Below are 71,259 nucleotides of genomic sequence, written 5' to 3' on the forward strand. Positions count from 1 at the left end.
TAAGTTTAGAGGAGAAACACATTTGCCATGTCATCACTCCACAACTCTGAAACCGAGCCTATTGGCCGAACACTCCTCCCACCTTTCCCTCTCAACCACTCAACCTTATCTCCTATCTCTCTCTCTCTTCTCTCCCACCTCTCCTCTCTCTCCCGGCGTGGCCACCTCGGCCCCGACCCTGGCGGCGGAGGTGGAAGCGGCCGGCGCGACCCCATGGGAGTGAGCCGCCGGCTGGCTCAACCCTGGCGGCGGACCCGGCACTGCGGGCGGCTCTAGTTCCACGGCGCGACCCAGGCGAGGTCGGCTGACGCGGGCAGCTCCAGCTCCACGGCGGGACCGACCGGCACGGCCCAGGCGACGCCGGTCGACAGGGGTGGCTCCGGCCACGGTGGGGAGCGCTCAAATTTTTTTCCTTTTTCTTTTCTTTTCCCCCCCTTTTTTCCCTTTTTTTTATTTTTTTACTTTTAATCTGTTACTAGGGCGGGTGACGGGGTGACCAGCCACTGTAAATGGGGTTTCCAGGGGTGGGTCACACCCTTACCCGTCCCTAGAAATTATTTACAAGGGCAGACTGTTAACCTACTCCTGCAAACAGCTATTTCTAGCTGCAAAAGCCATGAGCATGTTGCGTGCCCACCCCTGCAAATGTTGTTTCAACTGCCCCTGGAAACCGTTTTTGGGTAGTAGCAATTTGACAGCATGAATGCGTATTGCGCCCAACGGAAGCTTGGGGCTCCACCTCCCATGCTCCCGGAGGTCCTCCACCGGCTGGCCTCCGTTGTGGCCTACCCATGCGTGGAGCTCCTTCGCTATCCCTGAGTCCTACATCACTAGAGCTTCTCGGCTCCTTTGCAGGCCCCCAGCAGTGCGCTTGGCAGCGATAGCTTAGCCATGCATAAAGCCAAAGAAAACTCGTCTCGTCCCAGCCCATCTTGCTCCACTCATTGCTCTCCCTACCACACCACGGCGCAATGCCTTGACGTGCGTCAACAGCACGCGCGTCCATCGAGGCCCATAGTAGCGTGTCCCGCTCCCACCCGTTTGGCGCGTGCCACCGTTGTGGTGTGACCTAGAAAGAATGGGTACGCCCGTGCTGCTCCTAGTGCTGGCCACCGTCACCATGGTGCTTGTCTGCACGGCTGCGTAGCCACCGCAGTAGGAGCAGTCGGCGCGGGTCACCCCATCACCCGCCCCTGCAGGGTTTCTAGGGGGCGGGTCACCCCCTCACCGTCCCTAGAAATTGTTTACAAGGGCGGACTGTTAACCCACTCCTCCAAACAGCTATTTCTAGCTACAAAAGCCATGAGCGGGTAGCGCACCTGCCCATGCAAATGCAGTTTCAACAGCCTCTGGAAACCATTTTTTGGTAGTAGCTATTTGATAGCATGAATGTGTATTGCGCCAACAGATGCTTCGGGCTCCACCTCCCATGCTCTTGGAGGTCCTCCACCAGCCGGGCTCCACCGTGGCCTACCCATGCGTGGATCTCCTTCACCATCAGCGAGTTCGATGGCGCTGGAGCTTCTCGGCTCCTTCACGGGCCCCCAGCTGTAACATTCCAAAAAATTGTAATATTAATTTGAGTGTAATTTCCAAAACTGTAAAACTTTTTATTTGAATTGTTTGCTTGTTTAAAAATGGAAGATAAATTCTCTTCTTATCCAAATTCCATTTCAAAACTTGTGCTGATGTGATTCGAATCTTTTTGGATTCTATTTGATCTTATGTTTGTGTGTGTTTGAATTTTGAATCTAATTCAAAATTCAAACTACAAACTAAATATAAATCTAAACCTATATCTAAATAAAAAAACAAAACCTATCTAACTACAAGGCTTGGCCCGCTAACGCTTCCCCCTTACCCGCCTTCGGTCCGGCCTAGCCAGCCGGCTTGGCCCGTCAGCCACCCTCTCCCACGCGCAGCCCAGTAGGCCACTCTAGCCCAACCAGTCCGCCCACTTACCTAAGCGCACCATGCCCCTCACCCTCTTCTCCCTTGCCAACACGCCAGGCCCGCCCGTCAGCCGCGCCCGTTCATCTTCTTCCTCCGGCCGTAGACGCACGTGCGTCGGGCATGCGCGCCGGATCGGACGGCCGCACCTCGCTGTCCGTGCTAGCACGCACTCCCGTGCATGAGTGCGCACCCGTGACCTACCCCTCTCTTCCGCTATTGCGCTAGCGGCTTCGGATGCAGGCCACGTCGCCCGCACCGTCCCGCTGCCGCATCCTGACCGTCCAACTGTCGTCGACGCACCCCCAAAACCCTAGTGCCAGCGCCGCACCCTCTAAACCCTAGCCACTCCTCGCCGCTATAAATAGGACCCTCCCGGCGCCCCCCTCCTCGCCATCTTAAGCCAACCGAGGCTCTCCCCGCCGTAGCCACCCGAGAGAGGAGAAGGAGGAGAAGGAAGGAGGAGGAGAAGGGAAGAGATAAGGGAAGGAGAAGGCGGATGAGGGAAGAAGAGAAGAGAAGGGAAGAGAAGGAGGAGGAAGCCCGCGCCGGAGGGAGCTCAGCCCGAGGGGAAGCCACCTGTCGCCGTCCGCCGGCCCGCGCCGTCCGGCACTTCTTTCTCTCCCCGCCGTGAGCTTCGTCGCCCCCCTGTCCTTTCTCTTGCTACCTTGCCGCTGTGCCCGGCCTTCGAGCCGCTTGCAGGTGCACGCTGCCGCTCGCCTTGCCGCCGGCTGCCACGGGCCGGGATACCGGGGCCACGTGCGCCGCCGCGGTCGTGCCAGAGCCGGGAGCGACCCCGTTAATCTTTAAAAATTCATAACGAATTCATTTTAACTCCAAAAAATATGAAACCAATTGCATTAAATTTGTAAATTTGAGCCCGTGCTGTTCGTAGCTAGTTTGGTGATATCCTAGATTTGATTTTCTTGGAGTTTTTGCCTAGATGTACTGCCGTTTAATTTACTTTACGTCATATCTCATTCTGTTCAGACCCGAGCTACGACCTGGAAGACCCTGAGGACCCCGACTACGCCGAGGAAGATCCAAATGATTACGGACAAGGTGTCATGTCACTTCCAATCATATAGATCCTATGCATGCTTAGTTGCTAGTACTTTATTTATCATGCTTGATGATGATGGATTGCATATCCAATGTTTTTAGCCATGTCTTGATAATTGTTTATCTTGTTTTCCTTGTTACCTATTTTTGTAGACTAGCTACAGACTTCTAGCTAGTCCACCACTCATATATCCATATACATGCTTTTGAATTATGGATGGGCATATGCCATAGTTTTGGTGACGGTATTTCTTGAACTCTCTCACGTGTGTTTTGGGTGAGTGTGACTCCTTGATGTGTTTTGGCGGGAGCGAGCCATGGTCGGTACTAAGGAGTGCCTTGCCAGGAGAGAACATTCTGGACTCTATCGATACCCCGTACCGGTGGCGGGTACCTTGTTTGTTACTGGGGAGCAGGTGGCGTACTTGTACGTTGCAGGTGCTTCGGCACATACTTGTGGAGCATAATGCTCGCTCTCAGCCGCTTAAGGATGAGTCAGTTTACCACCAGTCACAACATCTATTTTCATACATACCGCTCGCTTACATTATGGGCGAGGTTCTGTCCGAGACAACTAGAGGATAGTGCTCAGCCTGTTGGTGGATTGGAGGATCATGTAAGGAGTTTGAGGCGTTGGCCTGCTTTGACCAGACTGCACCCAGGCATTGGTAGGTTTCACAGCTTCAAGGTCCTCACTGGTGATGGCGTGCCCTGCAACTGAGGACGGTTCCAGACTCAAGGAAACAGGAGAGGGCAATCCACCTACTAGGGCTCCGGCTATTAGGTGGGGTTTGGATATATTGCTACCGTTTAGGCTCCATCCATGCGGGTACAGTTGTTCGACGGATGGGAAGACTAAGGATGGTCCTTCGCTCGAGTCGCCTCTGGAGATGGAGTTTGCCATAGTTTATATTTTTGCTGCGTAGATGTTTTACTTTTTATGATTCAGTCCTGATGGACTTGTACCGGCATGTGCCAAAGAGATCTACTCGTTACTTATGATATTTATGATATTGTACTCTGTTGTTGCTCTATATTTTTGTGTTGGTATGGATCTGTACTACCTGAGATAGGGATTCGCTCGTGATAGCCTTCTTGAGACTACCACAGAGGTGCGTAGGCTTGAATTCTCAGAAATGGGCATTCGGGTCCGTTTCACCAGCAGCACGCATGGCAACGGCAGCTCACCCACGCATAAGCCAATGAAAACTCATCTCGTCCCAGCCCATCTTGCTCCACTCGTTGCTCTTCCTACCACACCATGGTGCAATGCCTCGTCACCGTGGCAATTGTTTGCACGGCCACATAGCTGCCGCAGTAGGAGGAGTCAGCGCGGGCAGACCGCACGAGCGCATGCTAGGATGGAACGCATCCGTGAACCGCTCCATCCTCAGCTGCCTCGTGCGGTTCCCTCCCGAGTCCTTTGCCGACAACATCCACATCTACAACCATGCCAGGGCCTTCCCATCACCGGCGTCGTCCTCCGGTGTCCTCATGCCCTCATCGAAGAAGAAAAGGAAGCTCGGTGAGTAAGAGAGAGAAAAGTGGGGGAGAGAAGAAAAGGGCGTGAATCACTGTCATGCAGTTTGAATACATGATTTCAACTCCCAATCTGAATAATACTTTTTCTTAAAAAGAAAAAAACTGAATGGTATTCACAGCTAATGTCTACCATACTCCTAATACTATACTCCTAACACAATTATTCTTCAAAATAAGTGGCAGAGCTTAATCCAAATCTTGTGGGTGCCAAACTAGATGTTACACAATTATGCAATATCGCTGCTGGGGAAAGCGCATTCAGTATCGGTTCCTCTTTAGTACCAGTTGTGCAACTGGTATTGCTACTTCGGTACTAAAGGAAGGCCTTTAGTACCAGGTCAAATAACCGGTACTAAAAGGGTATTAAAAAATAAAAAAGAAATAAATCCGCTGACCGAAGCCTCAGCCGCAATCCGCCGCCGTCCGCCCAACCACCGGAGCCCCGGCCGCACCGCGCCACCATCCGCAAGAGCGCCGGAGCCCCGGCCGCACCCCACCGCCGTCCGCCCAAGCACCGGAGCCCTAGGCACACCCCACCACCGTCCGCTAGAGCGCTGGAGCCTCGGCCGCACCCCGCCACCATCTGCTAGAGCGTCGGAGCCCCGTCCGCACCCCGTCGCCGTCCACCCGAGCGCTGGAGCCTCGGCCGTACAGCACCAGAGAGAGAAAGGGAGGGAGGGAGGGAGGCGGCATACTTATGCTACTCAGCCACCACCGTTAGTTCTGCCGCTGTTGCTCCGCAGCCCGTCGGTTGCCGCCGCCACCAAATCTGAGGGAGAGGTGGCTGCTACTCCAAGATCAACGCTCTCCTTGCTCCACCACGCCTGCCAATGCTCCACCGCCGCGCCCTCCTGCCGGAGCTCCGCTGCTCCTTGCCCCGCCACTGCTCCATGCTCTGCCACACCCTGCCGATGCTCCGCCGCCTCACCGCGTCCTCCCTTCTTGCCTCCGCCGCTCCTTGCCCCGCTGCTGCTCCTTACTCCACCACGCCCTTGAAAGGACTGATATGTTACCTAGAGGGGGTGAATAGGCGAGTTGACCAATTTATAAAACTTCAACCCACTCAGCAGCGTTGCCCAAGCCAAACCGGTCAGACCGGTTCACCAGACCAGTCAGACCGATCTAGGCAGAGTGGCACACCAAGTGCTGGTTGAGTCCCTCGTTAACTTCTAGCACCAACCAAACTTGGAGAGTGGCTTCTGTAGATGATTTCCAACAAGGCAAAGTAGTCCCTGCACACAAGACAAGCACACCCAAGTAGATCGAAGCCTAAGCATAAGTAAATTGCTAGAAATCAACAAGTGAAGCAAACCAAATGTAGCCACGAGGATTTGTTTATCCGAAATTCAGATTCACCACAATGAATACTACGTCTCCATTGAAGAGCCAATTGGAACACGAGTCTATTTCAACTCCCTTCCAACAAGCTGAGTGTCTTTCAACCACTTTCCTCGTCTCCACTAGATGATCTTTTTCCTTGCAGAGGCTAGATCGCAGCCCTCACAAACTTGCCGCTGCTCACCTCACCTTGGGAAATAGTCGGCGACGCCTAGCCGTCTAGGAGGCACACCTCCAACAGTAACAAATGCTTCAAAGGCTTTCTCGACGCGAACCACAAGTGCTCAAGTTATGGATTGCTCTTTTCAGCTCACTAATGCTCACACAAGATCACTCTCTCAACCCAACTCAAAGATTTCTCAAAACTCACTCAAGTCTAACAAAGAGAGGTTTGGGAGAGCTTTTCTGGTCACTAGATGATGTCAAGGGCATGTGTAATCAGCAGCCCACCAAGGAGGAAGCCAAGGGGAATATATACCCCCACAAACTAGAAACTAGCCATTAGAGCTGATCAAACCGGTCAGACCGGTTGCTAGACCGGTCTAGTTTGAAAAACTAGTCGTTGCCCTTAGATCGGTCAAACTGGTCTGCCAAACCGGTCTTGGTTGAGTTAGCCATTAGCTCACTGAATCCCCAGACTGGTCTACCAAACCGGTCAGCCCGGTTTGGCTGAGTTAGCCCAATAACTCTCAAAAACTCACTCTTGGTCCACCCACTGGTTGAATCGACCATAGTTAGCTGAGCTGCAATAGATAGCTCACTCATGGGTTTTCTTAAGGTGAATCTAACATAGGTTAACTAAGAGCACTTTTGGTGTTGTCAATTAGCTAATCTTGCATCCTTCTTGATAGTACGACATACATATACTCAATAATAAATATAAACACTATATTATCCACTTGAGCTTGTAAGTCTTCATCCATGTCATACTTTGATCAACAGTCGTTTGAGGGCTCTCAACATAGCTATCATCTTGAGCACATCCATCTTGAGCTAGTGACTTAAGATTTTCCCTTATTCATGATAAAATATACTTCAATCCTTAAGTCACTCAATTTTATCAATCACAATAGATTAGATGTATTGCATTGCTTCCCTCGGTAAGGCTTAGATATGATACGTCAAAATCCCGCAGATAATAGCCACTTCACCTTAGCAAAACGCACATGGTCCAAGCCGTATCTTGATCAAATCTTGCTTAGTCCCTCACTCTAGTATCTCGCTTGATTTCTTCACCTATTCTTGCCACCTTGAGTTTAGCTTTGCTTTTGACATCAATAATGAAATCCCATTTGAAATCCTCTTCAAGTGCTTGTTCTTGATTGATAAAGAATATCTTATGAATTGCAAACTTCCAAGAACAAGACTAATATGTAACACATAAGCTAATATCTTTTTATCATATGCACATGAAGTCTTGCAATATCCATTTGATAATATCACTATTCTTTTCTTAATGATCCCTTTACTTGTCAATGATCATGTAGTTTCATCACAGGATCACATACTTGCTTACTTTTCTTTATTGTAAGCCATATAATACATATTCAACTTATGAGTCAATATCACATCATAAATATGAGAATAAAACCCTGCTCACAATCTCAAGCAAAAAAGTTAGTCCTTTAATCGTTTTGTCATTCAATTCACCAAAACCCACTTAGGGGCCTAGATGCACTTTCAATCTCCTCCCTTTTGGTGATTGATGACAACCCAATTAAGTTTACAAATATATCAATAAAGCACTTTTAGATTCTCAGATATATCATAAGCCCCCCCCCCTTAATATGTGATTTGAGTGGGATTTCAAAAATTTGGCCTCACATGCCAAATGCACATAAACATGAATACCATGGGAGCTTCCTCTATATCTCAGAATCTGTGGAGGTGCAACAAGTGTGTGTAACAATATAAAATTCATGATGCATATGACATGTAACAACACTCAACAAGAGATAAGTGTGTGTGTTGTCAAGGGCTAGACTGGTCAGACCGGTTTGCCCAGTCAACACACACACAAAGCAATCATCAACCATAACATGCATATCAAACTATCACAAAGTCACTTAAGAGCATAAATAAGTTTTACACACATAATAGCACACATTACAAGTTATCAAGTCCACATAGGAATCATTACAGAACTGTCTCTCAGCCCACAGGACAGACCGGTCAGACCGGTCCCTCTGACCGGTCAGACCGGTGACTACTGACCAACTACACTAAGTTCTAAAGATGAAGTTGCTTTAATCCATTTCTTCTCCCCCTTTGTCATCAAGCATCCATAAAAGGGCATGGAGAAGATGTAGCTGTAGTCACTGATCCTCATTGTCCATTTCCAGTTCCTTCTGGCGAGTCCTCAAGCTAATGAAGTGCTTCATGCATCCAAGGCATAGGAGACATAAGATAAATAGAGTCTGATACTGTGATTTCAGAGAGAGGAGCAAGTGTACTATCAGACATACCCTAGGTAGATGGATGAGGAGGAGGAGGTCCAAAGATAGCTTGTGCTGTAAACTCGGCTGTGTCCGTAGGAGGTGCTGTAAATGGATGACCCGGAATACTACCACTAACTGCTGCGAAGATGAAGCTCTTGCGAATGGCCCAAATGCGGATCCCAAATAACACGGATAGACACCTCCATGAGCACTCATACTATGATCTGTGATGAACGTATCAAATCTTCCTGCTGTGTGAGGCTGAAAAGGTGGAGAAGCTAAGGATGAACCTCCCATATCCGAATAGAACATGCTGCCATACTGATGCCGGTGCTTATCCAAGACCCAAAACAACCCGGCAAACAACATTGACGTGTACCTAAGACCGTTGGTTGATAAATTTTTACTGCTTTGGAAGGAAGAAGGTGTATGTGTGTGGGATAAGGATAAACAAGAGAGCTTTGACCTACGAGCATTGTTGTTCATAACCATCAATGATTGGCATGCGCTGAGTAACCTTTCAGGATAGACAAACAAGAGATATCAGACATGCACCCACTATTTAGACGACATAGACAGCATGTGTTTGAAACACTGTAGGAAGGTCGTGTATATGGGTCATCGTCGATTTCTTCCTGCTAACCACCAGTTAAGAAAGAAAGGGATGCATTCAAAGGGGTACCAGACCATCGTAAAAAACTTGCACACCATAATGGAAAGCGTGTATTTGAGATGATAAAGAATATAAGGGTATCTTTGGAAAGGGACGTGGTAGCGAACCTGTTCCAAACAACGATAACGGACGTGCACCCATGTGGAAGAAGAAGTCTATATTTTGGAAGCTACCTTATTGGGAAATCCTAAACATCCGCAACGCAATAGACGTGATGCTAGGCTTCCTGTGTTGTTACGGGAACTCAAAAGATACATTGGAAGCATGACAAGATCTAAAACATATGAAACAACAAGATGACCTACATCCAGAAAAGAGAGATAAAGGACAACACTACTTACGTCCTGCCAGTTACACTCTCAGCAAGGAAGAGAAGCATAGCATTGACTGGATGAATAGTATCAAGGTTCCATCTGGGTACTCCTCGAACATAAATGGAATAATAAATATGAAAGAAAAGAAGTTTACAAATCTAAATATCCATGACTGCCACATGTTGATGACCCAGTTGCTTCCAGTTGTACTGAGGGGTATTCTACCAGAAAATGTATGATTGGCGCTCGTAAAGCTATGCGCGTTTCTTAATGCAATTTCGCAGAAGGCAATCGATCCAACCAAGATACTAAAGCTACAGAATGATGTGGTACAATGTCTTATCAGCTTTGAGTTTGTCTTTCCACCATCCTTTTTCAATATCAAGAAGATAACAACATTGATGAAAAAGTTGTGAAAGATTGGACACTCAAGAAGAAGGGCGGAACTCCAGATTTTAATAATTGGCCAAAGTTAAGAGATCACTGGAACTCATTTCTGAAATACCAGAGGAGGGAAGATAGTGCGAACAAGGTTCGTGTCAACTCAAGCAACGCCCAGAAGAAGGAGTATCATCATTGTTTAGGGCAAGGTGGTTACAGGAGTGCAATTTCCAAATGAAGAAAGATGGAGCAAGACCTAATCGATCGAGGTATCGTACCAACAACTATTGACTGGCCTGATCGATCCAAGAATTGGTATTACGCGCACAGAGGCACCCTTAGCCCTGAGGATGGGGCACTTATTTTCAACGATACAATACGTGAGAAGGCCCTCAGGCTTCTCAAAAACATTGAAGATTCTAACGCGGGAAAGTTCAAGCCTGATAGAGAGAACGATGAGCTGACTTTGGCGCTCTAGAATCCCAAACACCCAGGACATTGCCGAGGCTTCAGGGTGGTTTTGTGGAAGTTTGCTTTCCGTAGGGACATCATAACGTACAGAAACTGAAAGAGAAGAAAGGAACAACAAGAGGAGAGGTGGCGAAGTATGTTAGAAGCTAAAGTGCATGAACAAGATGTAAGAATCCAGGAAGAAATTAATTAGCGAGTAGACCTAGCAGTTACTGAGATGGCCCAATCTGGAGCACTGCTGGATCCCAACGTCATTGAGATGGCCCAATCTGGAGCACTGCTGGATCCCAACGTCATTGTGAGTCGTTCTCAATGCTGAAACAGCTGTGCTTCCACATGGGTCCCCAATGAGAACATGCCAAGCTTACCCATGGTTGCACAGAACAACCAACGATACCCTGTGGATGACATCACTCAGCGCACCTCATGTGAGCTGTACAGATCATTTGGCAACCTCACTATTAAGGTATACATATATATAATTTATACAATTATCTCAATTGATTTATGCCTCGGGAGTTTAATAACTTCTTTATTTCTCCTATATGTACAGGTGGTGTACGGAAGTGTTTTACCAATCCTTCCAGGGCAAACAAGCCATGGCATGGCGATTCCACCTGGCTACTCCAGCGTTGGGGTAGAGCAGATTTGTGATAATCAATATGAAGGCCTAGAGCTTGACCTCCTAGGAGGTGACGGGGAAAGCACACTAGGAGATGCACTTCACGATATCATTCTATGGTGCAAACGTTACATCATCATCATCGTCCTCAGCTAGGAGGCATCATTTCTTCCCATAGATCCCCTGCAGCGACCATCCCCTCAGAACTCAAGACCATCATCTCCAGCACATCCACCTCAAGGACCATCGTCACCACCGGGAATGTTGCATCCTGCTTGATCACCATCTCCAACAACATCGAATCCTGGAGGTGCAAGTGACGACGACCAAAACACCCCTCCCTGATCACCGTCTGCAGTGCTGGGACTAAAGTCTGGTGCGAGCAAGGAACCTGCAGCACCTCTTAAGAAGTCATGACCACCGCCTTCCAAGCCAAAGCAACCAAAGGTGAAAGAACCGAGGAAGAAAACAAAGAAGTCCGAACCTATTAAGAAGCTAGCAGGCGATATGACTCTTGAGGAATTGGAGGAGGCATCGCAAGCATATGTAAGGGAGTCTTTTGAAAAAATCATTGTCGAAAGAAAAGCGAAGGAGATGGAGTCTAAGCCAGTAGATCCAGCTAAATTAAAGTTTTTTTATTGGCATGAAAAAGGAAGTCAAGAAGATGTTACTATCGAACTACGATCGTTCGTTAGTTAAGTCTTATCGGAAGAAAAAATAAGGAGAGTCGTCGTACTGTCCCCCAGCTCGGGCAGCAAGATCAGCAAGTAGATAAAGATGCTCTAGCTATAGCGGCTATGCCTTTAGAACAACAAATCAAGGTCATTAAATTTATGGAAGATACATGTCTCTCGCTTGCTGAAGTTCTAGGGTGAGCCGAACCGCCACCTCCAAAAAAGACTGTACCTAAATGGCCCTTTGAGTTAGGCAAGCCTCTAGTAAGGCTTGAATTGGTATGGAAGCTCTCAACTAATATGTATGAATTCCATCAGTGGTACATGGAGCAATCGGCTAAGGAAAGGGTCATGTTCACTCTTCTTGTTAAACCGATTGATTTTTTCGATGAAGGTGAGAAACTATTGTGGTTGGAATTCAAGGATATTTATGAAGTATACCATCAATATGCTCTTGATGTCTTTCTCATCAGCGTCTGGGTTCTGTAAGTGTGTATTTATTAGGTGTTAATTTTAGCTCAGATCATTATTTTGTGTGTGTGTCACCCTACTAACTTTGTCTTTCATTTTATGTAGGATGCAAATTCAGAGGTGTCGTCAAGAATCGTAGTTCAACGTTGGCTTCATGGACCCAACGCTTCTTAACCAAGATCAAATTCGAGATCACCCAAAGGATACATTGGACCAAATATACAAATTCTTGGAGCAACAGAATTACTAGCAATACATACTACTACCTTATAACTTTAAGTAAGTGTGGGTACCGTCTATTTTTGTTTTCCTTTTCCTTACCTAATTAATATTAGTTAGTTCTAATATGAACATTTATGTACGCAGTTTCCACTAGATTCTCCTTATAATTATGATTGATCAAAGCAACGTTATTGTGTTTGATTCATTGAGGAAACCAAAGGACGAGTACCAAGACATCCAAGACATGCTTAACTTGGAATAATTCTGGGTCTTTATCTCTATGTGAAAATTTTATTCCTAAACTTTCACCTAACACTGTATCATTCATTATTTTAATTCACAGTGTATGGAAACGATTCCATAAGCATCACCGTGGTGATTTCAAATAAAAACTTACATTCAGTACAACGTTCCCGGTATGTATGAAGTTTGCACATTTTGTACATTCTATAACACGAATATTTTACAACTTATTTTTTTCCACTAAAGTGCTTAAGATAGGAACAAGGGAATAATTTATGTGGATACTACATCTGTGAGCACATGTACCATTTCGTGAGGGACAAGGTGATATCGCACAATATAACTGTATATAAAATAAACCTATTAATAATTAATCATTTTCTAGCTCCTTATATTTAATTGTTGGTGTAACATTCACATCTTTCCAAATTACATATGATGCATATTAGATAAAAACTCTTGGAGAAGGAGAGGCTTTTGGCAATCCAAAAGCTCTTATAGGATTTCTGGTGGACAAGGTGATAAATCCCAATGGAGAATTTTATTACAATGGACATTTAATAGCTAACCCATGCAACACCACAATGGGAGGATCTAAGAATTACAAGGATAAATTATTGTACATATATTAGTTGTATAAATACTAGTTTGATGTGTATAAACTACTAAGAATTGTATATATAGTAGTTAAAATTAATATTATACATATACTATCATGAAATATATATACGGCATGCATACAATACAAGTGTATACGTGTAAGTAGTGTACACTAAAGATGTGTACGTATAGATGTATATATATAAGTGAAGCAACAATTAGAATTAATAGGGAAAAGAATTCAGGGTAAAAAGAAAAAATCTTTAGTCTCGGCTGGTAGGAGGTCATGGCGTGGGACTAAAGGGGGATCTTTAGTCTCGAAAGATTAGTCCCGGTTGGATTTTTGAGATATACGAGCCTATCCAACCGGGACTAATGCCCGTTTTTCCACCGGTGTCTGAAAACTTAGGTCATTGCTCAAAAAAAAATAGAAGGAACTACTAATGTTTTCCTACTTCCACTCATCATTTTCTAGAAAAAGCGAGACACCCCCAGGCGTACTCTATATTACTTTTTGGCAAACCAAGACAATACACTGCTAAGATTATTGCGATGTCTTACTTAAGATCAAACACGACTGTAACAAAAAAATTATATGTCAACATTCCATACTATGTACAACATCTTAAAACAGAAAAAAGGAAACAATATTTAAGGCAATATCTAAGGAGTTATTTTTTAGAAAATGGAATATTCAAGATGTCGGCCTCTACACCTTTAGGGGGAAAAAATCTTAAAGACCGTAAGATATAAATTATGAATACCATGTTGTATTGTCAATAGCTACAAAATGAACATTACTCTAAAATCACTTTAAATATATCGATTGATGATATAACTTTTTTACGTACATTATTAAATGTTCTCGGTGAAAAAAATGGTGAGTCGACATTTTCAAATAAAAATGTGCCTTACAAAAGTGGTTACCAAGTTCCGTATGTTGTTAAGATTAATAAATATCTCCACCATTGCCAAAAAAAATATTGCTACGCCTCTTCTCTTACCCAGTTCACTAGGATTAATATTGTTAAGATTAATAATGTGAAAAAAATAGTATCGTCCAATGAAGAAGATATAAAGGAGAGAGAGGTGACATTCAAGAGCATATAAAGAATCACTAGGATTTACAGATACGTTCCTCATAAGACAAATTAATTAAGGTTAATTGCCACTCCATCTTATTCCAAATTTAAGTAGTTTACTAGGACATCGACAAAGTCTTCAGTATGACACTTTGACTAACAAGGTTTTGTAAAAGTATGCTATTTTAAATTGAGAAACTTAGATGCCATGAAAGTATCTTTCCAGATGAATTGATCAAGTTATGTTTAACCATGTGTTGTCAATGCATGCAAATTTTTCTATATTGATTGGCCAAGATGACAAGTTTCCTTGTTCATTCTCTGCATCATATAGACTGGAGCTGTCATGGAGCTGAAGACAAGTTTCCTTGTTCATCCTCTGCATCATATAGACTGGAGCTGTCATGGAGCTGAGGATCGCGAAAACCACTTCCCGTTCACTAACAGCAGCTCAGCTTACTCTGCTGGGGAAAGCGACTTCAGTACCGGTTCCTAACCCCTTTAGTGCAACCGGTATTGCTACTTTGGTATAAAGGAGGGTCTTTAGTACCGGGTCAAATAACCGGTACTAAAGGGGTATTAAAAAAAGAAATCCACCGACCGGAGCCCCGGCTGCACCCCGCCGCCGTCTGCCTGAGCGCCGGAGCCCTGGTCGCACCCCGCCGCCGTCCGCCCGAGCGCCGAAGTCCCGGTCGCACCCACCGCCGTCCGCCAGAGCGCCGGAGCCCCATCCGCACAACACCTGAGCCCCGCACCAGAGAGAGAGGGAGGGAGGGAGGGAAGCTGCGTACTTACGCTGCTCAGCCACCATCGCCGGTTGCCGTCGCCGCTACTCCTCAGCCCGCCGGTTGCCGCCGGCGGCAGATCTGAGGGAGAGGTGGCGCTACTCCAAGATCCACGGGCTCCTTGCTCCGCCACGTCTGCTGACGCTCCGCCGCCGCACCCTCCCACCGGAGCTCCGCCACTCCTTGCCCCGCCGCTGCTCCTTGCTCAGCCATGCCCTACCGACGCTCCATCGCCTCGCCGCACCCTCCCTTCTTGCCTACGCCACTCCTCGCCACATGTAAGAGGTGAGGGGTGAGCGGAGGTGGGAGGAGAGGGGTGGCGAGGGGATCGATCTGTGTGGGGGAGAGAGGTGTGGGTGAGAGGTCGGATGAGGGGGACGAGCGGATAAGTACGTGTGGGAAGGGGGTTGAGCGTGGGGTGAGAGAGAAGGGGAGCTGACGCGTGAGGGAAGTTACCCTTTTAGTATCGAGTGGAAGCTTCACTCGGTACTAAAGGTCACCTATTAGTACCGGGTGAAGGCAGGCCTTTAGTACCAGGTGAATGCCTTCACCCGGTACTAATGGGTGACCTTTAGTACTGGGTGAAGTCTCCACCCGGTACTAAAGGGGGTTATAGGGGGGCTCCTCGGGGACTAGCCATCAAAATACAACCGGTACTGAGCCTCAGGATGAATGCTGAGTTTTCTAGTAGTGATAGTAAATCTCTGCATCTGTAATAAGGGCACTTAACTAGGGGAAAGGCATATCCAAATGCATCCATTTGTATAAGTTCATAAAATTTCAATATAGGTTTTGATGCACCTGAACTTTATATTCTAGATTGAACTAAATCTTAGTGTACACAAATTGAGTAGTAATGAAACTATATGCACACGGGAATCCTACACTGAAAAATTGATCAAATAATAAGCAAAATGAAACCTGCAAATACTCCATTTTGAAAATTTTGACATCGATGTGTCAATCATATTCTGTGGATATAGACTAGAAAGAAGCAATTAACTATAGCTCTGCATTAGCACTTATACCAAATATGCCATCATAATCAATGAAGAACAGTGGATAAAAATCTTGGACGAGATTGTGCATTAACCTTGACAGCGTGAATTCGTACACCAAGTTAATTAATCTCTTGCTGAAAATCTGATGACAATTAATTGTCTACAGAAATATATACTAGCGGCTTTAATGAAAAATAATGCGGATGACATAGATAGAATTATGATGCTGACCTGCATACCATGAATGGACACCTTACTGCAGTTCAGAAGGAAGAAACCCCAAATAGGCGGAAGAGATATTGGCGCGGCTCAATCAGATACTGATTTTACAGCTGTTGTAAAATCTACCATCGGATTGAACCTCACCAATATCGCTCTTTCCATTGATCAACCATGCATGGAGATCATGCATGGATAGATGGAGCTCTCATGGTTGCAGGTAGAGCCGTGCAGACTATATAGTGGTGGGTTCTTGCATTCTTCATAGTCTGATTACCTAAAACTTTGACATGACATGAGATAAATCAAGAGATCAAGCTCATCAACAGATATATAGTAGATTGTATATGATCTTTATATGCAATTAGAAAGATATTCATCATAAGAAAATAGATAAGAAGGATCATTACATACCAGCAGATCGAGATCATATCCTGCTCTCTCCGCGATCAGAAGTGAATGAATCTAGAAACCACAGGGATAGTGGAAAAGGACGAAAGAAACTTTTGGCAGTATGTCTCTGAGTATTGTTAGGGTTAATTGAAAGCGTCATGAAACACCTTTGCAAATGGTATACATGTGGATCTCAGAGATCGCCACATGTTGATGCACAATACTTAGCTACTGACATATGCTATGCTATTGAGAGGTCAGCCATGCAGGAGCTTTGATGCAGGCCAAGGCCAAGAACACAGTGAAGAATGAAGAGGTTGAGAAAAGATTGTGGCCGGCCGGGCACAACATATTGGAGGGGACCTAGAGGTAGCATGCGATGGGTTTTTATGCTCGGCCTCCATGAGGGAGGGTAGTGAGCAGAATGATGAGCAAGGGCAGATGAAAAGATATATATGATGTATGTACACCTCTCTCTCTCTCTCTCTCTCTCTCTCTCTCTCTCTCTCATCACACAGTTGCATGCATGCATGGTCGGCATACAATAGTGGGGTAGGTCGAGCGTTTTGCGGATGAATGACCATTCATGCGGTTCAGTTTTAGTAGTGGAATGCTGGAGCATATTAGAGGCCGGCCATCGAAATTATGAGATTTTCTTTTCGCAGTGAATTTGGTACGCTTATAGCGACATTACATTTGTTCTCGTTTTTTCATTTCTTTCAGATAGAGAGAAGAGAGTAGGAGAGAGGAGGATGGAGGAGGAAGACGACGAGGAAGGCGGAGACCTAGGTGGCCGGGCAGCATCGGGAGCAGGAGCGCAGAATGTGTGTGCCTAGAAAGAAGCCTGGGAGGCCCGTACAAAAGGCTTGGAGTTTCTTAATCGGGAGCACCTTGCACGTAAATCTGTCTGCAATCTGAACCCCGGTTTGTTAATTAATCCCTCCTCGTCGCTCCTTTTCTTAACCAGAAACCATCCATCTCTCTCTCTCTCTCTCTCTCTCTCTCTCTCTCTGTGACAGTGTGAGAGAGAAGCAGCAGCAGCCGGGCAATCAGAACACCTGCTACAAAGCGGCGGGGACAGCGGCGCCAAAGCGGCTCTGCCGTGACACCGGCGCAGGGGACACGCCCCGCATAGGGTTGCTCCACCTGATCTCGTCTTTCCCTATCACCATAATGCATTGGGTGCCCTTCTTTTCTTTTCACCCCCCACATCGTCGTCGTCGTCTCTTCCCTTTATTTTGCACACCACCCATCTCTCTGCACTTCCATCCAATAAAAAGGGTCTTTTCTGTGTGTGCATGAGCATCTTTTACAGTAAGAACTCTCCATGAGCAATGATACTAACCTTTTATTCCCAGCACCTACACTACAGATAGTAGGTCAATTTTACGGTGAAATAAAAAGAATTCATGGGATGGCTAGAGATTGGAACTGCGTAGTGGACCAGGTCCCGTATGATTATGATAGGGTGCTTCCACGCAGACAAAGCGCGCAAAAGGGGACGTAGTAGACTGGTTGACGTGATGATAGGAGGGGCTCAGGTGGCGTGCCACCCCCTCACTAATCAGATTCCCACGCGCTAACCCAACAAAATCATCCCTCCCCCAACTTTTTAACCCCCTCCGGCCGGGTGAAACAGGTCAGGCGGCGTTAATTACCCTCCCGCGGTCAAACTGGAATATTAACGGCATGCTTGCTTCTTATTATCATAGCCACAGGAATAATCATGATGTATGCGGTATGCCACCCTTCAACTCGAAGTCGCTGTACCACGCTGTACAGACAGTGTTGGTAGAAATATACTGTACGTTGCGTTTGTTACGGTGACCGGAACAGAGCGAGTGGTGATTCGTCAGAGGGAACTGGGACGTACGATATGAGCTCGTTAGCGGCTTGGTTGTTGCGTGCTGCAATCATGGCGTGGAGGTGCAGGGGAGGGCGCAGCGGGAAAAGAGACACCCCTCGCGTGTTTCGCTCCGGCCCGGCACGGGAGGCGAGCGCACGGCCGCCGAAGCCGGCTGGCCGGGGCGCCTTGTGCTGCGCCCCGCGCGTTCGATCGCGCACATGCGTGTGGAGACTGGAGAGACAATTATTATACGCGGCGTACGCGTAGGCGGCCGCTTTCTCCCACGCCAAAATACACGGAATTATGCCCGCCCCGCCCCGCGCCATCATGGATCCATGCCGTGCCCTTCCGCTCCGCTCCCGATCCCGGCTCGCCGTCGCCGCACGCGGCCGCCACGGCCGGCGGCGCCCGGCCCTCGGCGGCACCACGACTGCTGACTCCAAGGAGCCGGCCGTTGGTGGGTGGGCCGAGAGAGCTGGACTGCTTGGGTCGGAAGATGGTTAAACGATTAAGGGCATGTTTGGATACACCCTCATAAACTTTAGGACACTCATAAAGTTTAGAAGCTAGAAATTGGTAGTCCTAAAATTTATGAGTGGGCTGTTTGGATGGAATCATAATCTTTAGGATGTTAGAGGGGAAATGACTTTTGTACCTCTAATTACTCCACCCCTGCTCCATTTCTAGCGCCGTGGAGAGAGAAGGGGAGGGGCAAGAGGGATAAATGATGGGTTGGGGACCACTTTTAGGAGAAAAATGACCCATTATGATGGTTTGATCCTCCTAATGAAAAGAGCACTCCTAAACATTATGAATGCACTTTTATGACATATGTTTGGATGCACAAGTCCTAAAAGTGGACTAAAAGTGAAGTCCTAAAGATTATGAGTGTGTATCTAAACAGACCCTAAACTGTCAAGACCCAGCTTCATATTTCTATTCTAAAATCACCGAGGTCCAACTAATGATGGCCCATTCAACATTTTCAACAGATAAAACATATTGACTAACTTTTTTCAAAAAAGTTGAACATAGAAATGTTGAACCTTAATATTTCAATATTTTTCAAGGAATGTCGAAAAAAGTTGAACCAACATTTTTTTAAAAAATATTCAACATATTTTCGAACCTTCTTCTCTGGCTCCGGCGGCCGGAGGCGGCGCGCGTAGGGGCTGGCAAGGGCGGCGGCGGCGCGGAGGTGGCACGGGCGGCGCTGTGGCCAACGGCGGTGGTGGCGGCGGTGCGGGACAAAGGGGCAGCGACGGAGGCAGCTATGGGGAGGCGCACAGTAGAGCTAGGGTTTGGGGTGACGATCCAACTGTAGCTATTCTTTGCACGAATCTCAAACATTGGAAAGGTTCCATCTCTTCCAACCTTCGAGAAGATGGATAGGTTTTCCGGAGGTGCTTTCCCTTTGGTTTCTCATGGGCCTCCTTTTCCCTTTGTGTGCTACTGTCTAATGGGCCTCGTCAATTAGTCTCTAACACTACCTTTCTGGGCTGCAATAGCTCGGCCGAATGGCCATTAGCCCATTAGGTTGTTTATTGTGCGGAATTTCTATCCATCTTCTGGAAGATTTTAGTCTACATATCTTTCACTGTTTAAGATTCGTACAACGTTAGTGGGATGACTCGGATTAATTTGGAACTGAGGAGGATACGAAGCGTATGCACAGCTGCAGGTGCGCCAGCAGGTGACCACCTATATGTGGGGGACAGATGTCACTACGTGAGAGGAGGAGGTGGGTGGGATGCTAAACAAGTTGCAAACTTCAAACGATTTTTTCTCTTAAACCGTGCATCCAATTTAAAATCCGTTTGAACCATGAAATTTGTTGGAATTAATATTACATAATGAGATCCAATATCACCATGTTTTGTTGTATTTTTAAAAATCAACATTTTAGATGAACTCTCTCAATATTTGGTGCATGTCAAAAAAATGTTCAGCCAAAAAATATTGGTGAATGTAAAAAAAAGTTGGTGCGTGTCAAAAAGTTGAAAAAAAAATTTAACTTATTTTTAGATATTCACCATTATTTTTTAATATTATCCAACATTTCATTGACATAGGCTAACTTATTCTGGACATATAGTACCATTTCATGATATTGACTAATAATTTATTTTACCTTAACCAACATTTTTCTTGATGGACCAATATTTCCTTTACATAATTCAACATTTATTGATAGTTGCCAACATTTTTTAACATATACCAATATATTCTTAAAATGTTTAGCCAACATTTTTTACACTCTCCAACATTTTCCCAATAATGACTAATATTTTTTGTTGACATGCATACAACATTTATTGATGTTCGCCCAACATTTTTCTCCAAACACCAACATGTTTTCTAACTATTTTTATAGTATCATCAAACATTTTTTACGGAGGATGACGACTTACCAAACTTTTTTCTTAGGAGTGAACAATATTTTTCTTTAATTTATTTTAGACACTCACCAGCACTTTTTGATGTTTGAAAACAATTGTTAACATAAATCAACATTTCTTGACTCGCCAACAATTTTAGAATTAAACCAACTTTTTTTGTCCAACAGTTCTTACTCACCAACAATTTAGATCCACATTTTGACTCGCCAACAATTTTAGAATTAAACCAACTTTTTTTGTCCAACAGTTCTTACTCACCAACAATTTAGATCCACATTTTCTGGGTTGTGCAAATCATACTTCCGGACACCCTTTCGCTTCTTCTACCTTTTTCTTTTTTTTCTTCTTTTTTTTGCCTTGCTCCTACCAAATATTATTTCCCAGTTATTGTCATCCATATAAATCATACGAATGATAAATACAAAGTAAATATTAGAATATATTTTTTTCTGGTTATTATTTTATTTTTGAACTTCAAACTTCAACTCGCAAGTCCCCACCCATTACTATCCCCCTTCAAATCACATGCCCCGCAAAAAATATTGAACTTCTGAACTATCTGTGGTGCTGCAAAAAAATGTCAAAGGCACTGAGCCCTTGCCTCTTCTCGCGATGCATTCTAACATCTGGAATGGAACAGAATTATATGACTAGCGCAGGCACTCAGCATACATATACATGTGGGCTTACATATATACTTGTTGGGTTTTATATCGGGCTTTATAGTTCATCTGATTAAACATCTTCCGGAAGCCATATAGGGTCCCCTTTATTGTGGGGAGTACTCCTATCTGTGTAACCGAATTATGTTCCACAGCATGCTTCGTGCACCCCGATTTCTCATTCCGAATGAAATAACCCTTCAACGTTTCTGATAACGCAAATCTAAATAAGTATTCCCTCCGTTCTAAATTTTTGATCATTTTGGATTTTCTACATACATGATCTTTTCTATACACCTAGATACAGATTATGCATCTAGTGTATGAACCTAGAAAAGCTAAAACGACTTATAATTTGGGACGGAGGGAGTACATAGCAAAATATATCTATCTAGAAAAGCTAAAACAAAACGGTCTATAATTTAGAACATAGCAAGTATATATGATGACATATTCTTTAATGAAAAATTAACACATTAAATCCAAATCTAAACATATATCTATTGTTGTAAAAAAATCTCAATGTATTTCTAGATATGCTTTTAAATCACCCACTTATGTTGTTGTTAATATATGAGCTCATACATGTTTGTGTGTCACCGTACAAACCGATAAGGATATCCATTGTCATGTTGAACATACAGCACAAACTAAGATTTAACTAAGCTTTGACCAAATTTATAGAAAAATGCATAAATTCTTACAATATCAAACTTATTTCACTACATAGATCATGAACATATTTTCATAGTGCATATATTGGATATTCTAGATATTATTATATTTTTTATAAAATTGATTAAAATTGAATAAGTTTGACGAACAAAGAGTAAAGTGTATGGTCAGTCCTTGAATTTGTCCAGCTGTGTCACTTAGATCCTCGTACTCTCAAAATGCATATCTAGCTTCCTAAACTTGGGTTCATGTGCCATTTAGGTCTCTATATTCTTAGAATGCAAATCTAGGCCCCTAAATTTGGATTCGGGTGTCATATAGGTCCATATACTCTCTAAAAGCGTGATCATATCAATTAAATTGATAAAAACTTATTTTACATTGATATAATTTAATTATAGTCAAATAATGTGATTTTCAGCTCAACGTGTATGGAGAATATTGATGTGTTGAATCAAAAAGATTGGCGATCTTTTACTTTCAAGGCAATATCTTAACTTAGGACCTGTTTGGTTCATAGGACTAAAGTTTAGTCCCTGTCACATCGAATGTTTAGATACTAATTAGAAATATTAAATATAGGTTAATTATAAAACCAATTACATAATGAAGGCTAATTCATAAGACGAATCTATTAAGCCTAATTAGTCCATGATTTGACCATGTGATGCTACAGTAAATATGTGCTAATCATGGATTAATTAGACTTAATAGATTTGTCTCGTGAATTAGCCATGGCTTATGCAATTAGTTTTATAATTAGTTCATGTTTAGTCCTTCTAATTGGTATCCAAACATCTGATGTGGCCTGAACTAAAAATTAGTTCATGGATCCAAACATCCCTTTACTAGATGCACATGACAGACACACTCTATTATTCTTGGAAGATTGTTCAAATTTGAATAACTCATAGTTGCACTTACTAAACTAAAATCAGGAGTTTATAAGATAAATTAGTGGATGAATATTAGGAGAAGCTGAAGGGGTAATAAAATAAGTTAGAAAATGTGCCAATGAAGGTAATGGCTTGCTTGAAAGAATAAACTTTGATCTTATCATGTTCTATTAGTGGGATGACACTGCATTTCAAGAATTTAGAGACATATATGACACCCGATCGAAGTCAAATTTAGGGAGTAAGATATGCATTTTGATATTATAAGGACCTAATTGACATCGGAGCCCAAGTTTAGGTGGCTAGATATGCATTTTGACTTTTAAAAGTACAGGAAGCTGAGTGACACAGTCGGACAAATTTAAGGACCAACCATGTATATTACTCTAGAAGAAAACTAAAATGACATGTAACTGGGAACAAAGGGAGTATATAACGTACGTCCAATCTTTTCACAAAATCCCATCATTCATGCGTATATGCTAATAGTAGTGTGCTTGGTCACCTGGTCACAAGACAAAAGGGGGTCGCGAGTTCACACTTCACAGCACACTTGGTGATCAATAGCATTAAGCAATTTACCGTACACACTAGTTAACAAGAACAATCAATGAAACACAATCAAACAACATTCAAGTCCAATCAGTGTCGACCCGTCAAGATCATGAACTAACACCGGCGGGTTCCATTAGCCAATCCAATAATCCATCATTCATCTCCTTCATGCATGCTTGCATTGATCCATCTCGACCGGCGGCTCGATCCATCAGTGGCCGACGACGACGAGCTGGTCATCGTTGGGCTCGTCGGGGTCGTTGTAGTCGTCGTCGCTGTCGCTGTCGGACGCGCCGGTGGGCGCCTTGGCGGTGACGCTGAAGCCTTCCTCCTCCTGGTTCTCCGGGTCGTGCACGGCGCCGACGCGGCAGGCCTTGTCGTTCACGGCGCCGTGCTCGCACTTGGGCTTGTGCGCGCCCGACGACACCGCGTGCTCCGACGACTGCGGGGCGGGCGCCGCCTCAGCGCCGCCGGCCGACCCCAGCAGCAACAGCGCGCACGCCAGCGCCAGCACCACCAGCCACGCGCGCACGGGCGCCGCCGCCATGGTTGGGTTGCGTTGGTTGGTTGGTCTCGCTGCTGGCTCTCTCACCGGTGGTGGTCCGGCGACAGGATCACGGGCGCGGAAGGAACCGGGAATTTGCGACGGCGATTGATGGGCGGAGTGGTGGCGGAGGAGCGTTGGGGAATTCATGGCGCATTAACAGGGGGATTTAAGGAGAGGTTGGCTTTGCATGGCTCAACAGCTAACGTTCAGGAGGCACCGCCAAGGAGCTCTTGCCATTTTGTGGATGGTGACCCTTGTTTTTAGGGAGAAAACAGACGAACGGCCTTCCCCAACCTGCCTTTTTCTTTTTCTTTTGAGGTCCAAACTGCAGCTGCAAGGTGGAACAGGGAGAAAACCTGGCTAATTTTAGTCCCAGAAAGAAACTGCAGCTGTTTCCCCGACTTTCTATTCAAGGATGAAATAGGTGGAACACTCGAGCATTTTTAGGGACGGGTCTTAATAATGTGAAGGGATAAACGGCTTAAATTTCAGTTGCAAAGGTATGCCAGCGTATAATGCATGAGGGTGATGCTAAGGATTAACGCTCGATGCAGTTGCAAAACTTCTAATTCATCTCCGGTGTATAGCCACTCAGTCCTATCTAAAAAGTGGGTCCCCTCAAATAACTTCTATCTATCCCCTTTCCCTTAGTGACCATCATACCCTACCACGCCTACTAATTTGCAGCACCCGGTACAAAGTCTAGCACCATGACTAAGAGCAGCTACATCGTGAGTTGCTAAACGGGGTGCTAGATTCCTTAATGCTTCACGCTGGAGAGAGGGGTGCTTTGAAGCACCACCTTAGCTATGGTGCTTACTTTTGCACCTGGTGCTTCAAATAAAATAGTATTTTATTTGCCCATCATTCCTTATCTCTTGCAAACATGGATGGAGAAAACTGACGCACATAAATACTTTTCAGGATAAAGTGTTGCTTCACGCTAGAGAGAGGGGATAAAATGTTGCTTCACGCTGGAGAGAGGGGTGCTTTGAAGCACCACTTGTGCTTACTTTTGCACCCGGTGCTTCAAATAAATTAGTGTTTTGTTTGCCCATCATTCCTTGTCTCTTGCAAGCATGGATGGAGAAAATTGACGCACACAAGTACTTTTCAGGATAAAATGTTGACTTTGCTTTGGCTTATACATGGAGCATTTTGTTTGGCTTAGCACCTGGATGACATGTTCAGTTTCACAAGTTTTGGGAAGATTATACGTTGGAGTTGCTCTAAGGGGTTGCTCTGTAGTTGGATCCGCGCTGCTCAGTGTCCACGCTCGCGTTACGTTCCGACTCGATCGACCCTGCCTTTAAGCTGCCGGTTGCCGGTGGGGGTTGCGCTCGACCTGAACTCCTGAAGCCGATAGCACCTACAGACTACAGAGACGACACAGTCCGACCAGCCGGTGCGGCGTCCAGAGAGAGAACACAGCGCGATCACGCCAATCAGATCAGAAGAGAAAGAGGAGAACACGAGCACGATCGATCTCCATCGGCGCCTTTCGCCGCCCCGCATAGCTTGATCCGCACGCATCGACATGGTGGCATCCGATCCAGGGCATGCATTACACGCGCAGCGCAGTGGACACTCACATAATCCTGCTCTCCCCTGCCGGCGGTGCCATTAGAATCCTGAACCAACTGCACACAATCAAGGCCGCGACGGCGACGCGGAACCGACAGTACCCACCATCGTGTCTCCTGCAGGCTATTCGCTCACGCAGCAGCGTCGCCGCTTTTGTTCGATCGATCGGTTCCGTTTCCCTGGAAGCCATCTATAGCCTGTCGCTGCCCACGCTCTCCGTCCTTGCTCGCGGACTGGTTGTTGGTGGGGGCTCTCGGACCGGTAGATGTCGTCGTTGCCAGCTCGGGGTCGCTATCCCCATGCATGTGGTGTGGATGCATGGATGCATCGGGCAACGAAATCAAGGCACGAGAGGCGCGGGAAAGCGAGCATCGCACGTACGTTTGTTCAGCAAATGTTTTGCTGATAGGTTTACAGTTCTGAAACGTTCAGTTTGCTATATCAGGGTATCGATCTGCATACAGTTAGACCCTGTTTGGTTTAGTCCTCCTTTTTGCCTCTTTTAGCGCTCCCAGTCACTAGGCTGCACAGTATAGGGCGTGTAGTCTGTATAAATTGTGACACCTTCTTTAGAGAGAGAAGTGCAGATCAATTCGTAAACTGCAACCTTTTCGTGTAAGCATGGGCTAATCAATTCACTGAGCAAGTGCAGATCGTCTAATTCACTAGACCAGAGCATGGGCTGGGCCCAAGCAAAGTCCAATTCATTTTGTGCCTAAAAAATGACTGTCTAGGCCCGGCCCAAGGGTCGGATTGGTTTGCCAAAACTTTGGTCACTATTTGGTTAGCTATCAAACTTTGCCTATGTCTCCCATTTACCCTATCAAAATGTTGGTAAGTTTTTTATCCAACTTTTAGCTAGCCAAAACTCTGACGATACTAAAATTTTGACATCAAACCAACCAGACCCCAAATTCCCATTAGGAAAAGAAAAGGCTTAGGGGGGGCAAGCCACCTATTTTTTCATGTTAACAAAAATTAATATTTCAGGCAAGAAACTCTTGCCTAGGTCCACTGCTGCTCATAGCATTAGTGGGCCTTCTTAGGGTGGGTTTTCTTACGCCTAACATTTGCCTAACCTGGCCCTAAACATTGTTTAGGATGGAGGACCAGTGAACTAGTATTATCTCTTCCTTGACTGTGCTATATATAACATTTGTTTCTTTTACGGGGATACATTAACATTTAAGCCCTGGCACACGAGCAAAAATGTCACGCCAGCTCGTCTTCCCCGCGTCCCTTTTATCTATTTTGTACTTTTTGTTAGCTCACGCAAAGTGTCTATATAATCTATGCTTACGTACTCTACGTGTGTTTTCAGTGGTTTATTTTTAGGTATGCATGCATGTGTCAGGTTCAAGTGTAAATTAGAAGAAAAAAAGAGAGACTAATTTTTTTTAAAAAAAATTGGCATTTCCCGTTTCTCTCGGTGTCTGCCATGAGTGAGGGTTTCACCATCCAACAAACTACGTACGTACAAAGTGTGAGATCATGCATTCGCAAAAAATAAAGTGTGAGATCATGCGTCGCTCGATGTAAATTTGAAAGCCCCCACGCAGCACACTGCGCACCCTCCGCTACGTACGCGCGCTCGTCTGCCGCCTGCCGTGCGGCGGGGACCCCACCGCCGCCTCGTCGGCCTCTATTTAATGGCCACCACCAGACAACGACCGCAGGCCGCAGCTGCACTCTGCAGAGCACAGCCGCGCAGACCGTGCACGGGCGCGCCCCGAGCAGGAGGAGGCCACCCCACCTCCACCCGCGATGGCGTCGCCGGCGGGCCATCGGCGTGCAACCGTGCTGCGCCAGGCGGCGGCGCTCCTGCTCGCCCTGCTGTCCTGCTGCTGCTGCTTCCGTGGCAGCGGCGCCAGGTCGGCATCGTCGTCGCCGGCGTCGCCGAAGGTGCCGGCGGTGATCGTGTTCGGCGACTCGACGGTGGACACGGGCAACAACAACGGCATCGGCACGATCCTGAAGAGCGACTTCCCGCCGTACGGGCGCGACATGGCCGGCGGGCCCCGGCCCACGGGGCGGTTCTGCAACGGCCGCCTCCCGCCGGACTTCATCTCCGAGGCGCTCGGCCTGCCGCCGCTGGTCCCGGCCTACCTCGACCCCGCCTACGGCATCCAGGACTTCGCCCGCGGCGTCTGCTTCGCCTCCGCCGGCACCGGCCTCGACAACAAGACCGCCGGCGTCCTGGTACGTACCCTTAGCTCTGTCCAGCACGATTGCAATGGGGATGTCAGAGATGTGAGTTTGGCGGCACATCTGAAGATAGCAAAATTCTTTTGGGGGGCAAGGCTGAGACGGCAGGAAAACGTTGCCGGGGAGAAGGTTCCATTCCATGAGCCGCGCAGGGTCCGTCTGAAGCGGCAGCCGAGTGGTTAGACTTCCCTTTCGCCATCTTGTTCGGGAAGGGGACGAAGAGCTGGGCGATGAAAGCCTGTGCAGCCTGCAGGGTGCAGTGGTCTTGCAGCTCCCCGAATTGAAGGCGCCTATTGCCTCAGGCTAGAGGCCGGGGGGGTGTTCGGTTGTTTGGTGCGGACCAAAGTTCCTATTTAGATACTAATTAGAAGTATCAAATATAGATTAATTATAAAATCAATTACACAGATGGAGGCTTATTCGCAAGACGAATCTATTAAATCTAAATTCATCTCGCGAATTAGCCTCCATCCGTGTAATTAGTTTTATAATTAACTCATATTTAATCTTCCTAATTAATCTCTGAAAATTTGATGTGACATGGACTAGACTTTAGCTCAACCATCCAAACACCCTAAACCTAATACGGCCACTGATAAAGGCCCTGCCGGGCCATGCTCACTACTGCATTTTTTTCAGAATTGATTAGACGGGACGGGTTAGATTAGGGCCCAGAGGATTGATGATCAGTCACTGATCGTCCTTGTCACTCTCGTATGTCTACGGGCTTTGCTAATACGTGAAGCGTCCTCTGGTTTTGGTCTTGGACTAATCCACTGCAACCAGCAAGGCATCAACCGTCTTCTTCCTTTGGGCCATGTTTAGTTTTCACCAAAATCCTAACTTTAACACTATGCAAAAAGAAGATTCCCATCACATCAAACTTGCGATACATGCATGGAGTACTAAATGTAGATGAAATCAAAAACTAATTGCACAGTTTTGTTGTACTTTACGAGACGAATCTTTTGAGCCTAATTAGTCAATTTTTGGACAATAATTCACAAATACAAACGAAATGCTACAGTTGCGCATTTATGATAAACTCCCAACTTTGACACTCCCAAATTGGGAACTAAACAAGGCCTTGGTTTCTTCTTCCTCTTCGGCAACCAACAACTGCAGAGGCATTAAAACCCCCGCATTTAGTGCGTCGAATGGTCGCGGACAGCGCTTTCATGCTCCGATCCGTCGCTGAACTTCTGTGGTTTTAATAACAGTCAGTAGCCCGGTTGGTCAGCCAACCTGTAGAGAGGCCGGCAAATCTGCAGAACTACAGTCTACAGTGGTCAGTGTGTTTTCTTCGTTCATCGTTCTGTCACCAACTCACCATAGCACCTGAATCCTGCATTTGCATGGTAACAGAAACGAGGATGCTAGATTGCTAGAATGTATTTGAGTATTTCTTCTTCCCATCACACTGAATTTTCCTCTTTCGTGTTTTGGCGCTCTGACGAGGAAGAACCTTCTTCTACAGTCAGTCACGGGGCTTCTCCTCCGAGCTATTCAGGTTAGGATTTAGGAATTTGGTCCCCACTCCCCAGTGAGGCTTCCATCATACGCTTAGGAAAAGGGCAAGTCAGGAAGGACGAACTGGCAGCAGAGTATCTTGGTTGGTTGGGCAGCGAGGGTTGCTGCCAACTAGGGTGACGGAGCACGGCTAGCAAGGAGGGTTGGGTGAGGGAGCGTGGTGACGGGTAGCAGCAGATACACGAGAAGCAAGCTGATTATGGGTCATTCTAATTAAATTCGACCGAGTCTATAGAGAAGAAAAACCACATTTATGACAACAAATAGATATACTATGAAAAGTCATGATAAATATAATAATACGGTATTGTAAATACTAATAATTTTGGAAAAAGTATATTTTTCATCTCTTAAGTATTGCATAGCGTGATATTCATCCCTCATATTTCATTTGGTGCAAATTAACCCCTTAACTAACTAAATTAGTGCATTTATCATCCCACCTTAGTTTAACAATGGTTTAGTACCATCTAACGGTGGTTTATGCCCACGTAATTATCTACCTAATCACTACTTAATGTAATATGCTGAGTCAAAAATATAAAGCTAAAAAAATCAATAAATCCTCTAAATTAGCTACCTATAAAGATTTTATCGGAAAATTTGACGAAACCGATTCACACCAAACTTTTGATTCAACATTAGATGTGACTAAGCATTGATCATTAAAATGATTACATGGCCTAAAGCTGATGTTATATGATCCTAAACCATCATTAAATAAAGTTAAGGATGATAAACGCACCAATTTAGTTAGTTAAGGGATTGATTTTCTCCAAATAAAACATGAGGGATGGATGTCACACTTTTGCAATACTTGGATGAAAAATACACTTTTTCTGATAATTTTTTTATAAATCTGGTCAAATTTTACATAGTTTGAATAGAATAATTTTGAGATCCGCATTAACTTGTACTGACATGTAATCACGTGCAGTATTAATCAGCTACAGTTAGCAGCCTAGCACAGTGTGCTTGCTCAAAGGTGCAAACGGTGGGGCACTTGAGAATTTGTTACGTGTCCCCCGGGGAAGTAAATTATTGAGAGCACAGCACAGTAACCTCGTTGATTGCTCCCCAACCATTTCGGGACAAACCGTAAACGTGAGTGTCCTGTTTCCTGAACCCTGACCGAGCGTCGTGGGAGGCATTCAACCCCCGAATCTAGCCAGCTACCGAGAAGGACGATCGCCGCACTGTGTGGCAGTGGCACACTGGCACTGTGTGCAGATCATGATCCCTGCAGATTCTGTTCGCGCTTGCAAATTCAATTCTCTGTTCGATTCACTCTCCTGAATTCTCGAATCGAATCTGACCTGAGAAACGCACGCTGTTTCTGTTTGGTGATCCTTCCTTTTCCGGCGCGTGAAGTCAGTGATCCCGCTGTGGAAGGAGGTGGAGTACTTCAAGGAGTACCAGCGGCGGCTCCGCCGGCACGCCGGGCGCGCGGCGGCGCGGCGCATCGTCTCCGACGCGCTCTACGTGGTGAGCATCGGCACCAACGACTTCCTGGAGAATTACTTCCTGCTGGTGACCGGCCGGTTCGCGGAGTTCACGGCGGCGGAGTTCGAGGACTTCCTGGTGGCGGAGGCGGAGCGGTTCCTCGCCGAGATCCACCGGCTGGGCGCGCGGCGGGTCACCTTCGCCGGGCTCAGCCCCATCGGGTGCCTGCCCCTCGAGCGCACCCTCAACTCGCTCCGCGGGGGATGCATCGAGGAGTACAACCAGGTGGCACGGGACTACAACGACAAGCTCCTCGCCATGTTCCGCCGCCTCACGGCCTCCCGGCCGTCGCTCAAGGTCGCCTACATCAACGTCTACCAGAACATGCTCGACCTCATCACCAACCCTTCCACCCTTGGTGAGTGATCGATCGAGTCTGCGATCTCACAGGAATTTCGAAGGAATTTCATCTCGATTGCAGAAGGAATCCTGACCGGCTGATCGGCACCGCAGGGCTGGAGAACGTGGAGGAGGGGTGCTGCGCGACGGGGAAGGTGGAGATGTCGTACCTGTGCAACGACAAGAACCCGCTGACGTGCGAGGACGCCGGCAAGTACTTCTTCTGGGACTCGTTCCACCCAACCGAGAAGGTGAACCAGTTCTTCGCCAAGAAGACGCTGGACCTCTGCTACGAGCAGCTCCTTTGATGATGCATAGTAGTATACAGATTTAGTGTGGCTGCTGTATTGATTGAATTATTGATGCTAAGATGCGGCATTGCGATCGCCGCCCCTCCGTATATAGGGTTCGTCAAGAATGGAAATGTACTCTGTTCCGATGCGCCGATTATATTCTTTGGGTTTAAAAATGAGCAGAAAGATAAAATTTACACATTGGACCGAGTTACATTTGGTTCCGGATGTACGTTCTTTTATGCCAATTTAATTTGTGACAGGTAGATAGATGTATGAATACTACTTAGTTCCTAGTCTCCCGATCAGACAAGACAGTTCAAGCATGCAGAGACAATCAGCAGCTGCAGTTCAGTTATGCTAGGAGCGATGGAAGATGGATCACGCGTGCACCGGTATGGACAAGTTGTTGGCGATGCATCCCATCCTGAAGATCTTGGCGAAGGAGCGCCAGAGCCTGAGCTCCTGGTGCACCATCACCGGCATCCCCTCCTTGACGCAGTGGTCGTACTTCTCCAGCACTGACACGATGTAGCTGAACTCCGGCCGCCGCGCCGGGTTCGCGGACCAGCACTTCTTGATCAGGTTGTTCAGCACCGGCGGGCACGAGGTCGACAGCGGCGGGCGCAGGTTCTGACAGAAATTCAGTTTCAGAAAGAAGTTCAGTTTTCAGATGAATGACACTGCGATCGAATCGAGTGACCATCCCATTCAGTCAAGAGGAATTCTTCAGACAGGCACTACCTTCTCGGATGCGGCGTAGGCGGCCTGCACGGGCGTCATGCCCTGGAACGGGAGGAGGCAGGTGGTGAGCTCCCAGAGCACGATGCCGAAGCTGTACACGTCCACCTTGCGCGTGTAGGGCTTCTCCTTGGTCATCTCCGGCGCCATCCAGCGGTAGGTGCCCTTGTTGCCCTTTGTGGCCTGGCACTTGGTCTCCAGGCAGGACGTCCCGAAGTCGGCCACCTTGACGCGCATCTCGTCGTTGAGCAGCAGGTTCTGGGACTTGAGGTCCCGGTGGATCACCCCCTGTGCGTGCAGGTATTCCATCCCCCGCGAGATGTCCAGCGCCAGCTTCAGGATCGTCTCCGGCGACAGCGAGTAGGGGTCCTTCTTGTTCAGGTACATCCGCAGCGTCCCCTGCGACATGTACTCCGTGATGATGCAGTACACCGGCGGCTTCTTGCACGCCGCGATGAACTGCACTATCACAAATTCGTAACACGATCCCGATCAGGCGACATGATCAGCAGATTGTTGGAGGGATGGATGAGGGTGATGAGATCTAATAATGGGAGGAGCAAGAGCGAGAGCAAGCGGTGACCTGCACAATGTTGGGGTGGTAGAGGCGGGAGAGGAAGGCGACCTCGGAGTTGAACTGGTCCTCGAGGAGGGCGCGGCGGTCCTCGTCGCGCTCCGGGATGCGCACCATCTTGACGGCGACGGCGCGCTGCTTGTAGATGCCGCGGTAGATGCGGCTGTTGGCGCCGGAGGCGAACTTGTTGCCGATGAAGAGCTGGGAGAGGTCGGCCATCCACTCCTCGCGGCGGCCGCTGTCCCGGGAGCCCTCGCCGCTGGGGCCCATGACGGTGTCCAGCAGCATCGACCACGACTCCATGCTGTCCCACCGCTTCTTCTCCATGTCATCCGCCTCCGACGGCCACGGGGTCTTCCCGCGCCCCGACGTCGACGCCGGGGACGCCGCGAACAGGCTCGCCGCGAACGGCAGCGGCGGCCGCCGGGGGGACGCGCCCGCCGACTGGTCCGCCGCGCCCCCGCCGCCGGCGGCCGCACGCGGCAGCCGGAAGCAGGAAAGCATCCGGGGCGCCAGTATGTATATCAAGAGTCGCACGGCGTGCCACCGCGACGGAGCGACGCGCCGGACGACGACGGCCGCGCCACCACCACGAGCATTGCTCGCCGCGCCGCCAACGCCTCCACCACGCCCGGATGCTTAAGTCACGGCTCGATCCCAACCAAAGCAAAGTATCTTCAGCTCTTCACCGCGCAGCAAGCTAAACGAAGATCCCAAGCTCCCACGCCGGTGCAACGGCGGCGGCCGGCAAACAAAGCCCAGATGCCTACGCGATCCAATTCCGGCGCACCCTCGCTAGCAACAACGCTACCCTATCCACACCATGCGCGCGTGGCACGGACCCCAGCTGGTGCTAGGCTAGCTTCTTGGAGAGGAGGACACAAATGGCAGGCACGGGCACGAAGGGGACGCCCCTTCTTCCTCCTCCTCTCTGGCACCCTTGAGAAGCGCTGGCTGCTGGTGCTGTTGACTCCTGGGAGATAAGCCGGAAAGAGTAAAGGTGCTCAAGGATGTCTCGTGAAGATGCAGTTCAGAAAAGGCCGCACCTTTTCTCTTGCAGCACCTAGATGATCGGGTGCTCTCCCCCTTCCGATCGCCCCCAGCTTGCAGCATGAGGCGAGGTCGAGAGAGAGATATCTGCAACGGGAAAAAGCGCCGGGAAAGATATCCGCGACGGAAAAGGGAGATGAAAGCTTGGGGGGGTGACATGACCTGCGGTGAGACGCTAGGCATAAAAATGCGTCGGGGAAAAGGGTGGTGCTGCAAGGAACTGTCTCTACGTAGCGGTCTGCGCTTTCGACTCTCGTCGAGGAGGGCCTTCTGTGGCAAGCACGGCGCGCCGCCGATCGTATTGCATCAGCGAATGCGTCATATCTTTGCCAGTGAGCCATTTCCGGTGAAGGGGAAAAGGGAAAGTTAGACGCAAATTGGGGTTGTCTCATTATTTCGTAGCGGGCTGACTTCGAGACTCGGATGTAGCCCACTGTGGCCCAATACAGTGATGTTATATAAAAGGCCAGCCTGTCCACACATGTTGATACTTTTGTACCCAGACATATGGCCCAATAAACCTAGTGGAGCTTCATTTTGGCATCAATTCTTGGCATAGAATTCCATCTGAAAATTTTTTTGTGGCCACCAGTGGGAAACATGGTCACCTAGTTGCATCCCGAATATCCTCTGGAAAAGGCCTAAGTGGCCGTAGTATCGCTGAATAATATGAAATAAGGAGGAAAATGGCACGTACCTAACTGCAAGTGGATAGTGGAAGAAAGTGGAATGAAGTTTACGGTAGCAAGATGGGAACCAAACACACACAAGAGAAGCACACACAAGAGGCTAGTCAGGCCTCGCTCAGCAAGCCTCCCTTCAAGGGAAGCATGCACTAAACATTATGGCACTCCGAGGTTGTTTGAACCATATTGAAGTAGTAGTGGGCCCATTCAACGGGTTTGATCCAAATTCAATCACAATAGTGTTAAGTTCGATTAGCGGACTGTATTAGAGTAAAATATCGCTTCTCACATCGCTCTGGAATTTTTCTTCTCAACCTCTTGAGCCCCTAAAAGATGACAACATCAACATCCCAATCATTGCCTCTATCAGTCCTCTTTCATCAAAACAACTACTCAAAGGGAATGGTTGCCAACCCCACCGATCCCATATCCACTAGACCACTACCGTTCCACTCTCTCGTTCCAGGTCTCTCATTGCCACCAATACTAGAGAAACGGAGGAGTTTGCCAGTTTTGGGTAATCTCAGTCTCTTGACGGGGCAGCTTTGTTTTGCATTGAAAGGGATCATTGAAAGTTCATTATTTGTATATTCTTATTTTACGAGGAATATTAATGGATTCTTTATTGCTTGTATAGTTTGATTTGAACCGAAAACAGGGTCCTAGGAAAAAAAGGTTTTTCCTCCTTAGTTGGCCCCTCCAATCAAATCATATTCTCCACAACTTATCTCCATGATTCGCTCCCGTTTGTCACTTTTACTTTCTCTTAGGGTGTGTTTGGTTGGGCTGTGATTTTTGGAAAAGCTGTTGTGAGCTATGAGATGTGGAAAAGCAGCTGTGAGAAAGCAGCTGCGGGAAAAGCAGAAGACCATTTGGTTAGAGCAGCTGTGACTTTTGAATAAACTATCAAGTGGACCCTACATGTCATCCACAATCCACTCCACTCAACTCTCTCACTCTCTCACTGACGAGCGGGTTCCGCTCGTCAGCCCCTCCTTCTTCCTCCCGCTGACCAACAGTTCTCATCTTCCGCTTGGGATGAACAGACGAACGAACGAATCATGTTCTGCAGCAGCAACCTCTTCAGCTTAGAAAGGGCATGGATTAAGTTATTCTATAGAAGTGTCGTAACTTTCGTCCAAGCTAATGATTCATCAGCCATCAATTTGATCAATCCTCTGTTAGTGAATCGCCAATTGCAACTTTGAGAACAGTACTGAAGGAAATATCCTGATTTCAATTAGCGAAACTAGGACACCTACTCACGAACTCAGTAATGTCTTACTCAAACATAACCTGCACTGGACCAATCGATCGGAGCATTGCACGACATAAGCAAATGTTCGATGGGTAATCGCTACGGATCGAGCGGGTAGGCGAGCTCCTTGAGGACCTCGGCGAGCGGCTTGCTGATGCCCTCGGTGGGGGCGGCAAACTTGCCGCCGGCGAAGTCGTTCTCCTCCTCCGACGGGAACTCCGGTTCCTGCGGGAGCCATGGCAGGGCGGAGGGACGAGGGAGCTCCGGTTCCTGCGGGAGCCATGACGAAGCACGGCGGTGGAGCCCGCACCGGGCTTCTCTCACGCGCCACAGAAAACGAAGGAATCAAACTGCCTACTCTCACACGTCGGGCTTCTCTCACGCGCTGGGGCAGTGGACGGAGGGCCGGTGGCCGGAGGCGGCGTGCCGTGGGGGGAGCGGGCGGAGGCGGTCCTGAGGAGACGGACGGTTCCGCGGGGGAGGAGCGCTGCGGGAGACAAATAGAACGCCGAAGCGGTATGTTTCATAAACAATGGTAAGGTGGGTAATTTTTTAACTCAAAAGCACTTGAAAGCAGGGTGGAAGGTGCTTTTGGTTTTGTACTAGACCAAAAGCAGCTTTTGGGCAAAAACACATGCGGTTTTTTAGTCTTTTGGTTGGCTTTTAACTTTTGCAAAAACAAAAGTAGGTTCAAAAGCTCAACCAAAGACACCCTTATAAGATGGCCAACGTGGTCACTTTAGTTTATACAACCAAGCTGCTACACCCTTTTGCAGGTCAGGTCACTCTGATCGACAACTATGTGATAAGTGTAGGTTCAACCTCAAGGCTAAAAATAAAAAGCAATGGCGCGTAGCTGAAATCGTGCAAGACGCCGGTGTGAACTCGCCAGTCCCATTGTCACTTCGCCCCGCCCGATTCGGTGTTTCGGCGGCCCCGCAAGTCACCTGTGATCCGCGAAAACGACAAAACCGTCCCGTCACGCGTCACGAGCGCGGCCGCACTCACATTCCCCTTCCCGACCCCGCGATCTCCACCGTCCGCCCCGCTCGCTGGACCCCATCCCGCACGTCCACGCGTCGGCCCCGCCTAACTGTCGGCAGCAGCCCGCGCGCGGGCGCGGGGGCGCGTCGTCGGCGTGGACGGCCGGACGGCGCCGGGAGCGTCCACGTGCGCCGCCGGGAGGCTTATCTGGCGGCGACACGTCTGCGCCGCGCACGGACGCTGGGATTCGCCGGCCTCGCGCGGGCGGGCAGCTTTGCCGGCCGGCGCCAATGGCGTCGCTGTCTCGCCCTCCACCACTTGGAGATCGGCCCGTATCGGGCGTGGTAATCCGATTGATTAATGCGTGCAATTTGTGCAAGTGCAGAGGTGCTGACGCGTCGCTGTCCCACGGCGATCACGGTACCCGGCTGAATAAACCGTCGTCATGGTTGGCCTCTCATGGGGATCTTGGAACAGCGGCCACGATTCTGCCCGGAGATGTTAGAGACGGATGCAGAGAAAAATTCAGTTTTTCTCAACAGACGAGAAATCTAGTCTTAGGATCATTACGTTTCCCCGACAGTTCTGCTATCTTGAGCAATTCTTGGTGGATTTGATTTGGCGTTGCTTTGAGAGAAATTTGCGCCACAATAGCATCCCGAGCTGACACTCTGACAGCGACCGAAATCATAGTTAAAAATGCGTAATGAGTAATGACCTCGGCACAGCGTGTGCCGCCGCGCCACGTACACGCACGCGCGGGCGCACGCCGGCGGCGAGCTGGGAGGCGGGCGCGCCGGCCGGGTGGCGGGCTCTCCCTCAGTTTCACCGCCACCTCCGGCCGTATTCAAATGCTGGATTTTGTTCTGAGACATTTGGCCAGGTCCGATGCCATCCAGTCGTGTCGTGCCGACCTCGGATGAATTCGCGACCAAGCAACGGGTAGAGATTACCCCGGGGGGCACTGTGCTGTGTGCTCCGTGTGCCCTGCAGTGAAGTGGTTCCTACTCTGTTTTTGATAAGATGATCACGACACCACGTTGCGCCCTAAAGCGGCGGCCCTAGTCTCACATCACGCCGTGACGGGGAGTGGACTCTTCTTCTTCCTCTTCTGGCTGCTTCTTCCACTTCTTGGTCCAGCAGCTAGATCGTGCGCTCCGTGCCGTGCCGCTTCTTTCGGTCGCGATCGGGAGGGAGGGATGCATCAGATTGGGAGCGGGATGTACGTGTCCGGCCCGGCGCCGGACAGGAGGCGGGAGCGGCGGCTGTCGTCGGGGTCCGGCGCCACGCCGCCGTACACGGGCGGGGACGTGTCGCGGTCGGGCGAGCTCGGCCGGATGTTCGACATCGCCGCCGCGTCGCAGTCGCAGGCGCCGTCGCCGGCCTCCTCCTCGCGCCGGAGCTCCGGCCCGCTGCCCCGCCCGTCGCCGGCGTCCGGCCCGCTATCGCAGCTCTCGCACTCGGGGCTCCTCGTCGGGCCATCCCCGTCCCCGGCACCCTCGCCGGCGCACGGGTCCTCGAGGAAGGGGAGCTGGCGGCGCGGCGCCGGGAAGGAGGCGGAAACTGCGGGCAGCGCCGTGGCGGCGCGCGGGAGGGCCAGGCTCGGCGTCCCGTTCGCGTGCTACGTGCTGGTGGTCCTGGCGGCCGCGGCCGCGCTAGGCGCCGGCGTGTTCTGCCTCGTGTCGTGGCGGCGGTGGGAGGTCATCGCCTCGGCGGCCGGCGCCGTGGCCGCCGTCGGGGCGGTGTTCGCGTGGAACGCGTGGCGGAGGGGCGCCGAGGCGGAGCGGTTCTTCCGGCGGTTCCCAGATACGGCGTTCGACGGCCACGGCGACATGCCCGTCGGCGAGCTCGTCAAGATCACCGGGGTGAGCTCCTCTCTCTCGATCCGATCAATCAATCTCCTCATCAAAATCAATCAGCCATTGCCTTCCTTCCTTGCTTCACTCTTACCAAATCTGTTGCCTCACCTACGACTCTGCTCATACACGTCGCTGACAATTGCATTGATATTCACCCACAGTCCATGCATGCCAACTAAAAAACTGCCCTCTATTTCGTTGGGAACGTGGCTAAGATCTTGTGGTGTGTCCTTATATGCATTCTTTACACATTTTTTTTGTTGGTCCAAATTGTTGCTTCAACTTGTTTATGCGTCAGAGAATGTCAAAACTGATGAGTCGCATGTACGTAGTGGTCAATGGCTTGATTGAGGAAGCCAAGCTACCAAACCACTTTTGCTCCACCAAAGCAATGCGTTGCTAACTTGTCGTTCCTTCCTCCAAAGGTCCAAACCAAAGCAAGGGCTCGAAACTAAAATCTGCGTCTTTGGCATGCTCTGTTTTCTAACATGACCGGCTGACCGCCGGGTCCTGCTCCTGCAGCAAGTCACCTGCGGCCGCCACCCGCTCGCCGCCTACTTCCACGACGGCGCCGCCAGGTGCGTGTTCACGTCCGTTCAGCTGTTCGAGCGCCGTGGATGGGCCCGGTGCTGCTGCCGCCGCCGGTGGCAGCAGAGACACTCCGAGGTCAAGCTCTGCATACTGTCTGCCACCGTCCAAACTTGGCACGCCAGTTTTAGATACAGTTCAACTGATCGGCATGGCTTTGGCAGGCACGGGTGGCGAACTTCTACATTTCTGACAGGAACTCCGGGAAGAGGTTCTACGTGCGTGCCGGCGAGGGTGCCAAGATCACTCCGATGATCAAGCTGAAAACGATCAGCTTTGACGGTGACGGGAAGGGTGCGTCAGTGAACCTGAAGAACTGGATGGCAAGCAATGGTTTGCCCTGCAATGGCGCCGTGCGCGTTAAGGAAGGGTAAGATCCTTCATGCACCGATTGTGAAATGGGGTAAATGGGGACTACACATTGTGGGGCCAGGAATCCTAAGAGTGGGGGTAGCTGAAGAATGTTAGAAAATCCACTCGATTATATAAATAGAAAAACAATTATGCTCGACACTAGCTTTATTGCAAACTTTGGTTATTAATTATGTCATAATTTGCTAACCTCTTGGTACTCGTAAGGGCTGGTGTAAATAAGAACCATGTTAACTCAATGGGTTGGAGACAGTTGAAGTTGTCTCCCAAGTGCTACAGCAATTCTCTTTTTTTGCCCAATAGCATAAAAATAGCTGGTATGGATGCCAAGCTTCACTTCCTTCTGAAACGAAGCAATAGGTGTTTGGGAGCCAATTCCATACATTGATCACAGCAGCTACGAAATATTGATTTGATTTCCTCAAATATCTCACTGAACACTGTATACCGATTTAACATCATTTAAGCTGGTACATCGGTTTCCAATTTTGCAATGGTCTAAGTAGTTTGCAACCTACCACACGCTAACAATGAAAATCAGGAATTTATATATGATAGAAGTCGGGAGTTACATAACATAGTAAGCTTGTGAGACTTTACTGCATAAAGTTGGTGCTGCATTCCAAACCCATGTTCAGAACACAAGAAAATTATGCAGCCACAAGTCATGATCATTGCATTGGCTGCATTCCCAGTTCAAGTACTATTATTCACAAAGGTTGCAACAAAAAATTGGTAGGTTCATCAGAGAGGGGGACATAGCAAGCGTGATAGGCGTCCTGAAGAAGCACCATGCCTGTGACATCGTCGATGCACCAGCCGGCGTGGTCACCACCGGCTGCCAGCCAATGCGGTTCATGTTCCCCATCCTCATCGAGGGGCTCATACTAATTGGGAACGAAGACCCGGACGAGGCTGTATATATGGTCTGAACTCTAAACATATACATTACTGATGTAGAATACGCAACCTTTTTATCGGTGAAGAGGATGTTTTTCGTACCTCTCCACTTAGGCTTTTTGATAAAAAAAAGATTTACTACTTACACAGTTGATGGGAATGAAACGATGTAAATTAAAATCTTATTTGTAGGCTTTGCTGTAGTATAGTTGTGATTTTTTTTTGTTTCTTTTTAAGATGACAACTCTGTTATTTGTTGGGAAAGGCTTATGTTATTGTGCCACGCTTCTATTGTAGTAGAGCCTGATCTCTGTTTTTTTTGCAAATATTTTTGCCTGATTGCAATAGGCTTATGAGTTGATCCTTTTAATTTTCCTTTTCCATATGCAGTTAAATGAGATTTCTCATCATACAATATATAGTACTACATGTTGGTACTTAGTATATATAAGAAGAGAAAAGAAAAACGATATGTTGTCTCCATCTTGTCCTACAGAGATCTTGTTTTGTTAAAATATAATCTGTACCGATGAAAACGTGTGATTGTCATGGGCAAATTGATCTCCAAAATTTTTAATTAAGGGCAGTACCTTGCTGTAAACATGGCTTGGTCATAGACATTTGACTGGACAAACAATCTTTTTATTAAATGAACCGGCACGAGAGCTGCTTGTTGTATTAAAAAGAAAGGGTAGCCGATGGCTAAAATTACATCTCTGGAGGAGTTTAAAAGGCTCGAGAGGAGATTACAATATACTCTGCATTACACTCACTATAGATGTACATGCAGGCCGTGGCCCGCCCGCCCGGCACGGAATCCGATTTTTTAGCTCGGCTCTAGCCCACCCCGGCAGGGAGAGCTTCGGTCCTGGGCTGGCCCGGCCCGGTAGTCAGGCGTGGGCCGCCACCCCAGCACGACGGGCGGCCTGGCCCAGCACGGTGTAAAGGAGCCAGCCCGTTAAACGCCCGTATAAATACTAGCCGGCCAACCCAATAGCCCTATCGCCTCCCAGTTTCTCTCCCCGGCTCCCTATCGCGCTCCCCGACTCCCTGTCGCCGCCGCCTGCCACCATCTCCCTATTGCATCCTCGGCTCCCCTTCGACCTCCCCTCCAACTGCTGCCGGAGCCACCTCCCTCCCTAGTCCCTATCGCCATCTCCCGGCGGGCAACAGCGCAGCGCTCCCTCCCTCCCTCACAGCCTCCTCCGGCGCCGCCTCCCTCCCTCGCCACCTCCACAGCCGCCGGTGCTGCCTCCTCCATCACCACTGGCTGAGCGGAGAGCCGTGGCGGCGGCGCGGGGAGCAGGAGCGGCGGTGTGGAGGTCCAACGGCGATGCGAGCAGGTGACTGCAGGGAGCGGAGGCGACGGCGACGGCGAGGGGGCTAGCTGTGGCGCGGGGAGCGGGAGTGGGAGCGGCGGCGGGGAGGTCGAGCGACAGCGTGGGGCTGGTTGTGGGGAGCGACGACGGTGGTGGCGAGGGGCCCGGCTATGGCTTGCGGGGAGCAGCGGTGGCGACGTGGGGGCCCGCCGTGCCTTGCTGGTACGAGCTGGCTCGGCATGGAAAAGGCCTTGCGGGCCCGTGCTTGGGCCACTGGTGAGGCCTGTGGGCTGGCACGGCACGGCACGATGAATCCGTCGTGACGGCTAGATCCGGCACGAAAATTAACGGGCCTTGCTGGGCCCGTGCCGGACCGGGCCGGACGGCCTGAATGTACACCTATACACTCTACACAACAAGCGTGCCAATTGTTTGGCTCCAGCTGAAATCCAGTTCTTGGCCTCGTTCTTGATCTTTGCCGTCACCCGGAACTGTGGGGACTCGACTCTGTCAAAAATGCGGGCGTTGCGCTCTCTCCATGTCTCCCAGCGTGCCAAGATTATCAGTGGACGTAACTCTTTGCACGCTAATCCTGGCGTCTTGGCCCTGTCCTGCCACCAGCTTTGAAGTGATTCAGGGTTATTCCAGCTTGCTGGATGAAGTTCTGGCACCGCAAGCCACTCTGGGATTCCGTCTTTGTATATCGGCTTTCACAGAAAACGTGGACTTCTGTTTCCGGTTGTCGACGGCATAATGGACACACCGGATTGTGCGGCCACCCTCTGATGCTTAGCCTATCTGCCGTCTACACCCGGTTCTGAATTGTAAGCCAACTGAAGAACTTGCATTTCGGCGCCCAAACTGACCAAACGAGACTGAACAAACAATCACTGATCTGACGAACATTTTCCAATTGGTTCAGCTGTTGCCCTAACCGCTGCTGAGATGGCTATGCAACTTTTATAGCATCTTGATTCCGGTGCATCTGGAGAACTAGATTCTCCATAAGCAAGTGCAATCCATCGATATTTAGGACAATTGTGGGTCTGAATGCAGCAATAGTCCCCTGTCAAGGAAGTATGTAGAGCTGCTAAACTGAAGCCCATTTTCAGATTGGTTTCCCCAAATATCTCACCATCCCTAGCCCCCTCTTCTCTGGTGTTTGACATGGCTTTACCGCCTGTGTCGGCAAGTGAAACAGCCCTACGAATTTACAGTACTTGAGGAGTTTGAAGCAGGCGAACCCATGCCTCCTCTACCATTCAGTTTAAGGAGGCGAACCTATGCTCTGCCTCTGGTAGTCTCATGGTCATGAGGAAACTAGTGGCTACTAACACGAATGGCATTTTTCCGGTGGAACCATCGCCTTTCCTATAAGCAAGGCGAATATTTTCCGTGCGTACCCTTACGGCCTTACCCACCCAAATACCCAGTAGACTGCAGTGAAGAAAAGTGCGAAGCGCAGTGGCTCATGTTTTCGTTGACCAGGAAAGCTGCTGAGTTTATGTGGGCTGGCCCAAAAACAGATATGGGCTGCAACCTAGGAAAACTGCAGTGGGGGCCTGCCTGGGCGCAAAGAAACAAAAACCCATAATAACGTTAGATGGGCGGCAAAGGTGCTAAAATCATCACTTCGATGGTCAAAAAGGTAGACGGCGAGGGAAGGGTGCCGATACTAGGATTCGCGCACGTGACTGGAACTCGATCTGTCGCAGAAAGGGGATGCAAAGTGATTGCAGGTGGGTCTGCATCTCCCTATTCATCGCCCTCCTCCAGATGGAGCTTGGCGTCGGGGGAGGTGGGAGGGGTTGGGGGCCGCCGGAGGGAAATCTCATGGTCTCCGGACTTACAACGAGGAGGGAGGGGTGATAGGGAGGCCTGACGGTGGTGGCGGGTTGAGGGAGTGGTGCGGCGACGCGGATGCCGCTCCACCAGCGATGGAAAGACAACCGGTGGACCAGGAACCGGAGGAGGTACAACACCTCGATGACGGTGGTGGGTTTCGAGGCAATGGATCTGGCGGTGATGACACCTGAGGCAAGGAAGGTGGGCGGCATCGAGTCTACCTTGCAGTGGGCCTCATGGACCTTCTGCTATGTATGGGGAACATGCGAAGGGAAGGGTTGTGTGTACGGAACTAGATGATGTTCTACAAGTATAGAAATGGTACAATCCTTCACGCACCATGGCACCGAGTAATAGTGAAATGAGAGTGCAAAATTGGGTCAAGGAATCCAAAAGTCGTGGCTAGGTCACACACAAAGCGGAAGCTCCGCAAGAAGTTTTATGAAATAAAGTTCTGAAGTATTGTTTGTAACAGCGTAACATTTTTTAAAAACATCATTCGTATTTAAAACTATTTTCAAAATATAATTACAGAAATTCTAACACACATATCTTGGAACGGGTTCAGCGAAACCTTCCGTGAGTACCACATTCTAAGGTTGGTTCTGATCCACAAAGCTGAGAGTTTTGTAAAATGACTCAATGCATAATGAGGGTGAATATTCTATGCACGCCGCCTCTCCAAGATTATGAGATACTGGTTTGCATTACTTCCTCATCAATGCACGCCGCTTCTCCAAGATTATGAGATACTGGTTTGCATTACTCCCTCATCAACCCCTCTGCTCCCCGACGGCCAGCTGTGGAGGAGCCAGGTTTTTTTAACTTGTGTTCCCAACAAAAATGAAAGACATGAATGCAAAAACGTACTTCCTCCGTCCGCAAAAGATTGCAATTCTAGCACAGTGTCATAGTTTTGTATCTTAAATTTGATCAATTATAGATAAAAAAGTATCAATACTTATGATATCAAATAAATAGCATTAGGTTAATTATGAAATGTATTTTTATAATAAATTAATTTGGAGTCATAAATATGAATAGTATTCACTAGAAATGTGGTCAAACGTGAGCTACTTTTGATGGCACGCAACCCATAGTTGCATTCTTTCCCGGACGGAGGGAGTACAGTATATGGTTCACACTCTAAACATCAGCACTAATTTAGATAAAAGTGGTCCAATTATGTTACAAAATCTGGTCGTGAAATCTGGGAAAAAACAACAGCACATCACGCCTTTGCACCCTGCTCTTCTTATCATTCAGCCCCGACGATCGGGGAATCCCATTGAGCACCATCGGATGGTGCCGAAAGCTGTCCACACTCGCCTGGATTTACAGGCGTATCGCTCGTCATCCAACGTGCTCCTTCCACGGTACCCATCAATTCATCACGTATCGGTTCCTCCAATCCTCCGGGCCGGTGTCTTGTTGTCGCCCCGGCTACCGGCCTAGCCTAGGCTTTGGATTTGATGAGGATTCGTGGAGATGGAGGCTGACAGAGGCAATAAGGGAGGTTCCACGGATGGAAAGAGAGACTATATTGGTTTCCTCAAACATCTCACTGAACTTTGTAAACCAATTTGCTACGTACATCAATCTCCAGTTATGCAATGGTCTCAAATAGCTTGCAATCTACTATACGCTGGCAAGGAAAGTTCAATTAGGAATTTATATATGATACGAGTCGGGATTTGGAAAACATGCTAACCTTCTGATAATTCACATGCATAACGTCGGTGGTGCTGCATTTCAAACTTGTGTTCAGCACACAGGAAAGCGATGCAACTACAAGTCATGACCATTGCATTGGCTGTTTTTTTTACCATTATTCACTAAGATAGCAACAAAAATTGCACTGGTAGGTTCATCAGAGAGGGGGGCAAAGCATGTGGGATTGGTGTCCTAAAGAAGCACCATGCCTGTGACATCGTTGATACACCGGCTGGTGTGGTCACCATGGTTGCCAGCCAATGCGGTTCATGTTTCCCAACCTCGTCAAGAGGCTCATAGTAATCGGGTACGAAGCCATTTTTATGAGCCCTATATTCGTCAAGAGGCTCATTCGTGGTTTGAACTCTGAATATATGCACTGATGTAGAATATACACACTATTTACCGGGGAAGAGGATGTTTTAGTACCTCTCCATTTAGTATTTTATGATAAAAAAATTTACTACTTAAGTAGTACCAAGCAAATTAATTAGAATTTATAGTGCTTGAGAAGTTGAGGTGAGTGAAGCCATGCTTTTCCTAATAAGAGGAAAAGGGGGAGTCCTACAAACTTTTCCTAATAAGAGGAAAAGGGGGAGTCCTACAAACTCACGTAATTAGAGTAACTCCAACAAGAGCTCTCAAACTACTCAAATGGTAAATGGGATTCTCTATTTTTTTAAGGATCACAAAAATATTTCCAACTCCATCAATAACCCCCACGAATATAGGGCTCCAGAGACTCTAGGAATGGATGGTGGAGGGGGTTTCACAATATTCCTCCTTTCATATAGTTTAAAGGAATAGATCCCTCTCGACAAATGGACAAGTCCTAATTGCCCTACCTATGGTCATTTTTTTGGAAAAATAATCCTTTTGTTGGTTTTTCCTTCAAAAATCATGGAAATTCCACATTATTTGCTCAAGATACTGTCGTATAGTTACAACGAATTCTGAATCAATTTCGGGTATAGAACATGTCATCTTCGAAAACGCTTCACAAAAATTTAGCCCAAATAATAGCTAGCTGGTACAATGAGGGAAAAAAGGTTTTAGATTGTCGTTTAAAATTTGGGGACAAATTGCAATGTAATAAGTTCTATAGGGGATGACCTCGTTTGATCCCAAATCATTGCAATTGCTATCTACATACTTAAGATAGCGACCTCTCCAAACTAACTGTAACTCAGTTGGTAAAATTTCTTATGGTGGAACCGGTGTTTGAGTCCTCAACTTGGAACATGTGCTCGTATGGAAGATCCAAAATGGCGCTTGTGGTTGTTTAGTTTTTGGGCGATCCCCAATAGTAACCCCTCGTGGGTGAGGGTTGACTCCGACGGGCCGAACTCACGACAAAGGATCGCTCTATCAAAAACGTCATCCTCGAGCGTCGGAGGAGAGATGAGCCAACAGTTACTTTTTTCGCCTTACGTGTCGATTTCTGATTGGTTGTCGCTTCAGCTTTGGTTCGAGGTTCGAGGCGTCAGTTCGCTCCCTTTAGTGCGCTTATAAAAGGTGGGGGGTGCGGGTCGCTTGGGGTTACCCTCGCGTCTTGCTGTGAGTTTGCGTATTGTTTGCTTAGTGCTTTAAGATTTGTGTTTCCTCTGCTATTTTCATTGATCTTCGTAGCTTCGAAGGTATTGTTCTTATCCATATTTTTCATTCTTGCTTACCTCTTACTCTGTTGTTTCGCTTTGATTTACTATTCATGTGTTGTTGAGCTGGCTCGGATTATGCAGACGGTGAAGTTGATGACTTTTGAAGAACTAGTAGAGCAAACGAGGTTGCGTGGCGAGGTTGCCAAGGGACAAGAGGCTTGCGAGGCTGTGGTTTCTTCCGATAGTGACAGCGGGGAAGATCTTACTAACGTCGAGGCTGACCCGTCGGAGCTAATGGCTAGCAAGGAAGATTTTCCTCCAACGCTTCATTTTGGGTGGTCTTTGGTTTCACAGAACACAATCAACTTCTACGTCAGCAAAGGATATTTTCCCGAGGGGATTGCTAGGCCTCTCGGTGATGAGCTTGTGTCAAAACCAAATATTGGTAAGACTGTTTTGTTTAGGGATTTCTTTACCGCCGGCCTGCGGTTTCCTTGTGACAAAATGTTGCCTTTCATCTCAGATATAGTGCTAAGCTTCATCAGCTTACTCCCAATTCCTTCGTGGCACTTTCTAAGTTTTACTGGGTTGAGCGCACGTTCGGAGGTGTTATCTGTAATATTCCAAATTTTTATAATATTTATTTGAGTGCAATTTCTAAAAATTTAAAACTTTTTGTGTGTATTGTGTGCTCATTTGAAAATGTTAGTCCATTCTCTTCTCAACCCAAAAATTCCATTTCAAAACTTGTGTGGATTCATTTGGATCTTTTTGGATTTTATTTGGATCTCATGTTTGAGTGTGTGTTTGAATTTTGAATCTAATTCAAAATTTAATCTCAATCTAAATCTAATTAAAACAAAAACCTATCTAACTCCTCTAACTTACCATGCCGGCCGCAACCCACCGGCCTGGCCCGCTCGCGCCGCACCTCACCGCTCTGGCCCAGCCAGCCGGTCTGGCCCTCTAACCGTCGCTTCACCTTCGCCCAGCAACCAGCCCAGCTGGCCCGCTTCGCCTTCGCCCAGCGATCAGCCCAGCCTAGCCTGCTCCGCTCGCGCTCCCTCTCTCCCTCTCTTTCTCTCTCACTGCTACGCCAGGCCCGCCTGTTAGCGCCCCTGTTCACCGTATTCAACCTCCGGTCGTACACCCATGCGCCCGGCTCGTGCGCGCGCGGATGGGATAGGGTCGCTGGCCGTCCGCGTTGGAACGCACTTCCGCGCCCGTGCCGTACCCTTGACCCTTTCCCGCGCCTCTACTTTTGCGTTGGCGGCCTCAGATGGCCGCTATGCCGCCCGCACCGCGCCGCCGCCCATCCTGGCCATCCATGTCGCCGACGCCGCACCCCCAAACCCTAGCGCACCGCTGCACCCTCCTTCCGGAACCCTAGCCACCTCGCCGCTATAAATAGGGTCACCTGGGACTCTCCTAGCCATCCACCTGGGCTCCGCCCACCCGCCGCCGGCCACCCGAGTGAGAGAAGGGGAAGAGGAGAAGGAAGGGGGGAAGAAGAGAGGAGAAGAAGAAGAGAAGGCCACTTGAGGGAGGAGCCGGAGCTGCCCAACGCCGCCGTTCCCCCTCGCCATGAGGCCCGCTATCCCCCTCTTCCCTCTTGTCTTTTTTGCTATGTGCCCGAGCCATTGTAGGAGCAGCCGCTCGCCTCACCGCCAGCTGCCGTGGGCTTGAAACACTGGGGCCACACGCGTAGCCCGTGACTGCGTGCACGTGCACGCCATGTCGCGCCGCACCCGCGCATGCACGTGCCTGCCGCGCCCGCGCCTGTGCACGCGCCGCACCGCGCCGGCGTGCGCAGGCTCCGCGCCCATGCCTCTTTGTGCCCGCGCACGCTCTCGCCACGCTCTAGCCACGCCACAACGTTGTGGGCGGGGTCACTGCCGCTTAGGCCCGCGGCGCCTACTAGGGCTCTAGCTATTAGGTGGGGTTTGGATGACTGATCCTGTTCAGGCTGCATCCGTGCGGGTACAGTTGAAGAACCTCTGCAGAATGTATAAAGCTATAGCTATAGCCCGTGTCCACTGGTTATGGGCAGTGCTGTTGACTATCGCTACTTCTGACTAGAGTTTACTTACTTTTTTACCTCCCCTTTTCTAGATAGGCCGGCGTTTTCCGTTGATATGTGAGGAGAGGGAGCTCTCACATCGCCTAGTGTGATTGGGTGTTGGACCCTTGGGTGAAGGATCCGGTGATTTGTGCCGACTTCCTTGATTGAGGTATTGACCTCAAAGATGGTATTGCTTTGCTGCTTCCTTGAATGCTGCTGCTGCATAAATCTCTACAGCCATATATAGGTTTATCCATGCATATATAATAATTTTCCCCATTTCCTTGGCTTGCTGCTTTTCGGATTGACATGGCTTACCCGCTTCTCGGATAGATGGTGGCTTTTCAGGGTCGGAGTCCGACTACGACTTGGACAATGATGGATGGGAAGACTAGGGATGATTCTTCGCTCGAGTCACCTCTGGAGATGGAGTTCTCCATAGCTTTTACTTCCACTGCGTAGATGTTTTACTTTTCTTGATTCAGTCCTGATGGATTTGTACCGGCATGTGCCGAAGAGTTGTACTCGATAATTATGATATTGTACTCCATTGTTGTTCTATATTTTTGTGTTGGTATGGATTTGTACTATCTGAGATAGGGATTCGCACGTGATAGCCTTCCGTGACTATCACGGAGGTGCGTAGGCTTGAATTCTCAAAAATAGGAATTCGGGTCCTGTTTCAGCTAGTATCAGAGCCATACTTGACCATAGGATGATCCCTAGCAATGGACGTTAGTCTAGAAAGCCTAACTACCCTTGAACTTAGTATGTACTCCTTGACTGATATATAAATCCTCAAATCATTATTATTATTACCTTGTAATCTCTAGCTTTTATGACTTACTAACACCCTTAACAGCATGTTACAGATGACCGAAGAGTGGCGCTCGTTTGGTGGAGACGGAGTGCGCTATGGAGGCTTTTGCACTCTGGCTCCACGAGTGCTTGGAGAGAGCTGGAGTCTGCACTCGGGACGTGCGCTACGAAGGCCGTATGAGGGGTAGTGTGGACTCTGTACCCACCGAGGTGAAGCTGATTATACCTGCAGACCCCAAGGTGCCTGAGTTTGAGGAGGTTGTGGTGCACGCATTTGAGCTGTCAGTGTCAGAGGCTCACCGGACTGCCGCCAGGAGGGTCGTGCATGAGGTGCACGCGCAGCTTCGTGATAGGTTGGCTCAAACTCCCTACCGCTTCCTCCCCAGAGCTTGCCGTGGGCTGAGGGACTTCGAGAGTTTAGCCCATCAGTACTACGAGGATGCCTACGCTGAGTTCGATGAGAAGTTTCGCGTGGCTTGCCGCTATATCCATGCTCAGGACTTGGCACTATTCTAGAACGACAGAGAGATGGAGGTACTTCGCAAGGGTTGGGATGACTGCATCGGTGCCAACGCCATGCTTGAGGGCAAGATACTCGGACTTGAGCGCTACTTGACTAACTTGGACCGGACGAACCGTCGCTTGCAGCATAAGATAGACACTGCACCGGACCCCTACGACGAGAGGGACTCGCTGAGGATTGCCACGCTGGAGGTGAGAGTTGTTTGGATGGAGGAGGCACTAAAGGCTAGGGATAGGATGATAGATGAGAAGAACGCCTTGCTCAAGGAGAAGGAAGAGCTGGTTGGTACCTTGGATGCCGCATTGGTTGCCAAGAATGGAGTCATTGAGCAGCTCCACCACCGTCTGCACAGGAACTACTACAACTTGGTCCACCTTGGTTTGCGTTGCTACCGTGGCAGAGACTTGGCAGAGAGACCACAGCTTACGTGGGAGCATTTAGACCGCAGGAGGCTGATGGAGCTGGAGGAGCTGAGTGCGTGGGTTCCAGTCAAGTACAGGAGCCCCGTGTGGAGAGCTTCGTGTTACCACTGTCCAGACTATACACACAGGTGATGCACCCACTAGCCAGGGTTGCTACCGAGGAGATGACTAAGGCTCTGTCTACGCTCACCCAGCTATACGGAGGAGACCCGCTTGAGCTGCTAGTGTACTCAGACGACGAGTCGGGTCCGTGGAGGGGCCCTACTGCCGAGTACCACCCCGGAGATGAAGACGTGGATAAGGATGACTTCCGGTACTCCGACTGAGTGGACCGCTTCTGATATGATCTAGTGCTAGAGTTAGACTCACTATGATGTAGTAGCATTAGAGACTACCACCCCATGATTCTCGATGTAGTAGTATGATGATCCTCATGTAATCTTGGAGGTTTCTATTGTAGACCTCGAGATACACCTCCTTTGTATGGTATCCTTGCATGAGTGATATGGAGTTTCATGGATTTTATGGTTCTTATGCTTCTTATTGTCTGTGTGAAATTGTTTGTGTGCTTTAGCTTTATGTTTCTTTAATAATAATTCAGTAACCCCCTATCTAATTTCTTAAGAAGTAATGGCTGATCGCAATTTCATTTGGTACTTGAAAATAAAAAATAAGCCACCATGTTTGTTCTCAATGGTTACAAAATTCCATGTAAATTGGTAGGCAAGAGATATATAGTCTTTTCATTTGTCATGGGCCTAATTGACAGTGATAGATTAATTACATAGTACTTGAGAGTCAATAAGATATACCATCAATAGTATAGATAAAAAAGGAAATAAAATTGATCGATATTATTGCATATGTTAAGTTATTACAAAAGCAACATCTGGCGTTGACCTGGGAAAAATGCATGTGATAATTATCTTAATACTTAAGTGTTAAGTGAAGCCTCTATATGTTAGATTATAGGAACTAGATAATTATCGGTGAAAGAAACATAAATGCCTCCACTATTGCTCTTAGTGACCCATGTCATAACCGCTCAATTATTCATCAAGAGTGAAGTACATGAGTACAACTCCAGTTTATAAAGTAAAGCAGGGAGGAAGGGAGGGAGGGAGGGAGAGAGTGAGGGGGAGGGGGAGGGAGGGAGAGAGAGATTTTCCTTGGGGAGGAAATGCTGTATCCTGAGGATATATTCCCTATTCCTTTTCTAAACAATATCAATATAATCTAGCCACGAAGAGTTAGATAAACAAGCTTGGAGAATGAAATGCCGCAATGTCTAGCATGGCAGCGCTCTAATGTTGGGAAAAAAACATGACCGAAGGAACCACATTGATCACCAATGCTGCCGAAACAGCGATCTACCACTTTGCATGCGTCGTGTGTGTCTTTGGAACACGAAACTGAAGCTGCTAGGATACATTCACCTTTGAAAAGTGCTCCTGGATGAAGTGATCAATATGAAAAAAAAACCACAGTGAATGTGTTCCGACGCTGTCTCACCAAAATTATAGACAAAGTGGCCCGGGACAACACTCCTATAGCGAGCACTTCAAGTACGTAATGTATAAGTGCCAAGGAAAATTGGTGCTTATAGAATTGGTGGATGCGATGATTGAGTGCAGTTGTGGAAGTCCACGACACCCTAAATTACTATCTGAACAATGATCACTAGAGCACATGTAAGAAATAGGAAGGATCAGGAAAAAGTTCATTTTTGACCATCCAAATATTGCCTTGGTTTGGTTTCGACCATCAAACTCAAAATCAGGAATCTTTGACCACCTCCTCCCATGTGAAGGAGATTACCGATAATGGGACTACGGTACATTTTGAAGAATAGTAGCGGGTGCGGGTTCAATTAGATCTGTAACTAATCATGCACTAATTTCTCTTTTTTGTTTCTTCTTGCACAAATTTTTGTTCAGCTTTAATTTTTGCAAGATTGTAGAAGATAATAAGAAGTATTTATTCATATTTTTGGATAAATTTTTTATACACAGAGGTGCATCCGTGAGTTGAGAGGACGGTAGCACCCAACCCGCGGGAGCACTGAACCCTTCTCGCAAGTGGGATAGGCGTCATGAAGAAGAGCACCATACCCATGGGCCATGATGATGATGACACAAAGAGGAAGTGGCGTGGGCCTTACCGCAAGCCCACTGGGGTTATTGTGACAATTGCAGTATGAAACGGGGACAGCCTGCTAAGAAGCCCGAGACCCGCATAGATAGAGACTGCAGCTGTTGCCATTCGCGTGCATCGGTGCTGCTTGCTGTCCGGAGCGGCGCCGCCGCCACCGCCGCTTCCTCCCGGCTGCTCATCGTATGCCACCAGGCGAGTGAGGCCATGCCTTGCACCATGAAAGGACTTGCCTGCACCATGTTTGGTTGGAGCCCCAGCCCCCAAGCTCCGACGATGTTGCTGCCTGTGCCTGGACGGAGCGTCAGTTGCCTGGCTCCAGGCTCCAGCACTCGCTTCGGAGCATGTCCGATTTTGAGTGCCGGGGTCAGATGTTGTTATCTTTTTTTTTTTTTTAGAAAACAGATGTTGTTATCTGACTCAGGCAGCTTTCTTAGGGCTGCATCCAAACAAGCGAATGCCTGGCACAGGCTACCAGATCCGCCTGGCTTTAGTGTAGGTGATTAAGGCCATATTTAGTTACCTCCCAACTCCCAACTTTGACACTATGCAAAAAGAAGATTCCCCATCACATCAAATTTGCAGTACATGCATGGAGTACTAAATGTAGACGAAATTAAAAACTAATTGCACAGTTTTGTTGTACTTTGCGAGACGAATCTTTTGAGTCTAATTAGTCAATATTTGGACAATAATTCACAAATACAAACGAAACGCTACAGTGTGCTACAGTGCTAGCACAGTAATTTGGCACCTCCTAATTTGGCCAACTAAACAAGGCCTAACCCTGCAATGTCATGTGACCTTTTGCTTTTTACAGAAACCGTACCACGTCATGGCTTGTTTGTTCTCAACGCAAAGCCAATTAGCTACTACTGTTTTTTCCCTGTATAATTCGATGAGCACAGGAAGAATATTTTTTAGCAAATATTTTTTTAACACCTAATCTCTCTTTCCAGAAAAATACTAAATATGCAGATTATTTCAAATGGTTTACATATATAAAAATAGTAGAAAATATAAGGTTAATATTAAAGTACATGGAGCAATTGATTTGTTTAATTATATATGCATAGTTCTCTAACTAACATGTAATATAATGTTGTTCCTATACACATCTTCTTCGAACTTGGCTGGCCAGGCAAACATCATAAATTTTACGGGCAACTCCTAGGAAGCACTTTTCACTAGTCCAACCCTCCTATCCGGACCCCAGCAAAATAGGCCCTATATGCTCTTCCGAGGAAAGTTGTGAATATTCACACATTATTGCTGAAAACTATAGCGAACATGGCCCCTATAGGCTATTTGTTTGTGATTTTGGTAATTATATGACAACACGGTCATTGGCTTAGAACGTGCCTTGAAGGTTTTTTTAGTCCTAAGCAAGTAACCACAACCAAAGCTAAGTAAAGAACTCAAGGAGATGGGCTAATTTCATAGAAATCAGTAGCATCGGATGTTCCGACGGTCACCAGGGAAACATCGGAGCAACCATCGGATCAATTGGTACGCTACGAAGAAGATAAGTTAAAGTCAGACCATCGGATGTTCCGATGGCCCTTTCTCTAGTAGCGTCGGATCAATTCTGGAGCAAGGGCATAAAAGATAAAAGAAACCCTGGACCATCGGATGTTCCGATGCTAGGTCAAGAGAAGTGTCGGATGAAGCATATTTACTTTGCGAAGTTCCAAAGAGGTTTTGGGCAAAAACCCTTCATCACCGGATGTTCCGACGGTGGCATCGGACAAAACGTCAGATGAATTTTGAGTGAGTCAGTGAAGAAGTTGGGCGCGGAGGAGCCAACGACTAGTTGCACTGGATGTTCCGATGCATGCCAAAATAGACCATCGGAACATTCAATGGTATACTTTAACTAGCTGTTGGAGCAATGGCTCCTTGATGCCTTGGGCTATTTATACCCCCTCCACTCGCCCATTTGATATTGCTGGTGAAATGGACATGAAATCCCATTTCTAAGAATTCAAGCCTATGCACCTCCATGATAGTCACAGGAAGGCTATCACGTGCAAATTCCTATCTCAGATAGTAAAAATCCATACCAATATAGAAATATAAAGTAACAACAGAGTACAAACATCATAAATAACAAAGTAATGAGTACATCTCTTCGGCACATGCCAGTACAAGTCCATCAGGACTGAATCAAGAAAGGTAAAATATCTACGCAGCGGAAACAAAAGCTATGGTGAACTCCAAGAGGCGACTCGAGCGAAGAACCATCCCTAGTCTTCCCATCCGTCGTTGTCGAAGTCATAGTCGGGCTCTGACCCTGAAAAGCCACCATCTACCCGAGAAGCGGGTAGGCCATGTCAACTCCCAAAAGCAACAAGCCACGGAAACGGGGAATTATACTATATGCATGGATAGACCTACATATGACTGTAGAAGTTTACATAATAGCAGGAGCAACAATCAAGGAAGGAGCAAAGCAACACCATCTCCGAGGTCAACACCTCAAACAAGGAAGCCGGCACAAATCACCGGATCCTTCACCCAAGGTCCAGCACCCAAACACACTAGGCGATGTGAGAGCTCCCTTCCCTCACATCTCAACGGCAAATGTCAGCCTATCTTCAAAAAGGGGAGGTAGAAGAGTAGGAAAAGTCTAGTTAGAAGTAGCGGTAGTCAACATCACTATCCATAACTAGTGGACACGGATTATAGCTATAGCTTTATACACTCTGCAGAGATTGTACAACTGTACCCGCACGGATGGAGCCTGAACGGTAGCGATCCGTCCAAACCCCACCTAATAGCCGGAGCCCTAGTAGGTGGATATCTTTCTCCTGTTTCCTCGAGTCTGGAACCGTCCTCAGTTGCAGGGCACGCCATCACCAGTGAGGACCTCGAAGCTATAAAACCTACCCATGCCAGGGTGCAGTCTTGTCAGAGCAGGCCAACGCCTTGAACTCCTTACATGATCCTCCAATTCGCCTACAGGCAGAGCACTATCTACCACTAGTCTCGGACCGAACCCTGCCCATAACATAAGCAAGCGGTAAGTACGAAATAGTTGCTGTGACTGGTGGTAAACTGACTCGGTCCTTAACCAGCTGAGAGCGAGCACTCTACTCCACAAGTATGTGCCGAAGCACTCGCAACGTACAAGTACGCCACCTGCTCCTCGGCAACAGAAAAGGTACCCGCCACATGTACGGGGTATAAAGAGAGTCCAGAATGCTCTCTCCCAGCAAGGCACTCCTCAGTACCAACCATGGCTCACTCCCGCCAAGAACACAACAAGGAGTCACACCCACCCAAAACACACGTGAGAGTGTTCAAGGAATCCCATCACAAAAACCATGGCAAATGCCCATCCATAACTCAAAAGTATGTATATGGATATATGAGTGGTGGACTAGCTACAGGTTTGTAGCTAGTGCACAAAAATAGGTAAACAAGGAAACATGATAAACAATTATCAAGGCATGGCTAAAAGCATTGGCTATGTAATCCATCACCATCAAGCAACACGAAATAAGCGCTAGCAACTAAGCATGCATAGGATCTATATGATTGGGAGTGACATGACACCTTGTCCGTAGTTGTTTGGATCTTCCTCGGCGTAGTCAGGATCTTGAAGGTCTTCCGGGTCGTAGCTCGGGTCTGGACAGAACGAGATACGACGTTTAGTAAACTAAACCGCATTACATCTAGGCAAAAACTTCAAGAAAGCTGAATTGAGAAGATTCAAATAACACCAAACTAGCTACAAACAACATGGCCTCGATTTTACGAATTTAATGCAACTGATTTCATATTTTTCGGAGTTAAAATGAATTAGTTATGAATTTTTAAAGATTAAAAGATTTATTTAATTATTAAATAATTTCAGAAAATATTTATTAAAAAGGGTGACATGTGTCAGCATCTGATTGGCTCACGTGGCAGCACGAGGGCATGCCACGTGTCTGATGACGCCATGCTGACGTCAGCGTTGACCGGTCAATGGTTAGCGTTGACTTGGTCAACGGTCAACAGTCAGCGGTGGGCCCCATGGGTCAGTGGGTCCCATGGGTTAGTGGGCCTGTTAGACTGTTAGTGGGCCCCACATGAGGGCCTAGGCTTGGACATGTCAGCGCCATGTGGCAGCCACGTGGTGCGCTTTATCCACGTGGCTCTGCCAAGCGGGCGCTTGCGTGGTAGGCTGCTGCGGCGTGGCATGGGCGCGCGCACAGGCGGGTGAGAGCACATGGCGAGCGCGGGCGTGGAGCGGCTCTGCGCGCTCAGGCGCGGTGCGCAGGCAGGCGTGGCGGCCCAGCCGGCACTCGGCCCTCGGCCTTGCGCCCATAGGTGCGGGTGCGAGTGCGCGCGCGTGCGCGCGGTCCCGAGGTTGCCCCTGGCCTCGGCACGGTGCGACGGCGCATGGGGTCCCAGCCTGCGGCGGCGACCTACAACTACGGCGGCTATGGCTGAAAGACAAGGGAGATGAAAGGGAAAAGAGGGTGGCGAAACTCACGGTGGAGTGGAAGAAGGAGAGGCGGATGGCGTCGACGGCGAGCAGCGGACGGCGTCGAGCGGCTCCGGCTCCATGGGCGGCCTCCTCCTCCTTTCTCCCATCTCCTCCTCTGCTTCCCTTCCTTCTCCTCCTTCCTCCTTCCCCTCTCCCCTCTTCCATCCGTTCTCTCCTCTCGGGCGGCGGCGGTAAGGAGGAACCCTGGTGGCTTGGATGGCGAGGAAGGCGCCAGGTGTCCCTATTTATAGCGAAGAGGCGGATAGGGTTTGTGGAGGAAGGTTCTGGAGGGGGGTGGTGGCGTGCTAGGGTTTGCGGGGCGGCGCCGGCGATGTGGGCGGCCGGTATGAGGCGGCGGCTCGGGCACGACGGCGTGGCACCCATCCGGGACCTCCAGCGTGAAAGCTGGGCACGGAGTGGGTCACGAGCAAGCGCAAGGTCACGGTAGTGTGCTCCAGCTCAGGCGGATGGCGTTCCCATCCCATCCGCCCGCGCACGTGGCTGGCGCGTGAGGTGTACGGGCGCGGGAAAGAAGAAAGAGGAACAAGAGTTCCTGACAGGCGGGGTCGGTTGGTCAGCGGGAGAAAGAGAGGAAGTGGGCGTGGGCGCGAGCACGGGCTAGGCCAGTGTGCGGCCTGCTAGGTTGGTGCTCGGGCCCACGGTAGCTGCTGGTGGGCTAGGCCGGAGCAGTAGCGGCGAGACGGGCCAGGCTGAAAGGGTTAGCAGGCCAGCGGGTTAGGTAGGTTAGGTTAGTTTGGTTTTAGATATAGATTTAGTTTTAGTTTTGAATTAGATTCAAAATTCAAACAAACACTCAAGCATGAGATGCAAATAAAATCCAAAGAGATCCAAAACAATCCAAATATTTTTTTAAAATGGAAATTTAGGGATGAGAAGGGAGTTTGACTATCATTTTCAAACGAGCACACAATTCAAACAATTTTTTTTAAATTTTTGCAAATTTCACACAAATAAATATTACAAATTTTTGGAACATTACAGCTGAAGTGTGCAGAAGTCCATTAGAGATCAAGACTCATCAAGAACACATCCAAGCCACCAAAAGTGCATAAGTGATTAATCAAAAGCTTAGCACAAGGTTAGAAGAGTGATTAGTGCTAGGATAGGTCTAGAAAGAGAGAGTGCAAGGTGTGCCTACCTTGTGATCGGTTCTAGGAATGAATCATAGTTGTACAAGGTGTAACGGCGCCTTGGAGTCTTGGTGGCTCGCCGGCAAGTCTTTGACCCTTTGGCTTGGTGTGGAGTGGCCGCAACGACCGTGTGCGGGGGACGTGGAAACCCCCTTCCTTCATGAAGAAGCTCCTTAGTGAAGGCGACATCAAGGTGATTGGGGAACTTGGCGTGAACCTTAGTGGCCGAGCCTTTGTGGCAAGTCAAGGGGTGTCCCGGAAGAGACTTGGTGACCGGGAAGCAATACTCTTTGTGAGTGCTTCAACAACGTGGACTAGTGGTGGCTTAGTGCCTATCGATACCACGGGATAAACCCTCGCGTCAAGAGTTTACTTCCTCTCATCCCCATCTCTTACGTTTCCCCATTTCATACTTGCAACTTGTGTGGCTTTACTTTCTTAGTGTAGTATCGTGTTAGGATTGGTTCTAGGTTGCAAAACTTATTTTGGAATGAGGGTACACTAGATCAACCATATTACACATCTTGATAGCATGATCTAGTTTATGTTTTGTGAATTGGTAGTAGAAGCCATAGGTTAAGGTTTTAAGTTGCTTAATTCATCCCAATTCATCCCCTCCCCTTTTTAGGCTACAAGCACCGATTCCCAACAAATACAATGTTGCTAATTGTCGTGCTACCATCTGTACAGTTTCTAGCAACAAATCTAGCATCCGACTTTGTCTCTAAACTTAAATGCACCGGCTCAATTGGTTTCCCCAAAATATCTCACAATCGGTCCTCACTCCCTTGTTCTTACTCTTAGTATTCTATTCCCTTAGTTGCAAATTGTAGTCGTTTTGACTTTTCTAGATTCATAGATATTCGTACGTATCTAAATATAGTGTATGTCTAGATGCATACAAACATCTATGAATCTAAAAAAAGTTAAAATAACCTACAATTTGGAACGGATGGAGTATTTATTACCACCCTTTCGGGGAACAAACTGCTTTGCGAACTTATAAAGCCTGAGGAGTTGAGGTTAGTTTCCATGACGAGAACACAAGGGCTATGCTCTGATGAGGAAATTCATGACTATTCACGCGGTAGTTGAATTCTCCCGGTTAAATGGAGACGCATGAAAGCTGTATATGCTCTTCCGAGGAAACTTGTGACTGTTCACACGCTATTGCTGAAGTGTGTGTAAACCATAGAGCACCGATATCCACAATTGTGCTCGTTGACCTGGAGAGCTGACAGACACGCGCAACCTGGGCAAGGGCGGGTGGTTGGGCTGGTGGATTGATTGCCCGGTTCCTTTGCCGGAGAGAGAGACTTACGACCCATTTGGTACGGTTCTTGCTCACGTTAAAATGACTTTAGCTCTAATTTTTCCGGTGAAGCGGCTTTCTGGTTTTGGGCTTGTCCTAAAACAATTTTTCCTGACTTTTTCAAATGGATAGAAGAGTACATTATTCATAATACCCTTTTTCTTTTTTCATCATTTTTCTCATTTATTTCTATTTATTTTTCTCTCCTTCTAATTCTTTCTCTTTTTTTTTTCTTCCGATCCCTTTTCTTTCTTCACGATCTGCCCAATGCATTCTAGTAAAATAATATGAGCCCCGCTGCCTATATCTCTTTGTCTTTCATTCTCTACCACCCGTCGGAGCCGCCGCCGCCGGTCCATTCTGCAGCAGATGCGCCCTGCCGTGCTGTTGGTTTGGCCCTCGCTGCGCCCTGCACAGCGGTGGCGCCGGTCCTCGCCCTCCTCGGCCCTCCTCGGCCATCCCCGTGAGAGAGAGAAGTGGACAAGAGGTAAAGTGGTGGTATTTTTGTAGTTTCGATCAAATCGAGGGGCAGTGTCGTTGTCTTGGTTGCGGGAGATGGAGAAGCGGGAGCAAGTTATTTTTTTTCTCACCATGTCTAACGGTGAGTTTTGTGCTGAAGCTGATTTAGTTTGAAACCAAACGTTTGGTAGGGCTTCAGCATGAGCCGGCGGAAAAGCAGCTTTAAAAACCCTGCCAAAGAGGCACCTACAAGGCTACAATCGTCGGACTGGTCAAGCCGTGCGGGCCATGCCGCGCAAATGTAGGATCCGGCTCTGGCTCTAAACTGAAACGCTCCAGCTTGATTGGTTTCCCAAAATATCTCACCATACTTGTTTGCCAATATTGTTCTATTCATCACCTTGCTGGCGAACAAACTGCTATTACAAAGGCTGAGGAGTCAAGTCAGTGAACTCATGTCGCCTCTTCCATCCATTTAAACTACGGTGAGAACACGAAGGCTAATAGGCTATGCTCAGACGAGGAAACTCATGACTATTCACACGATACTGCCCTCTGCTTTGCACAAGGATATCCGGAGGTAGTTTGGTGTCCTAGCTCAATGACATCTGCTACTATAACTGAAAGGGGCGTGTGCCTCTCGGTTCCTACACGTCGGGAGGTTGCCGGCGGCCTAGGGTGTGTTTGGTTAGTAGAATTAAACGGTTTATGGACAGAACGGTGCATTTTGGATATGATGATCTAGCAAAGGATGGTACACACTTCTTTTTAGTTCCTTGTATATAATATGTACAGGTTCATACAGCTTCTTGTTTGGTTGGACGGATGGATCAGCCCTGGTACGTAATGCATACAAGCTGTTGTGCATATCATTCTATGCTAAGCCTACACATAAGACAAATCCAGAACCAAATTCATGATGCTTGCAAAATTCAAATAATGCATATAATCCAAAAGTTCAAGTACTGATATGTCTATAATATATCGAAATCACATATTGGTCTTGGTTCAATCACCAAGTCTACAGACTGAACTGGAAAAAAAAATGACCAAATTTTTTGGCTGCAAGCATTATGACAACCTTACAGCACAAATAAGAGTCTATGAATTAGACTAGAAAATGACATAATGACGCGGATTGACCATATAGTTAAAAATAAATTAATCCACTATGTATTTGGGTTTGATTAGCAGCCATCAGCTAAAAACCTGCAATGTGCTCCTTGATATATCAGGCAACCCATACCATTTTGTTTGACAACGACAAACTGTTGAACGCCTTTGCTACTGAAGGATGGTCACATAAGTAAGCATAGTAGTGGACCAGATGGGCTTCTTCGAATCCGGGGATAGCCATCAGATTGTCATATAGGTCTTTTGGGAGCTCACTGTCTACAGAAGCAGTAGAGAATTTTTCAAGGCCACTATATTACATAAGGACACTATAAGGACACTATATTTAATGGCAGTAGCAGCAGTTTTTCTACAGAAGTACCAGCAGTTTGCACAATAGCATCTGAAAATTACATAAGGATACTATATTTAATGGCCATAGTGGTTTTGTCCATCTTGTCACATCCTCTCAGCAATTAGTTGCCTCTTTTCAACCATGAACCTATGGTCATTTGAGTGTGCACTAGCTGAAGTATGGGGACTAGGTGTCAATATGTTCTCCGGCAAAATAAAACAATCAGTGCCTTGATAAACAACCCAGTTATGGAGGATACAACATGCTATGACAACCTCGACTTGAGTAAGGTATGGGAAGAATGGCGTAGCATCATCAAGGACTTTAAATCTTCTCTTGAGTGATCCAAAGGCACGTTCTACAATCACACGTAGAGTAGAACACGTAGAGAGGAATGCCTTAGATTGAATAGCTCCTTCTCATTTTGGACTGGATTGTTTCCCACTCATTCAAGTGATAGCGCACACCATGAAAAGGTGGCATGAATCCAGGTTTGGCTCTGTATCCCGCATCCACAAGGTAGAATTTCCCTATAATATGAGGAACGCAATGCTTATTTTATTGGTTTTTTTAGTAAATTAGTGTATGAACACATACAACTATAGTAATATTACCTTCAAGAACTCGTAAACCACCATTCTCACGCTCTAGGGCATATGCTAAAACCACAGCATCATGTGTTGTGCACTCCCAACCAGCCAGAACATAAGTGAATTTCATATCAAAATCTACAGCAGCCATCACATTTTGTGTTGCAAATGACTTTCTACCACGAAAAGCTGGCTTCATAGACCGAGGCCCGTATATGTGTTCCATCAATGGCTCCAATACAATCCTATTTCAGCACGTAAGAAGGATTAGTTCCTAGAAATATGAACATATCAGCAAGGTATGATTGTCAATATCATACCTTAAAGTATGGATCCCATCTAGGGTTGCCTGCGATTTTGGTTGGGGTCTCCAAAGAAGGTGGTTGGATAAGATCATTTCTCAACTCACCTATGGCATTGAGGATGATTCTAAAGTATCTACTCACTGTTTCACTTGATCTCCCGAAGTTTGTAGCAACTACCATATTCCTTTCATTGTGTCCAATCGTATGGAGGAACATGGCAACTTGCTCCTCAACAGATACATGTATTGTATCACAAAGCTACTGTTGTTCCCTTAAGACTTGACACAGCTGAAAGAAAGATGCTCTCTTAAGCCTAACCATATTTGTGCAGGTTGTGTCATCCTGCAAAATTTTGTCATTCATGTAGGTTATTCTAGCCTCATCCCTTTCCACCAATGGGCCATATGTAATAGGTTCTCTCCTATTCCTTAATCTGGACCGAACATACAGAACAACCATAGAAGCGGCAATATATGCAGCAACATTGATAAGCAATTTTCTCCTTTTAACTTGCCTCTTGTCCATCTACATGACCCAAAGCAATGAAAAAAAATTGTAATAAAAACCAATGGAGAATTAACCATGAATCAGGGATAAACACATGCACAACCATTACTGAAAGCAACCATCAACAATCAACAGTAGAATCTTATTATGCAAGAATATTTTCCTACAGAACTAAGCAGGAAGTGTTACAAGAAAAAAGAGATCATGACAGTACAATCCCATGTTCAGAATATGACCAATATAAATTATGTCACTACCTAGCCAACACAACAAAAAAAGTGTGTTCTAAAGTTTTGGTGATTTAATTGTCAAATACAAAGCAATAGTAGAACTAGAACTGATAGCATGTGCCTCAACTTGTTTTGATACAAACTACATCTAGTGATCTAATAATCTGCACTAACATGAAACTGTAGTATTGAAAAGTCCTCTTTAATCAGATCTACCAAATTTTAATCCAAATCAGGACAAGTAACTGCAAAAATCCATCATGAATTGTTGAATCAACCACACAATCAAACACAAACAAGCATCAATACAACTCCACACCACTCAATTTGGGGGTAGAATCGTAGGATTTTGGTCCCCGTACCTTGAATCAAGGAGTAGCCGGCTAAGAACAAAACTAGGGAGAATAATCTTGGTGCCTGACCCATGCAAACCCTCTGCCTCCACCGTTGACCTGCCTCCCGGTAGCTGCGATCCTCCATCGATGGACAAGATTAGGGTTCTTGGTTTCTGATGTCGCGCAACACAAGGGAAGAAGGGGGAACCACGGGTCATACCTTGTGCCTGGTGGCTGCCGGCAAGGGATCTGGTTGTGGCCAGCGAGGATCGGGTCGTGGCCGGCGAGGGTCAGGTGAGGGGTAGCGCCATCTCCTCCTTGCTAGGCCTTCGTTTCGAGGAGAAGGGGAGGGCTCGGTCCATCCTGGATGCCGTGGTTCGGCCGATTTCGACGCACGGGATTGTTCAAGATCAGCGTGGAATATTTCCTGAGCCAGTATGTCTCTGTCCAGGACGGTGTGGTGCGATTCAATCAACCAAGCGCTGGGACAAGGTCCAATCCTGGACGAGCTCGTACACATACGCTACCGTACATCCAACCAAACACACCCCTAGTGAAGTAGTGAGGCATTGGGATGGAAGAAACGGTGCGTGGCCCAGTGTACAGCTACTAGTGGCCCAGTGTTTGGGTGATACTGTATTTTTCTCTGTGGCCCATGACAAGCAGGTCTCGGCCTCTCAGCAATACTTCTGGAACTAGCGTGCCTTTTTTACTAATGTACTGAAGTAGTATTCTCTGTTCTAACATGGTCGTCGCATCCTGCTCTGCAGCAAATTAAAGTCACCTGCGCCAACTTGCACGACGCCACGCCACGCGTCTTCATCACGGCCGTTCAGCTGCTTGGGCCAGTTGCTGCTACCGGTGGCAACTGAGACACTCTGAGCTTAGGGCCAGCTCTGGTTATTACTACCACCATTCAGATTCGGGCACCAATTGTCCATGGGTCACACTGCTAACAGTCTAACTGATATGGCACACCTGATGCAGATTGGTGTGTTTGGCATTGCTTTGTCAGGCATGGGTGTCGGCAAAAGTTTATACATACCGCTTCAAGAAGACTGATTGCAAAATTGGAGAAATGAATCCAGAAACCATGGCTAGGTCAAAAAAAGTAACTATACTCGATATTATTAGCTCGTGCTGCAATACCACTAGAAAACACTCACTCTAAATGAGAACAATGCTAACTCCGGATCCGTGTATCACGGATCAAAGGAATTAAAATTTAGTAACAATCTATGGAGTCTGTAACGAAGGAACTAAAATGTAGTAACAAAAATAGCTTCATCTCATCAGCTTGATTAGAAGCCCCTCCCCTTTGCTCGCACGCCCGCAACCCACGTGAAAAAGGGACGCGTGGCGTTCAGCCACGGCTTTAGCTGTTTTGCGAAAAGCCCTCCAGATTCTAAGAATCGCAATGAAGTTAAGCTCGTCCAGCGCGCGCAGTAATCGCGTTCGAATTATTTTTGTATGGGCCCTCGAATTAAAATTTATTTCGATGCAAAGAAGGGAAAATTGATGATGATGTTGTTTTTATGTATACCCCTGCGAGGCACTTTTCAGAAATCCCCTCCCGCAGCCCCGAACCCTAACTCCTCCTCACTCTCCTCCTCCCCGCCACCACCCTCTCATCTCTCCCTACTCTCCGCCGCTGCCTCCTCTCCCCTTCTCCCTCTCCACCTACCTCCGCCGCCCCTCCTTGCTATCCGCCGCTGTCCCGTCCACTCCCGCAGGATCCAGATCTAGCACGGGGTGCGGCTCGGAGTGGGAGCAACTGCGGCTGACACCTCACTACAGGCCGGGGCTGCTCCCCGCGCTGGAGCCGTTATGCGGTGGCCGACCAGGAGTGACGGACCCTCGACGTCCCCGTCTGAGGAGGTGTGCCTTGAGGTCGTGCTCCTGCTGCTCACTGCGGATGAGGTCCGGATCTAGGTGTACCAGGTCTCAATCCGGGGCTGCGCCCGCACGTGCTACGCCGTCTGCGAAGCCCACACCAAGGTGCTCCCTTCCTTTTCCCCCTCCTTTCCTCTCTTCCGTTCTCATCCACAATCTCATATCTCAAATCCTCCGTGTGGGGGACGGGGTGAGGGGCCGGCTAGCCCTGGTGCTGCGATAGCCTGGCATCTCAGCCTGATATGGCACGGGCCTAGCGCGGATCGCTACGGCCCCGGTGGTGCGGTCTGTCTAGGTAGGGGCCGGCCGGCACCGGCACGACGAGCGGGCTAGGTGAAGTGTCCCCACATAAGTAGAGACTAAATATGATACAAATATCAGTCCCAGGAGGCTGATAGCACATTTATTTGACAGATAATTCAGTTACCGTACAACTCCCGAGGGAGTGGGCGTGAGAGCCACGCAGCGATAAGAAGTAAATAAACAACAGCGGCTAACCAAGCGACTGCCAAAAGATAGCACTCGGGACTACACGGCAGCAGCAGCATCTTGGAGGGGCCAACACCACAGGCAGCGGCGGGTGCGGACACAACCTCTACTCAAGGTCTTCGGCGATGAAGTCAGGGTCTTCCTCTATAGTAACGAAGCAAGGGTGAGTACGAACGTACTCAACAAGTCCAACCCCATCCACGGAGGGGGATACAAGTAAGTATATGCACAGGATATATTAAGGATAGGCTAGAGTTTATTTGCAATAAAGCCAGATTTTTCAACACATGCATAGGCTCGTTTTCAAACAAATTTTTGTAAAGCTTTTCTTTAGTAACCGAACAAGGAGTGGGGTTGATCCTACACAAAGGATCCAAGTTTTTATCGCTATCGGACTCCCCGTCCGCCATAGCGCACGGCTCGACTGCCGGACTCTTCCAAAATTCAACTCACACACGCACACACACACACACACCATCCATGCCCAAGTGCTAGTTATATGACCAAGCCGTAACTCGTCCAATGCCGTGGACACGGCTACCCGGATAGGTTTTAACTCTGCAGAGGTTGTACACTTTTCCCACAAGTAGGGTACCGCAGCACGATCACCTTAGTGCCGGTGCGGATCCTAACAAAGCCATTACCCACCTTAGCTAAGACTGGCTAGCCCTCGTGGAAGCACCCAAGGGGTTCACGGCTCATCCACGAGACCGTAACCGGGACCTAGGTCACCAAGATCTTATTCCTTTTCCATGGGCTCCCGTTGCTCGCCAGCACCCCTGACGGCTAACAGTTTAGCTAGTGGGATTTATGCTAAGCTGTTGCCTATACAACGGTCGAGTGGTTGCACGATGGTGGAATAGGCAGATTTCTCGTCAACTTGATCCTTAACCATGACAAGATGATATCTCCGACATTGCTCAACCCCTATGGTGCAGCACTACACCTGGGATCTCACTCAAGGAGAACCGATCTACCTGTCAACTCACTTTTTCCTTTGAACCCAGAAAGTCCTTTCCCTCTCACACACACACGTTTATTTTCCGAAACATCATTGTAGTGGTGATTGTATTCAAGTAGTAATTTCCTAAGCATTCTAGAGGTGGCTCCCGACCAAATAGAGCGAATCATATTTAGAGACAACCATAGGATAACAAGGAATGTTCGTAACAATCAAGGGGTGGCTATCCAACCATGTCTTGCGATGAAATAATATGCATTTTGTAAAACAGGCCAATAGGTTGTGTTTGAAATACTAGGTATTAAATATGCATCAAAGGGTGAGATTGGACTTGCCATCTTCAAAGCCTTCCGGGAGTTCCGGCTCGTGCTGCTGGTCCTCGGGCTCGGGCTCACGGTCAAACTCCTCCTCAGGCTCCTCCTCGAGTAATCCGCGATCTACGGCACACATAAATGGACACACAAATAAATAAAAGAAAGATCAGTTTTTAACCGTGAGCTCCGAACAGAAAACGTGAACGGAAAATAGGTAGAAAGATTATTTTTGGGAAATTTGGATATGGATCGGCGAAAGTATTCTGGAGGATGACATGGTAAAATTTGGGATTAATCGGAGGGAGTTTGGCGCATGAAATGACGGGTTAAGCAGGAATTAGGGGCTTAAACAGGAGGTTTAGGACTGTTTTGTATTAAACTAGAGACCTATTTGTAAATACTTTTGGAGGTGGAGGGGCCTATCCGCGAATAGGTTTATGAGAGTGGTGGAAGGACTGTTTCGCAAATAAGAAGAAATAGGGGGTCAGATCGGAATTTTGGGGAACTTTAGCTCTTCTTCTTCCAGGAAGGGAGAGAGAGAGTGGGGATGAGTGGGGCGACGGTGGCCGGCCGGCCGGGCTCACCGGCGGTGGCCGTGGGCGGAGGAGGTGGTGGAGGAAGGGGTGGAGACCCCATTTTGCCTCCCTTACCGTGGGTGGCGGCAATGGGAGAGGGGCGGCCGGTGGTGGCCTGCGGCGGCGGCGCACGGCTTCGGTGGCGGCGGTTGGTGGCGCGCGGGGGACTCGGCACGGGTGGCGGTGGTGCTGGTGGATGGAGCGGGGAGATGGCTGGGCGCCGGGCCTTTTATAGGCCGGCGAGGGGGAGGTGGCCGGTGTTGCGGTGGGGTCGGCGGTGGCGTGCACGGACGGCGGGCGGCGCCGGAGGGGGCCGGAGCGGGCGGTAGGGGACGGGCCGGCAGGGTGCAGCGGGCAGCACGGCACCGGCGGTGGGGTCGGCCGACGGTTGTGCAGGGGTGTGCGCGCGGGGCAGGGGCGGCCAGGCGCCGGGCGGAGCGGCGCAGTTGGCCGGGGCCGACTCGGGCGCGCGACCTGAGGAAGGCAGCGGCACGGTCGGCGCCGGGCCAAGCGGAGCAGGCCCCAGGCACGCTGGGGGGGGCCGGGTCGGCCGGCGGTATGGCGCCAGGAGGGGTGCCGGGGAGTTAAGGAGCTGGGGCCGGTGGTTCGGGCGCCAGGAAGAAGAAAGAGGAAGAGAGAGAAGAAGGAGGAAGGAAAAGAAAAAGAAAAAGGGGAGGGGAAAAAGAGGAAGAAAAAGGGAGGGACCGGCGGCGACTGCGGCACGCGGTCGGAGCACGCGTGCGGCGTCTGACAACGGCACGCGGCGGAAAGTACGGGCACGGATAAAAAGGTAGGGGTCGGCATGGGTGCTAGGACGGCGAAATCGCCGGGGAGATTTTCGATTTCCGGGAGCTCAGCGGTAAAAAGATTTTGAAAGCGATTTTTAACGGATGATTTTAGTTGGTGATTTCTGCGGATGTTACACTAGGCTAGCGGGGACGCGTCGCGATAGGCCGGTCCTACCCCTGGAGACCCCCTCTCCCTAGCGGCAATTAGATCGATGGCGACGCGGGGACGAGCGGCGATGTGGTGTGGGTCCGTATAGTGCCGCGGAGATGAGAGGCAGCTGTAGTGGCGGCTTCTTCTATGCTTGGCTCCTTGCCCCCAGCTCCCCCTCGCAGCTCCTCTTCTTGTGCCGCCTGTGATGCGTCCCCAAGTTAGGATGCAAGACATGGAGGCGTTGGCATGCGAGGCCCACGAGGTCAGCATCGGAGAGGCTTCACAGAGGCGTGCGTTGGCGCTTGTTGCAGGCCACGGGCCTGGAGCAGTGGCTAGTAGTGGCCAGCAGGGCAAAAGTTTGAAGCGTCAAGCAGCAGCCAGCAGGAGCGAGCAACTAAAGCAATGTATGCAAATCGATAGATGTAATTCCCAAATTCTATATTTCTTTGATTAAGGGTCCAATATTATCGCATTCATCTATTACTCTGATTAGTGGTCCAATTTTATCAAGCATCAAAATGGATTCAAGTCTTATCCAATCAATACAGTAATACTTTAAGTAGACAAACAAATGTCCATGGTTACTCTCTGTGTTAGCATTCTAAAAAACATATGCTTTCAACAAATGTGCCACATTAGATAGCTTAATTCCTGGGACAAAGATTATATGTGCGCATTTATTTGTAAGGCTCCGTATAGCACCGCGTTTGAGCACCGGGTCCTTCCCTAGATGCACAGGTGCTACCAGCTTCCTTCGTGGCTGCAATCGCCCTCTGCTTTACCTCCTCCCCGTGATGGAAAGGTTGAGGTATTGTAGTTCTTTCCTTGAATTTCACCGATGTTCCCTTTTGTTTTCCTGATCTATGTATATCTTGGATAGTCCACTGGAAACTGTTGATAGTAATCCATCAACTATATTTCTATCACCAACTTGTGACGGCTGACATGTTTGCATTTAGAAATAGCATCAAGTTATCATGATGACATAATTTAGAAAAATAACTCTCCACTGCTTGCTTGCTCAAGCTCCTATTTTTATTTCTGATATCTGATGTTTAGCGATGCCTCAATTTTAGGAAACTTGTTATGCTTATTGTTTTAGTCATATTCCCAAGAAACATGCTATGGACAAATTACTAAGATGCCAAAATATAAGAAATCTCAATCTCCAATAACAAAATCATTTTATAAAAAGCTATGAACAAAATAATCTGTGCAAACTCACATAATAGCATTATTCATAATAAAGAAAATCACCAATTAGGTTGTTCATAGGAATGATAGCCTGTTATTGCAATTGTGATCTATGTAGGTGAGAATGGAACTATTGATGGTCAAGGCAGTGTGTGGTGGGATATGTGGAAGAAAGGTACACTGCCCTACACAAGGCCTCACCTGCTTCAGGTGATGAGCTCTTCTAGTATCATCGTCTCCAACGTTGTCTTCCAGGATTCAATTATGTCAGTGAGTTTAGTCCAGAATCCTAGAAAGAATTACTAGACTACTCATGAATTAAGTAGAGATGCTACACCTGCATCTTGCTACCATTTTTTCAGGGATTTCAGAGTCTACTTCATTCATTTTTCCCACATAGTTGCTTTGAGCCTCCCTGCTTGTTTGTTCCAACTGTTTATACAATCTACAATCATGTACTTGTGGTCCAAAATCTGCTTTTATTATTTGTCCCAACTTAGAAATAAATGTTGGATCATCCTTCATGTGTGTGCAGCAATAATGTTGCAGCAACGTGTCTTCTTCCCAAATCAAACCAAATGTGTCTCTTTAAGTAGAAAATAGATTGATTAGTGTTTGATGACTCTCTCTTTTCCCAAAATAATAAAACTATCGAAGTACTTCTTCTTGAATTTTTAGGTTATTTCACTTGCTTTGTCCTGTCTAATTTTTCAACTTCATATGATTGTGCTTGAAAATGTAGATCAGTAGGGTGCCTATCATTGATATGTGAATGCCTGGGTGCTTTAGACATGTTTTAAGAGCTGAGCTTGAAGGGTTTTTTTTTAATCTACACACTCCTCAATATCTCATGAACTGTGTGCTAACTCTTTTTTAATTTTTTGTGACAGTGGTTTTCCTACCCATCCAATCAAGTATGTGTTGTGTCTGGTGATTGAGCTGCAATCAAAGCATAGACCAGGTCTTCAAGGAAGAGTTCATATTGTGTTTCTGCTTATTTGTTAAGCTATGATTGTTTCACACAACATTTACGTCAGATCTGAATTTCATGCAGCTGCCAGGAATGGCAAATTTATATGTA

General features: G+C 47.9%; 4 protein-coding genes across 5 annotated transcripts; 2 read left to right on the forward strand and 2 right to left on the reverse strand.

Moving 5' to 3' along the window:
* Window positions 1–23,493: 23,493 nt before the first annotated feature.
* Window positions 23,494–24,355, reverse strand: LOC101775132. The gene has a single exon (XM_004965737.3). It carries the CDS (start codon window positions 24,206–24,208, stop codon window positions 23,726–23,728), a length of 483 nt encoding a protein of 160 aa, XP_004965794.1. The 5' UTR covers window positions 24,209–24,355; the 3' UTR covers window positions 23,494–23,725.
* Window positions 24,356–27,307: 2,952 nt separating this feature from the next.
* On the forward strand, window positions 27,308–31,714 carry LOC101775946 (GDSL esterase/lipase At4g26790). Its single transcript, XM_004965739.2, has 3 exons — window positions 27,308–27,844; window positions 30,752–31,241; window positions 31,337–31,714. Exons 1-3 carry the CDS (start codon window positions 27,410–27,412, stop codon window positions 31,528–31,530), a joined length of 1,119 nt encoding a protein of 372 aa, XP_004965796.1. The 5' UTR covers window positions 27,308–27,409; the 3' UTR covers window positions 31,531–31,714.
* Window positions 31,675–33,478, reverse strand: LOC101775535 (serine/threonine-protein kinase HT1). Its single transcript, XM_004965738.2, has 3 exons — window positions 32,840–33,478; window positions 32,260–32,715; window positions 31,675–32,148 (listed from the first exon to the last, which is right to left on the reverse strand). Exons 1-3 carry the CDS (start codon window positions 33,332–33,334, stop codon window positions 31,897–31,899), a joined length of 1,203 nt encoding a protein of 400 aa, XP_004965795.1. The 5' UTR covers window positions 33,335–33,478; the 3' UTR covers window positions 31,675–31,896.
* A 4,232-nt stretch (window positions 33,479–37,710) lies between these two features.
* Window positions 37,711–40,905, forward strand: LOC101776351 (uncharacterized membrane protein At1g16860). 2 transcript variants are annotated; one of them, XM_022825742.1, is made up of 4 exons: window positions 37,711–38,673; window positions 39,190–39,333; window positions 39,420–39,625; window positions 40,376–40,905. In XM_022825742.1, the coding sequence occupies exons 1-4, from the start codon at window positions 38,008–38,010 to the stop codon at window positions 40,557–40,559; spliced, it is 1,200 nt and encodes a 399-aa protein (XP_022681477.1). In that variant the 5' UTR covers window positions 37,711–38,007; the 3' UTR covers window positions 40,560–40,905. The 2 variants fall into 2 exon arrangements, with proteins under 2 accessions (XP_022681477.1, XP_004965797.1); XM_004965740.3 differs by having other exon boundaries at window positions 37,725–38,673; window positions 40,367–40,905.
* Window positions 40,906–71,259: the final 30,354 nt, after the last annotated feature.

The sequence above is a fragment of the Setaria italica genome, chromosome IV, assembly GCF_000263155.2.
Source record: "Setaria italica strain Yugu1 chromosome IV, Setaria_italica_v2.0, whole genome shotgun sequence".
Classification (NCBI taxonomy): Eukaryota; Viridiplantae; Streptophyta; class Magnoliopsida; order Poales; family Poaceae; genus Setaria; species Setaria italica.

Bases quoted from the DNA above. Each gene is read 5' to 3' on its own strand.
- LOC101775535 (XM_004965738.2), bottom strand. From the start codon at position 33,334: ATGCTTTCCTGCTTCCGGCTGCCGCGTGCGGCCGCCGGCGGCGGGGGC. The intron at 32,716-32,839 runs GTCACCGCTTGC...GTGATAGTGCAG, and splicing joins ACCACCCCAACATTGTGCAG to TTCATCGCGGCGTGCAAGAA. The intron at 32,149-32,259 runs GTAGTGCCTGTC...AATTTCTGTCAG, and splicing joins CCTACGCCGCATCCGAGAAG to AACCTGCGCCCGCCGCTGTC.
- LOC101775946 (XM_004965739.2), top strand. From the start codon at position 27,410: ATGGCGTCGCCGGCGGGCCATCGGCGTGCAACCGTGCTGCGCCAGGCG. The intron at 27,845-30,751 runs GTACGTACCCTT...CGGCGCGTGAAG, and splicing joins ACAAGACCGCCGGCGTCCTG to TCAGTGATCCCGCTGTGGAA. The intron at 31,242-31,336 runs GTGAGTGATCGA...TCGGCACCGCAG, and splicing joins CACCAACCCTTCCACCCTTG to GGCTGGAGAACGTGGAGGAG.
- LOC101775132 (XM_004965737.3), bottom strand. From the start codon at position 24,208: ATGAATTCCCCAACGCTCCTCCGCCACCACTCCGCCCATCAATCGCCG.
- LOC101776351 (XM_004965740.3), top strand. From the start codon at position 38,008: ATGCATCAGATTGGGAGCGGGATGTACGTGTCCGGCCCGGCGCCGGAC. The intron at 38,674-39,189 runs GTGAGCTCCTCT...CTGCTCCTGCAG, and splicing joins AGCTCGTCAAGATCACCGGG to CAAGTCACCTGCGGCCGCCA. The intron at 39,626-40,366 runs GTAAGATCCTTC...AAAAATTGGTAG, and splicing joins GCCGTGCGCGTTAAGGAAGG to GTTCATCAGAGAGGGGGACA.